Source organism: Rhamphochromis longiceps, linkage group LG10 (genome assembly GCF_057381845.1).
Source record: "Rhamphochromis longiceps isolate RC_006_pf linkage group LG10, R_longiceps_female_GT1.1, whole genome shotgun sequence".
In the NCBI taxonomy this organism is placed as follows: domain Eukaryota; kingdom Metazoa; phylum Chordata; class Actinopteri; order Cichliformes; family Cichlidae; genus Rhamphochromis; species Rhamphochromis longiceps.
In genome coordinates this window covers 16,252,601-16,313,548 of record NC_140566.1, presented here as the reverse complement: position 1 = coordinate 16,313,548, position 60,948 = coordinate 16,252,601, and the positions used below count along the sequence as shown (strand labels likewise).

Sequence of the window (60,948 nt, the reverse complement as noted above, 5' to 3'; positions counted from 1 at the left end):
TTTCCAGGTTGGAAAAGCACCTGGCTTTTCGGGAGTTGTACAGACGAAATGAAACTTAAGTGGGCTGGTAGACGCATTTCCTCCAACAACCGTAGGTTTCGCTTTCAATGTTAGTGACAGCTTATGACATTAGTCGTGCGGTGTGGCATAAAGGGCATTAAAACACATGGCAATCGCTCTGCGTTAAGCGCCCTTCTCGTTTTATTTTTTTATACTCTTGTGTAGATCTCGCGAGAGCTCCGGCTCGCTGTGGCTGTGCAGCAGACAGAGGGAGAAGGCAGGCAGGCAGCATCATGGCGGACAGAGACAGTGGAAGTGAGCAGGGAGGAGCAGCTACGGGCCCAGGCTTCGGTTCCATGCACCTAGCGACAGGAGGGGCGGGCTCGGCCTCCGGGCTCCAGCATGAGACCCAAGAGCTGGCATCGAAGAGGGTTGACATCCAAAACAAACGTTTCTATTTGGACGTTAAGCAGAACGCGAAAGGCCGCTTCTTAAAGATAGCAGAAGTCGGGGCCGGTGGAAACAAGAGCCGCCTCACTCTCTCCATGTCCGTGGCGGTTGAGTTCCGTGACTACTTGGGGGACTTCATCGAACATTATGCCCAGCTGGGTCCGAGCAACCCGGGGATGGTACAAGACGAGCCCAGGCGAGCCCTCAAAAGCGAGTTCTTGGTCCGAGAAAATCGGAAATACTATATGGATCTGAAAGAGAACCAGCGGGGACGGTTTCTGAGGATTCGACAGACCGTTAACCGGGGGCCCGGTTTGGGATTCACGCAAGGCCAGACGATTGCTCTGCCTGCCCAGGGACTTATTGAGTTTCGTGACGCTTTGGCTAAACTTATTGACGATTATGGTGTAGAGGACGAACCTGCAGAGTTGCCCGAAGGGTCATCGTTGACTGTGGACAACAAACGGTTTTTCTTCGACGTCGGATCCAATAAGTACGGTGTGTTTATGAGGGTAAGCGAGGTGAAGCCAACGTACCGCAACTCAATTACAGTGCCCTACAAAGTGTGGTCCAAATTTGGGAATACTTTCTGTAAATATGCCGAGGAGATGAAGAAGATCCAGGAGAAACAGCGGGAGAAAAGGGCATGCGAGCTGCAGCAACAAGAGGAGATGCAGCAGGACGATGGAGACGAGGATTGATATAGACAGCAAACAAAAAAAGAAAAAAAAGAGAGAGAGAGAGGAAAAACATGCCAGAGTAATGAAAATAACAAGAGAATTATAATTAAAAAGAAAACACTCTACTGTATAATGAAAGAAATCTAAAGATTTAACTGTATTGGTTTAACCAAGGGAGCATCACCCACAATATAAGAAACCTCCACGACCTGACAGTTATGACATGTTGTCACTCATCGCTGGATGTTACCCCACTTAACCACCATTAATACAGTAACAGGCTGCTAAACAAAGTAATAACATTATATTTGAACATTGTTTCCTACTTGACAAACGATATTGAACTGTTTATTTCCCTTATTAACAGAAAACTTTTGTACCAGTTAAAGCTATTGTAAAGAGGAGAGGAAAAAAAAGTGTTTGCAATGTTCAAATTGAATTATTGCCGAGTTCAAAGGAGAGACAAAAAAGTTTCCTTCTCATGTGAGTTAAATGACTTCAGCACAAATCAGATGTTTTAATTTTTTTGACCAAAATTCCAAAACTTTGTAAAAGGTTGTCACATGTACTTGCCATCCTATTTACCTTTACCTGTGAGTAGAGAGGTGTTTACACATAAATCATATGAGGGCTAGGCCTGCTTCGGAAACTGATAAGATTTCATGCAGTACATATATATATATATATATATATTAAAAACAAAACAAAACAAAGGAACGTGTAGGCATTTTCATGAAATGAAATAAGTGCTCTATTTATTGTGCAATATGCATTGCATATAAGGAACTGGTCATTGGATCTTGACATTTGCCAGAGGCATTCAAAGATATATTAATATTGTAACTTTTGTTTCAGTTGAAATTGTTGCCATGCAGATGGATATATAATAGACTACCTTTGTGTCTCGTTGTTAATGCAATGTGTTCAGTTTAAAGGTACTAAATGTGTATTTGATAGAGGAAATGCAGAGACAACATGTAGCAAATGGCCTGAACTGCAGATTATTTAACAAGGCAAAAGACCCTGAATATACTGTGTTGATTGGCATAGTAAAAACTGGAAGAGCGCAATCGGTTAGTACATATGAAACAAACTTTTTGTGATCTTGTTTAGTCATAAAAGTCTAAATGGTGCCAAGGAGTGCTGTTGCTGCATGTTTATCTGCACTACAATTTCGTTGGTCTCCCAAAATATTGGCTCAAAGACCCTTCCATACGTATCTTTATCTGCCTATGTTGTATGAATCTCAAGTTCGAGGACTGGGGGGGGGGGGATTACCATCCAAAAGGCTCGGTGTAGTTCTAGTGGAAGTTGTTTCAAAGCATGATTGTAAAAGCAGCGACCTTGTGAACAGTAATCGAAATGTCACCATCACACTATGAGGACGGCCACTGAGGCGCTTGCCTGGCTTAGCCGAGGTGAAGACGGCCTGGTTCACCTGTTGGTGAATGTCTGTTATGTCATTGGATGTGCACATTCCTTTCTTGCGTTTTAAGATCTGAGGGTGTGAAGTTCAGTGTGGGGCTACTTTGGATACATTCTCATAGCTCTGCTTTAGATTTGTAAGCCCAAATACCCACCTGGGGTGATGAGATTCTGTTCTGGTCTAATTGTAAATATTTGGGCTGCCACACGGAAAACAACTGGTTCTAATCCAGTTCAGTCGCATCTCATAGATGTGTGATAGCAGTTTTATAAACTCTGTCAGTAAACTCCAGAGAAACTGGCAACAATCAGATACTGTCAGATTTACCTCAGCATTGAATTAAATGATTGCTCCCATGTTTAGATTGACTGGAAACCAGCAAACTAGACTGTCCTTGACCACCTATTTTTGGAGCCTTTGGTATAGCCTAAATGATACCTGATTGGGAGCATCCTCTTCAGCATATAAACAACCTGGTGCCTTACACACTCCGCATGCTTACACGCTGGCCTGGTGCTTTGGATCGCAGTTATGGCTTCTTTTTGTTTTCTTCTTCTTCTTTTTTTCAAAACTCCTTTTTCTTCTATTTCTTGTGTCTCAGCCCCCTTGTGTGCTAGCGCACGACTCGTGGTGCTAAAAGTGTCTGTTACAAACTCTTTAGAAAAATAGGAGCAGAATTCTTAACTTTTTTCTGCTACCTTTCAGCCCCCCCCCCCCCCCCCCCCCCCCCCCCCCGACTTTATTGCCATCCCCATTCCCTAGCCATCCAGGTATCGGCCTACATGTAAACATGGAAGGGGGTGGTCACCTAGATGCAAGACGATGCAGAAGAGATGGCTCTTCACCAGCCATATGCATTAGCAGGGAGAGCAGGGGCTGATTGGGAACATCAGTAGTGGCCTGAAATGGTATCCGTTGTTACGGGAAAGCCCCACCCCACCCCTTAAAATGCTTGTTTCATGGCTTGGGTTAGTTATGTGTAAGTTGTAAGTTGCTCAATTAATGGGGAGTAGCAAGCATGTCTTGTTTTGTTTTGTGGGGGTTTTTGTTTGTTTGTTTTTTGTTTGTTTTTATGTAGTTTTACCTTTTCAGCATTATTCCACATTATTTGTAATTTTGGAATGTTTTTGCCCACAAAAATATCGTTTTGTTTTTTTTTTCTTTCTGTGCAACATTTCATCACTGTGTGCAATATCATATGTGCCAATGGTGGCAATATATGTATATCAATTAAATATATGATTACTATTTGAAAGCATATGGCTGAATTCCATGTTTATTTCTCATGAAGGAATTGTATGCCTTTATTTGCACACAAAGCTCTATCCTGGAGGAAAATATAGTAAACCAAGGTCTTAGCAGCCTGTTGAGTCAAGCAGTTCACGTACTTACTTTAACTTGAAATCGAACATTGTCCCTGCAAGTATGCCCCTCTCAAGGAAAAGGGTAAACTTGGCTAATGGTTTGTTCAAGGTAGACTGTAAACATACAATGGAGGTTTTTTTTTTTGTTTCTTTGTTTTGTTTTTTCTTTTGTTTTTTCTTTTGTTTTTTTGTGAAAAGGAAAATTTAAAAAGAAGAAAAAAAAAATCCCTGGAATCTCCATTTTAGCTTTAAGCTAAGAAAAGGTGCTTCAGTCCAATCCTCATTAAGGTGTATGGTGAACTGTCTTCAGTGGTTGTTGTGTGTAGCACTTTGCTTTCCCAGGTTAATGAAATGCCTGACCAATACTTGTTTAAAAATGATCTCAACAAAGAATGTTGTTCTCTTTTCTGTTACCTCTTTTTATTTAAAAAAAAAATGAGGTTATTTGATTTGCTCATTTGGTTTTTGATGCATTAAATATAATTTATGTACATTTGACAAATTATAAAAAAAAAGAATAAATTTAATTTACCCATGAGGGTGAAAAAAATCTATATTCAAAATGTATGTGTTTTTCATGTTTCATTTCTTGTTGTGGGATGGGGGTGGGGGAAATCACTGAAAAGTCTGTTTAATTTTTATGTAGTGCTGTCTACAATGTCTGATTATACATTTGCAATGATACTAATTGCTAAAGCTTAATTTTACAGCCTATAAAATGCAAATTTTGCAATGGCGAGTACCTGATGACTCATGTCTTCTTAGAGATTTCTACAATAGTACTGTATGTGTAAAACCAGGCTGTAAAATAAAGCGTTACTTTGTTCTCTGACTATCCCGACTATGCAATTTGTGATCATCTGTATGCAACAATTGCTCTTCTGTGAGTTTTTCTGTTAATCTAAAACTAAAGAAATTAGACTTTATTGATCGTGACCCAACAGAACCTGCACATGTTTCAAGTTACATTTTTGTAATGATTGTTTTTCTTTCTTATTTTTTTTTCTTTTTTAATACGTTTGGTGTCAGAGTTAAGCTAAAAATCAAAGTTTAAAAAAGAGCTTAAAAAAGTTGCTTCCAGATGTTTTTAGGATGCGTCTCACTATCTTGAGTTTATAGCTATTTATAAGTAAAACTGATTCCCTGTAACAAGTTGAAGTCTTGGTTTAATTCTGTTAATAAAATGAAATGACATAGAAAATGTTAATTATCATTATGTAAATTCTGAAAATTGGCAAAGTGATAAAGCAGCACCATTTGGGTTGCTTCTAGGTTCTAAATCATGGAGCATAGAGGCAGATTTATTTCTGGGCCATCCACACGCGGTACCTTTGTATTGCTTCAACCATTCTCCTCCTATCAGAAGAACCCACATAAGAGTAAATACAGCATAACGAGCTGGGAGGTCCATTCTCTAGATATGCCCAAAGGTATTTCTCCAGGACATATATATGTTTGTGCTTTGTTGTTAGTTCATAGTCCCAGCCTGCCAGAGGGGGATGGAGAGTGAAAAAACTGAAGTGGATGTGCTATACCGAGATGGACTCCAGCCCAGATGCCAGCTTACACTCCGACTTTGCTCCTCATCCCAGAATCTACACAGAGAACTGGTCTCTGTCGTCACAGCATGATTAAAGCATCCAAAAAAAGGATAAACCCCATTTAATTAAACAAAAATTCTCTTATTAAACATAAAACACATTGTAATGTGTTCTGATGTGTTTAGTCTGATCCAAGGTGCCACACTTTGAATCTAGAGAACTTACATTTTATTAATTTTGAAGCATGACCATTCTCACATGAGCACTTTGCCACCGCTGACTATAACAAATGGCTTGTTACAAAAGCATCCTGCCCCTCGTTACGTTTTAGGTGCAGGTGTCTGCATGCATTGTATATTTACGCTGTTTTGCAGTGGAAATTTATGGAGCCATGCGGTCAGTGTGCATAAGTGCTTATACACAGTTTTTATTCAGCTTTCGTTTAGTGCTGTAGTTTAAGGTAGTTGAGCACTGGCTTGGGTGGTGACGTAATCCATGGCAGGCTCCTTTTCTTTTTTTTAAATCACAGCAATTGCCTTAACCAGTAGAGGCCGCTCTTTACCTAAAAATGAGTGGCTCATAAGCAGAGGAGGACAGTTAGCTGAGAAAATTTCCTCTGGCTTGAATGTGCAAACTATCAGCAGACATGGTAAATTAAACAGCAAACAGTTACTTGCATAATGCTAGAAGGCACATCGGTTGTTTCACATAATGCTAGAGGCTGTGCTAAAGTTTTGGGTAATACTAAACGCGAACGTTAGCAAATAGCATTTCTTAATTAAAAGGCGTCATTAAAATGGAAGAAAATACAGGAGGAAGAGAGCTCATTTTTCTTTGCTGTATTTTTTTTAATATTATTTGTGTAGAATTATATGTGTAAGCGAAAATGTGTGAAGATGTGGAAAATACGTGTGTTATGAACATGAACGCATGCCTTTCTTTCTAGCTTTTTAAAGTGTGAGTTCAACTTCCTGAGACCAACTCAGGAAGTTGAAATGTAGCCTTAAATGTAGCTTTAGTGTGTGTGTGTGTGTGTGTGTGTGTGTGAGAGAGAGAGAGAGAGAGAGGGAGGTAAAGAGATTATGGAATGCTGTGATGTCATCAGCTCAGTCATACACACAAAGACGAGGTGGACCCACAGGCGCTGTGACTCCCTCAGCTCAGTTAGCATACTCTGCTGTGGAGCGGCTGTCTACATCCCACTGTGAGTACTTCAGCAAATTCTAACCTTCTCCTACAACTCCCTTTTTGTTTTGTAGCACTCATTTTCTCCACTTCACCCCCTCCCCCCTGTTTTCTTTGGTTTCCTTCTCTGCACCCTGCGGTGTGTTTAGCAGACACCAATCTGTATTCCACCAGTGTGATAGTTTTCAGTCTGAGACGAGCTTTCTTTCCCTCCAAGTGCTGCCTATGTGGTAGCCATTGTTTAACTACCCACTGTGACTGGAGGAGTCCATTTCAATCCTCTTGTTAGACAACCTGGCTCTCGCTGTCCAGTGCTATGACCCAGATTTTTATCCCTCATTACAACCAGACACTGGCCATGTTTTTTTACAAAAGGAAAAAGAGGCGGGGGCCGCTATCTTGTGAGAGTTTTAGAGAGAAACGAACATGGTTTTGGGGAGAGGAAGGAGCAGGGTGGGACACTGATGTCAGATGCAGTCCCATTCCTTTGGAATCTCCTCCCATTCTGGGTAGCAGACTTTCTGTAAAGTGTTGAAATTGGCTTTGGGCTCTTCCGTATTCATGCACGGAAGGACAAGACAACTGCTTTAAACAGATATTTCTAGGAAATAAGAAAAAAAGTTTCTTAAGAAAATATGTAAGACACTGCAGCTTTGAAAATCATGCAAGATGATCTTCACTGTGTGTTTTGTTTTTCTCATAGATTGTGCCAAAGATGACCTCCAAAGAAATCTGACATCTTGATGGGGAAACTGAGCACATTATAGAAAGGAAGCAGGATTTGTGTGTGTGTGTGTGTGTGTGTGTGAGAGAGAGTGTGTGTATGAGAGAGAGAGAAAGACAGTCTGTATGAGTGAGATAGTACAGCTTGTACAAAAGCATGTGTAGAAAGAGCAAGAACCTTAATTCATGACTTCAAGAGTGACTTTAGAGACAAATAAGAAGCTACAAAAGTCCTCTGCTGACATGAGACCATAAATCATCCTTACACACTGTGCACTACGAGAAGCAAGCTTCAACTGCTTGCCAAGTGGTACCAGGTTAACGTACCAACCATTTGGCTGCCAACATGCTGCAGCAGATCTTAAAGGACATGTACATTGACCCTGAGGTGCTGGAAGCCCTCAACGAAGAGCAGAAAAAGACACTGTTCCTGAAAATGCGCCAAGAGCAGGTGCGGCGCTGGAAAGAGCGGGAGGAGAAACTGGAGAGAGAGGGGGGCGACGCAGAGTCCAAGAGAGCAAAGCCAAGAAAAGGTAACCACACTGAGTAAAGACTCTTCATCAACAACCACAGCCGCCACCTCACCTTTTTTAACCTTCTCTCTTCCTGTTTATCTCAAACCTGAAGCTGCAGGGTGCAGCTTCAGGTTTTTCAGGCACTCCGACTGTCACGTTTTCACAAAGGTTCCACAGAAAACCATCTGTTCTCTTCTGAGCAAGCGCTTTCAGAGTCCTTGGAGTTGAGATATTTGCGTAGTGTGCTGAGAATTACCCGATAGAGCGTTACAAAGCTTGATAAGGGAACCACTGAAGCATGTGTACGTTGGCTGTGACAGATATCCTAAGCTTCTGGAGTTTGCATGCTCCCAATTATCTGAACAGCTGTTTGTCAAAACATGAAGTGAGCATCAAAATAAGTTTTTTTGTTTTGTTTTGTTTTTTTGTTTTGTTTTTTTTTTTTGGGGGGGGGGGGGGTTACAGCTTAGGTCCTAAACTATTGCAGATCTTTATTTAAAGATCTGTTATAATTGCACTTTTTATTAAATGCTTCACCCTCCACAAGGTGAAAATAGTTTGACCGTATGGTCTAATTTCCTTGTCTTCTGAGCCTCATTCACACAGACAGAAACTCTAAATTAGATCATTTTATTTCCAATTGAAACATTGCAATGTGAGGTCCCAGATGTTGCTCATATCTGGAATTCTGTGGTTGATGGCAAATAAATGTCAGAAGAAAACATCCACAGGACAGGAGGAGATGGCAAAATAACAGCCCTGTCGGGAAATTTACAAGTTAAACGAAGAGCACATGTGTTTATCAGAAGCTGACATAAGATATGATTACAAATACTGTCTTTTTCCTCATATTTGGTAAATTCTTTTGCTCAACCTAGGTGGTGAGAGTATGCATGGGAAAAACAAAACAAGCAGAAACTCAGGAAGCTGCAAGCCGGTCGTGAAACTGGTTTGGCAAAATCTTGCGTGTCTGCATTTTCTCTTGTACGTCTTTTGTATTAAGGACTTCTGGAAGAAGGGCGTTGCGTAACGACGCGAACATAACAAATTGTTCTATCACCTTAATCCAAACATCAGAGGCAAAGTTAATTTATTTGGATGAGTGCAGCAGTTACTTAAACTACAATGATATCACAGCATGACTTAAAGCCAGTTGATGATTGACACAGTGATGTGTTTTGTCTGGTCTTGGTTAATCAAAGCACTTTCTATCAACTGTGGTACAGAGCGAGAGAACAATGCACTGTGTCTTAATGACCAGTGCAGTCATCTCTAGGAGGCTGTAGGTTGAGAACACATGGTTACAACTCTTCTCCACAAACACGGCTTTTTTTTTCTTTTTCTGTCTTGCGTGTAGAGGAAATGGTGGATAATTGATGTAAAAATGTAAAAATAGGACATGAGTCAAGACTCAGGCCTTTAAACAATTAGCAGAGTCTGAAATGGGAAGTTAGCAGGAAATGTATGTGTTTGAAAAAGAAATGGAGACTTTGATTTTTATCTGGATGGTCTTGTGGGAGAGCTGAAATGCCAAATGGGTTTTTAGCCACAAAATGAAGCTCATATCCCACTCAGCAGTTGCTCCTGCACTTTTGTGTTTTCCATTAGTTTTTGTTTTTCTTTAGTTTTCCGGTTTTGCCTGTCGATTCAGGTTAGTTTTGGTTAGTTTTCCAGTGCAGGATGTGCTTGTTTTGATTTTGTTGTTGTTGCAGGTCTAATTCGGTTTGGTGGCACTTTTGAAATGTCTTATTGTGACAAGGAGCGCACTTGTCAGACTGGAGGATTAAAGAAGCTCACAGAAGTACATTAACACAATACAACAATACAAACACATGACTCACAGTCACATATAAATCCTAGTCCAAAATAATACACACGCAGCAGTGCCTTATTGTGCTGTTTGTTCTGACGTCAGACTGAGAGAGACTAAAACTAAAGACATTGCTATTTTTTTTACTTTTCTAAGTACAATTTTGTTTCTGGAAGTACTTTTTTGGTTACCACAAGGTTGTCCTCGTGGTAATGAGTGTTTATGTGCTGACTTTGACTTTATGCTGCCCTGTTTCTGTGCCTTTGTTTATGTTGTTCTTAGACTGCTGACATTTACACGAGGCGGAAAAAACTGATTAGAATCAATGATCTTGTTCTTCAGCAACAGATTGTTATTTCAAATACAGATATATTCTGTTTATAAGAAAGTGCAACACATTCTTGGTGAGGACAGTGGAAATGCCTCTTGTACATTCTGTCCATAAAATGTAGCATCCTTGTACTCAGATGACAGGGTTCATGTCATGTGCGTCTGACAATTGTTTTGTGGCTTTTGCTGTCAGTTTTTTGTTGGAAATGTGTTTAGAGGTATGTTCTGACGGTTGCGTCATGCTGGTATGCCTCGCAGGAATGTGATCCACAGGGTTGGCTGGCAAAACCAGTTCACTATGAAAGTAACTTCTCAGTGCTCCAAACATAGTTACAAGGATGTGACATATGGACCGATGACAAATTAAAGGAAAAACCCAACTCTTGACGTGTACTTAAATCCAGTGTCTTTGTTTTCTTGGTTGGCTCACTGTGGGTCCATGTTTTCCCCTTACACAGATGGGTGACTGCAAATCAATACAAAGTTGTTTTGAGTGGTCACATTTAGCCTGTGACGAATATCATTTATATTCTGATAGCAGTCTCGACCCCAGGATAACAAGACAGCCCCAGGGCATAAAGGATCAGTGAGTGGGTTGATGAGTGTGAGAATAATGTGCGTTTCAGTTCAGCTTTAGTTATATAACACCAGTTCACAAACAAGTCTTGTATTGTCATTTAGACAATATTAGAGGGAAAGAGAGGGCCTAAAATGAGACTATCCACTATGAACTATGGTGGGGAAGAAGAACCATCTTAACAGGAAGAGACCTCCAGCAGAACCAGGCTCTATGAACTATGAGGTCTTTAAGAAGGCAACCTGAATTTTATAATGTTGCCTAAAGAGCTCATGTACAGGATGAAAAGCATCAGTTCTAAAACAAGTGTAAGTGTTTGCAGCTTAATAACCTTTTATCGTGTGAGAAAGACTTGTCATTTACACACACACACACACACACACACACAGACAAATATGTATCTCCATCTAAGTAAGCGCTACAAGTCTGTTAAATGTTGTGATCACTGCAATAACAGAGAGCTGCAGTAAAATCAGTGAAGACAAAGCGATAAGTCAGAAGCCGCGAGATAATCACAGGTAACTTTTACTAGTGATCTTTTAAGCGAGCCGCGTTACCATACAACACAATCACGTATATTTAGACTTTTTTTTTTTTTTTTCAGGCGTATATTATATTTGGCTGGAAGCCGCGGACCCCATCTAGAAAGCAAAACAGCAGAGTGAATATAATAAATGAATAAATAAATGAATAAATCATCATTTATAAATCTATAAATTATTCTCCTTGTGGCCTTAGACCACAAGGAGAATCACCAAGACTGGACTGTGATTTAGAATGTCTTTAACCAGCACTACAAGTTGTTATGTGAGGGTCAAAGTATGCTTATGTTGATCACTAGTTATCAATGTTAATAAAACATTTCAGAGTAATCGTTTGAAAAATCAGGGGTGGGCCTTCTAAATAGTCTATTCAATATTTCATCATTTATTCTGTTGTGTTGTTTTGATATAGCCTTATAAGATTTGTAGGCATATCCCACATTTTCTTTTTTTTTCTTTTTTTTTGGACAGGTTCACTGAGGGAAATTCAAAAGCACTTTCAGTTTTGTTTCAGTAGCTAGTTGACTTGTAATGTTTAAGTGTGTTCGTGTTTTTAACAGCCAACAATAAGAGTGTCAGCTGGCAGCTCGGCCGGGATGGGGACGTGGCGGTTGTTGTGATTGGGGAGGTGGATGAGCTGAGCTCCAAATTCATCTGCTCAGGATTTGGAGAGAAGAAGACTCCAAGCCTGCAGAACAACACGAGGTAATACACATTTGTAATACAAAACAGACAGTGATGTTTTGTTTTTTTTTTTTTTTTAAATAATTAAGATTAAAGGCAGAGAACAACGTGTAACAGAAGAATCAGTGTTTCAGTTTTTTGTTTTTCTTTTTTTGTGTGCATGTGTTGCTAACAGACTGTCATTTAAGGAGATTTGGTTGGGTTTTATACGTGACACATTCTGTTTATGTTTTCCAGCCATCAAACTATACTGAAGGACAGAAAAAACACGGAACCTGTCAAGACTGAGAGAGAGAACCTCCTTTCTAAAACGCAACCCGACGTCTCCCTGAATCTAAAGGTGTGTGTAGCTCTCTGTGATCCTTAAAAATCAAATCATTTTGGTTGGAGAAAAAAAAAGTCATAATTATTTTTTAATATTAAACACTGCTATCGCCTCTTGATTTAAATAAAAACATACACCTAATAAATATGTTAAAGTTGATCAAAACATCGTGTATAATAAAAATGACTGAGATGGAGTGGGCTTTCAGATCGACATAAAATAAAGTTTCACGGTGCTCTTTATCTTTTATCCATTCAACTCAATATTTCCATCTCAATCTCAACACTGTGGTGGAGTCATTTTCACTTCTCATACCCGCAGAGCAGTTTGTGGAAACTTTCCATTAGGTTCTTGAGCATAGCTGGTGAAAATCAATCGCTGCCCTGTTTCTGTGTCAAAATAATGTGCTGATGATTTCTGACCTGGTGATATTTTAGGTGTGTGTGTGTGTGTGTGTGTGTGTGTGTGTGTGTGTGTGTGTTGGGGGTGCTGGTGGGTGCCTCCTTTTTTTTTTTTTTTTTCCTTTTTCCATGCTATCTCAAAAAGAGATTTGCTGTGTTGTCATGGCAACCATGCACACACTGAGCCACAGCGAGCCAGCGTACACAGTCTCATCTGGCCTGACCATGATGTTTCTCTAAAGCTAAAGCTGCTTGCTGCTCATTCAGTGGAAATAAGAGCCCATCATTGTTTTTCCTGCAGAAACAAAACCACCGCACAGATGTTTTTTTTCTTAAAAGCAACTTTTAATTTGAAATATATTCACACAATTAAGTATTTTATCTCATCTCTATTTCTTAAACTCCTTTAAGTATAGATTTAAGAGCTTATTCCAAGCACTGAGCTCTAAAAGTTGAGGAAGATGACGAGTCGCCATCAGCACTAACTGTGTCTCTTTCTCTCCCAGCAGGGGAAAAGTGAGGAGGCGAGCACTTTTCTCCCTCTGCCGGTGAGTTGGAGTAACTGCCTGCACTAACAGAGCTGTGTGCTCTCACACTGCATCATGGCCTAGATCACTCATGTAATGTCTTTGTTAAACCCACAGGTGTCAGTGAGCGAGCATTCACCGCCTACAGCAACTGCAAAGGTATCTGTGAATTAAAGTCATTGCAGGTGTTTTGATCTCATTCTAGCTTTTTGAAATATTTTTAAGAAAGGAAATGTTTGCATACCTGTGCAGAAAAACACTTTAAAAGACATGTTTCAGCAAGGTGCTGTATACGATGTGCAGTAAAATCTCTAGCTCTTTGAAGCACAACCACCACAGAGTGCCTATATGACTTTTTGTGGCAGTCCTACCCTCTGAGTCACAGGAAATGGTGGTTGGGGCCAGCTGTCCCCTCGCTCCCAGCCTCTCTGCAGATCATCTTTCTCCCAGCATTCTCCTTCTCTGTGCTCCCGCTTGTCTAAGCTGCCGCACCCCTCACAGTTCTCTCTCCGGGGAACAGCTGAACTGTCCTGTACTCCCACTAGCTCCATCGCCGCTCCAGCCTTGTGTCGTCTGGGGAGTAGGCTTGCTATATCCCCTTGCTTTCTTCTGCGTTTATGTGCATACAAGTGTGTGTGTGTGTGTGTGTGCGTGTGCGTGTGTGTGTGTGTGCAGGTGACACGCTTTGCAAGAACAGCTGAATCACAGAGACAAGGCAGGATTTCTGGACTGCCCTAGAACAGATGGTTGATGAACTTGATCAGGGAATTAAAACGCCAGAGATAGAGAATGCGTCAGTCGCAGATGGATGGGATTGTGGGATAGTCTCCTGAGGTTTGGGCGCGTGAGCTCTCCTCTGTTCCATTTTTTTTCTTCTTCTTTTTTCCCCTCCTCTTTGCCACAGACAGAAATTTCTCTCCCTCACATCTTATATCCATACCAGCCTCTCTCCATTACAGGCCCCAGCACATCTTTGGCCCACCCCATGTGCACATGGCAAGAAAGCATTCACACCTTAGGAGGTTTGGCAAGTGTGACAGCCAAGAATTCACAGCATAAGCCTTTCTTTATAGGATTCATAATTTGGTTGAATGCCTTGTTTATAGATTGAATGATTTGTTCCTGGAGGAGAAAGGAAACGGGGGCGCTTTGGTGATGTGGCTGTTGCTAACGCCGCTGCAGCTTTTCTCCAGTTGATTTAGAGAGCGAAGGAGTCATCGTGAGGGAGGAGGAGAGAGTGAGATTGTTGATTAAGAAGGCGTAAGATCAGGAGGCAAGATTAGCAAGGCTGCTTGATTTTCAAGTCACCTTATAATTTTCTCTCCAAACATCCTTAAACTCTTAATCAGTGGTCATAGTTCTGCGTGTTTCATTCCGGCACCATGTCACTGGAGGATTCTAATTTAGTGAATCATTTATCCAATGATTTAATCAAACATGACAGTAATTCCACTGTATGTGAATTAGCTGTCAACACCGATCGCACTCCCCGCTTCTCTTTTGTCACTCCTCACTCTGCAGCTCGAGTTGAAGTCAGCCAATGCAACCGAGGAGAAGTCAGTTCCCCAGCCCTCCATCTGCTCCAGGCCTCCCACGAGAGCTAACGCTGTCAAGACGAGACCGGCTTCTGCAAATGCAGCACCAGACTATGTCAACATGAGACCTGGCCTCACAAATCTGAGGCTGGCTACCGCCGTGCCATACTCTTCTCCCGGCAGCGCTGTCAAAATAGACTCTGGCATGACGTCATCAACCAAAGGGAGCCTGCAGTCAAAAGAACCCCAGAAGCCACAGGAGTCACCGGGTGGTAAAGGTGAGTGAATTTAACTCAGAGTTAAAAGTACATGACACATCTAAGGTTGGAGTGAATTGATGACATGGTATTGTTTTAACCCCTGTGATGTACTGGGAAAACTGTATGGTGTGCCATCCATCTTTCACAGTATCAGGTGGGAGGGGCTTGTACCCCTTCTACCTTTTTATTTTCTCGGTTTTCCTGTAATCCAATAAGCAAAAGCAACCATACTGATTATGATCAGTGTCACCGTGGATAAACTAATCTAGATTCGTGGGAAGTCCATGATTCTTATTTCTGGCTAAGTTTCATTTGTTGCGGAAAGCCTGGACTCCAGTTTTAAACATATGGGTTTAAAATTGAGTTCACAACATGGTTACTGCCTTACGTGACAATCACCACCGCTCTCTGAGCCAGCCGCAGCTTTTTCTCTAAGAGTAATAATAGCTTTGGAGAGCTGAGCAGAACCAGTCTGAACAAAGTTCATACTAGATAAATTTCTCTGTGCTGCAGCAAGGAAGAAGGATTTATTTCCTGAAACCCAATGTGCTCGCCAAATAGTGCCTCAGCCCCCTGGAATCTTTATGGACTGGCAGAGTAAAAGAGGCCTGCCTAGAGGGGAAAAAAAGCAGGGGAAAACGTACGCGACTGGGATTTGTCCCCTTGTAACATGTTGCTCGTGCACACCTGCTCTTTTGATAGCTTCTCTATTGTGATCAGTTTCTGTCAACAATTAATTTGTCAACAGCCGTGGCAATGCAGTCGACATTTGGTGGGACCAAATCTGCTGGATTTGAGGGTCCAATTCCCCCTCCTCCTCTCCCCTCCCCCCCCCCCCCCCCCCCCCAAAAAAAAAAAAAAAAATCTAAATGTGAAAACCAATTTCCTGATGGAAATTGGTGGCCAGCAGGGGTGTTTGCTCTGCTCTTCTCTCCTCTCATTTTTTTGCCTCTCATTCCATCCTCTCCCCAGCCCTTTCTCTCCAGATCCTTTATTCTCCAGTCTTTTCTTCAGAGCGTCGTGCTAAGTTTGTGAGCAAATACAAAAAAGAAGAAAAAAATTTTTTTTTTGACCTTGATGAAAAATATCATGAAGTCAAGGAAAAATGTGAAGGAGAATTATCTGCCAGCAGTAAAACTAAAATATTAGTTCCCTAGAATGACTACTTAAAACTCAACTTGTTCTTCTGTGTTATTTCATGGAGGCAACATAAATGTGGATAAAAGTGTAAACATATGCCTTTGTTAAGTGGTAATTTAGTAATAACAAAGGATACCAGTCAAAAAATTAAAACAAAAGGTTTTGTAAATAATGCCCTATCTATCTTTCTGTGTCAATCTTGGCAAAGGTTGTTCTTCAAAGCTGCATTACTGTGCAAAAGTCTCGAGTCACTCGTCATTTCTTTATATTTTTCTAGGAAAAAGGGAAATGGGTTCAGCAAATTATTAAAATTCATCATTCAAATAAAAGCCTTGAAAGACCTCCAGAAAGCATGGAGAAGTCTGGCTTGTTGCAACCAAAATGGAGCGAAATAAGGTGTGAAACGAGACTTTTGTACAGTATTGTGTATATTATATTAATTTTGTTTCAATTTGGGCTGAGATGAGGTCTTCCTGTTAGGGTAATGTATCAGTGTTTTTGTTTCTCTTTTAGTCTTTTATGGGTCTGCTCCTCCTTTCCTTTTGTGCCAGTGTTAAATAAAATGGGGAGTTTTTTTATGTTGTAGAGATGAACCAACTTCTTGTTTGAATCTTTCTCGAGTTATCGTTGTAATATCCAGAGGTGTGGACTCGAGTCACATGACTTGGACTAGAGTCAGACTCGAGTCATTAATTTTATGACTTTAGACTTGACTTGAAAAAATGTTCTAAGACTTGTGACTTGACTTGGACTTTTACACCAATGACTTGTGACTTGAATTGGACTTGAACCGGTTTACTTGAAAAGACTTGATATTTTACCCCAAATATAAAATTTAACATGCATATTATATAGAGATTGAAAATGTGACGTCATTCACGGGTAGAACCGCAAAGGATTCTGGGAACTCGTGGCAATCGGTACTAGCGCACGCAGGCTTTCAATTAAAATCAGTTATACAGCGATAAAAAGAAACACAAAAATGTCAAGAAGCTGTTGTATTATTAACTGCAATAGCCGGTCGCATGACAGCCACGGGAAGCCGACGGGTAAAGAGATCGGTTGTTATCGGATTATGTCGTTGAAGAGAAATTGTTCGAGCCATGTTTCCGAAGTAACAAAGACGCGACGGATGGCCTGGATTGCAGCCATTCAAAGACCAAATATAACGTCCCAGAACCCTCCAGCTCACAGGTTAGTCTGCTCCAAGCATTTACACGAAGGTCAGTGTTTTTTAGTAGTTAATACGTCATTTTCATAACATAATTAGTGATATAGGTTACAAGCAAGTCTGGCGCTGAACAGAAATGGTCGCGCTATGCTCCTTTATTTATTGTGCATAAATAGTGAATTGTCCTGACACAATATTGCGTTTCGCTTCTGTTATTATGGTACACTGACAAAAACATATACTTTTATTCACAGGATAAAACAGGTTTTTTGTATCACTAATTGCCCAGTACGATTACAGCATACAATATTGTTGTTACTGCTACATTTCTGTGATGCTACCAGAAATTATTTCCACTACTAATTAATTACCGTTGAGCTCAAAGGTCCTATTAATAAACGGTTAAGGAATGTGTATTTATGATGACGATTTGTGAGACTGGTAAACTTATGATACGTACGATGGTCTTTCGTTCTACACGGTGCATTTCAAGGTCCTGCACCCATCCGTCGGTAAACTGTACCTGGGCTTGTTGCAGTGACCGGAAGTTACTAAACTTCATGAGTGTATGCACTCACTCCAAGAACCGTATAATTATAAATATGCATATAAATATGCTACGATGAGATAGCTGACTTCATCTAACTAGCAAATGTTGTCCAGGCTACGTTGGTGATACAGTTTTTTTTAATGTGTATGATATTTTTGTCATGCGATTTTAAAGCCGGTCCTACAACCGCATCCAAGAATAACATGCAGCTTATCTCAGAACTGTCGGTGAAAATTATTCTTGGAGCTAGGTTTAATTGAGCTGCATTTTATAGAGGTGCAATTTCACAATTTGTGTATATTTTCTAAGTTCACTATTTTGTCATGTGTTGAGAAAAACACAGATTTTAAAATTACATGGTCTAATATTTACATTTAGCATAACTGCAACATTATTTTTTCGTTTTGTTTTTTTTAAAGACTCGAAAGGACTTGAAATTCAAAGTTTCAGACTTGTGACTTGACTCGGACTTTTACACCAGTGACTTGAGACTCGACTCTGACTTGCCTGACATTACTTGAGACTTGACTTGAGACTTGAGGATAAAGACTTGAGACTTACTTGAGACTTGCAAAACAATGACTTGGTCCCACCTCTGGTAATAGCTAATATACCTGTTGGAAGCTCATGTACCACACAGTGACCCAGTTAAGTATAAAAATGGTCATTGTAAGGGTGAAGTTAGCACCATCCAGTGGAAATCAGTGATACTGTAGGGAAAGAAAAGTCCAGTTGAGCAGAAAATCTCATCTCCATAAAGGTCCCTCTGCTGGAAATATGCTCTCCCTACACCACACGCTCACTGCAACATGAACTTGAAGGCTGGCTTCCTCCAGAACCATTTTTTTTTAATTTGGAAGAAACAAAGAAACCTAAATAAAATCACATTTTTCCTTTCAACGGTGATTGCAGCAGTTTTATTGGGTCAACTTAAGTTTATACCAGGCAGATGTCGACAGAGTCAGTTTCCTTTAGAAAGCCATACAACAAAACCAAGTTCCTAGCACCTTAACAGGAACTTCCTCATAGCTGTGTGACTGTCTATTGGTTTAGCCACATGTTTTTAGCATTTTATATAAAATGGGTGGGGGGAACAATCCTGAAAATATTTCCTGCCCCCCGCCCCTTTTTTTTCTGATTATTGTAAACATTCAAGATCATTACAGATTTTTGGCGGTCAAACCCACACACTCGTGAGAATGTCGCAAAAAGACAAAGTGTGTTGTTGTTTTGTTTTTTGTTTTTCTTGTTTGTTTTTAGTTAAATGTGGATCTGGCTGCAAAGATGTATTGTAGAAGTTTGGTGGCATGTGTGTCTTCACCCACTTTGGTGGTTAGATTAGTGGCTACATCTATGCTCCCTGGGCGCTAGCACGACAGTGAATAAGAGCAAAATGTAGAGGGAAGAAAGGGAAAGGAAACCCAAAAGAACAGCTGGTGTGGTGGGAGTTGAGGTGGGTTGAACACAGTGCTGAATAAATGTGTTCGACTCCGGAGCAAAAATACTGACACAGTGTCTGTCCTTGACAATGGCAGGAAGCTTGTTCCAACAGGAGGAGGAGGCCAACAAAGATGAGGCTCATGCCTCAGCTGTTTTAATTTGAATGCGGGTAATGACAAGGGTTCATGCATCCTGAGCAGTTACCGTGGCTCACGCCTCGCTTTCCCAAAGAATAACTAACTTTGTATTAGTGACAGTATAAATTTGGATTTACAGCTACAACGAGGAACATAAAACTCTGAAATCTAACACTGGAGCATTCATGCTGTAAATGTTTTACACAGGTAGACTGGATGTCATGACAAGCCAGTATGGTTTAGGCTAACCCAGGAGGATAAGACGAAATCCAATTTAAAAGTCTCAGGTTCTGGATATTGACAGGATGCCGTTATCCCATCTTTGATAAATTTTAAATGGCTTAAAAAGATTAAAGGTTTTACATTCGTCAGGTAAGAGGTTGGGTAAGAACAAGAGTATCCAAGTCCGTGTATCTCGACAAAAGCAAAAGAAAGTCTTGCTATACATGGATCGAGTTCCTGGATCCAAGAGGATATGAACGCAGATCAGTTTGTGATATTTTCTTGAAAACAATAAGACATTAACCCCCCCCCCATATTTCAATTAAATACCTATCTGTGAAGATGTGGCATGAAATTTTGGGCCAAGTCCCACCTCTGCTAAAATGTTTGAGTAATCCTCCTAATAAACAGAGAAACAATGAAACCAAACCAACCACAAAACCTTCTTGGCAGAAATTGTGAGTGAACAAATAAAATGGCAATTAAACCCTGGTATTTTTCACAGTGTTGATGTATTTATAACAAATAATCTGGTAATTAATGTTGGTGAGAAAAATCCATATTTCTCACCAGTTTTCTCTTCAGTTTCTTTTGGCAGGAAACAGACTTTTTTGGAAACAAACAGGTGTAACATCTGCGTGGAGAAAAACAAAATCAGTTCATGCTTGAGAACGTAAACACTGAAAGCCTGTAAATCTGAAAATGAGTCTTACTGTTAACTGGGACTCTGCACAAAAAGTGAAACCTGTGTTGCCTCACAGAAAGAGGTTCCTGGGTTTGGACCTGTCCTTCTGTGTGGAGCTTCACCCTGTGATCGCGTGGGTTTTCTCCTCTTTTGGCAGCAAAAATAAATCCTGAATCTTGAGATTTTTATTTCTTAGTTAAAGTTATAGAAACTGTTAACACTCCAGATAATGAAGGTAGGATGGCAGAGCCGGTGCAAGAAATAAACCTATATATGTTGAGACAGTCCATATGATTTGAGGATGGTTTCAAGAACATCAAAGTCTTCTGCAGCTAATACATGCACGCGTGTTTTTGTGTTTATAACTCTTCCCTGTGTCTCCGTCCGCTCTCCTCTGGCTTCACCTTCAGAGGGAAGGACACACATTCCAGCGCTGCTTTCCGACTCTAGCCCTGGGCGACGCTCAGCCAGAGCTGATAAGTGACAGGGGCCCCAGCCCCCATGCAGGAGCTTGCCCCAACGCTTACACACACGTCACACACACACACACACACACACACACACACACACACACACACACACACAACAAGCGCACCTACACCTCTCCTCCTCCCCACGCTTCAGTCCACAGACGTGCTGCTGGGGAATTCTGCCCTCTGCCCCACTTCTGCCCCCCACCTCCCACCCAAGTCCTCCACCCTCGCACCCCTCCTCTTTCTCTGCGAGACATGTGGACGTCTTTAAAGAGATAGATTAGTCTTTAATTTTTGTGCTAGCCTGATCATTGACACTTCTTCCCGCCCCTCTTCTTTGTCCTCTCTGTACATTTACAAGCTGCCCCGGGACGTGATGGGTGGCATCTTGAATGCTCGATTGGGAGATTAATCAATCTCAACAAGCAATTCGTTGCAGAGGTTCTCTTTAATTTAAATAGGTGTTTTCGCAGGTAGCTTTAATGACTTGTTTCGGCGGACGGACAGAGCTCGGGGTGCAGCTGCTGAGGAGAGTTTCATTTAGTCCCTGCCCATACACCAATCCTCCCTCTCCTGCTCTTTCTATCTCTCTGTCTCTATTAAGCATTCCACTCCAGACCTGCAGGAAGGCTCTGAGCTCAAAAAACTCTCTGGCCATGAGTGTGTGTGCGTGCCCGCGTCTGTGTCTGTGTGCATCTGTGTGTGTTCGGTGCGTGCCTGAATGTGTGTCAGCCTCAATTGCTGGAGCCTATCCAAGGTTTCCGTGGTGACCACACAACACAACGAGACAATCAGAGGCAAGCCCACGAAACGCAGCGAGAGGACATTAACACAGGAACTATGGGTCAGGGGGCAGAGGAAGGCAGGGCAAAAGGAAGGTAGAGGGGAGGTGTTGGAGCCACGGGGAGAGGTGCACGAGAGAATGAGAAAGAGAAGCGAAAGCAGAGTAAACAGCAATAAACAATAACACAACCTTAAAGGCTACTTTAGGTCTCTCCCTTTCATGCCTGCAAGACATCAAGAGCTTTAAAGGTTTCCCGGCCTCAGGAGTGCCCATGTGGTTTTGGCTGTACCTCACCTCTTTGTGTGTGACTGTGCGTGTGTGCACACTATGCCGTGGCGTTAGTCAGCGTTGGCTGCATGCGTGACTGAATCCATGTGCAGTGGGTGGGGGGGTCTGAATCCGTGTTTATGTGTGCGAGAGCATGCACGGACCCGAACGTAACGTGAGAATGTGCATGTCTTTTGAAATTCAGCTGTTAGAAACTCTGTACACGCCTGTGTGTGTTTTCACTCTATTTTCTGCGTGTGCGCACGTTTGTGTGTGTGTGTGTCTGTAGTCACGCACACGGGTGCTCTCACATATCTCTGTCCCCCGGGGATGACGCTAAAAATATGTGGCTCCTCAAGCCTTCTGGTGTCTGAGCAGCGTCTGTCTGCTCTCCATTCCCGTCCCTGCGGCCCTCCCTCCCCTTCGTTCGTTACTCCTGTTCCCTCCATTCCTCCCTCAATTACACCCTCTTCCAAACACAGTACCTCGGCAACACACACGCACGCACACAAAAGCACAAACTACACCCAGCTGTGTCCCTACTACACTTCCACTGAGGATGACCTCTGCTCAGCCGTAGCGGGATAAAAGAAAGCGAATGAAAGGGAGAAAAAAAGGCAGAAAAGGGTGAAGAGCAAGCTAACATGGCATTGCGGGAAGGGTAGTGGTTAATTCCTGCTTGCCCAACAGCTACTGAACATAAAATCCTAAATAAGTGATTTGCAAAGCATTTAAGCTCCTATATCTAATTGAAAACTGAAGACGCACACAAACATCCCTATATATATATATATATATATATATATATATATATATATATATATATATATATATTATATAAATATAAATAATTTTATTTTTTTCCATTCTAAACTTGATACCTGGAACATGTGACATGTTTACCACCATGTTGCATCATCTCTCCTTTAACAAAGCTTTGTAAGCATTAGGGAACTAAAGAGATCGTGTTGCTGTGGTTTTAAAGGCAAAACGTAAACTGTTGTGTGTTGTTTTCTTTTTCTTCCAGATATCCGCGAATCAGAAAAGCTTCAAAAGGCTAGCTCAGAGGAGCCTTGGACGTCAGGGAGTGCACCAGTCTGCGCAGGGCGTGGCCGCGTGGCTCAGCTGATGAAAACCTTCAGTGTCGATCGCGCTACAAACCCTGCACAGACCCCTTCCCGTGGGATTAAGCCACCCCTTCCCACAAAACCTAGCCACTTGCGTCAAACGAGCACACCTACTGTCAGGTAATCCGTACACTGGTGAACAGGCACCCACCCAAGCTTCATGCATCTCTGTGATTCAGATCACCTACTGTGATGCCTCATTCAGAGGCTTAATGGGATGGACTCCAAAGGTGGTTTAGAAGTGGTAACGTTTGCATTGTTGCTGTCACTCTGAATGCACAGTGATGGAAATGCTTGAATGTAATGGTTTTCTTTTATTGTTATTATTATTTTTGATGCTGCAGTACTGTAAACACTCTTTAAGTCAAAAGAATTCCAAAGAAGTGGATTGCATTTGAAAGTTTTTAAACATTTTTGCCAGGAAAATGATGGCGCACATATTTTCAAATGAATTTACTTGTTACTGATGCTTTTCACTTCATACAAGCATGAAAAAATGTGCTATTTTTCTAAAACACAGTTTTTACCCTAATTCACAAAGTCCGCGCACACGATATTTACTGACACGTTGCCTTTTCTTTTGATTGCTTATAAGACAGTTTACATTCGCTGGTGTGCACACATGCCTGGTTCTGTTTTTCCTCCTTATTTCTCTTCTTGAACAAAAGAATGGGCATGGGGGGGCATGAGGGTGTGAAAGAAGGCACAGTAGAGGCCTCCTTTATCTTGCTGTCTCCTCCCTGGGAATAGTGTAGAGTTGTTTATTTGTCATAATGCAATGTATGTCTCCCTCTGCCACCTGGCAGGAGGCTCACTGCGACCTGTTGTGGACCAATGACAGTGCCAAATGCACTCATCTGTCACTCCCAGTGGATCAAATCCTGGCAAGTTAGACAGTTGCTGCCAAATAATCCAGCGTTTCATGTTTTTGAGCTGTGTGACTGTACTTTTTGCTTATTGTTTTTTTGGTTTGTTTTTTAAATTTTTCTATATGAGGAGTGAGATTTTGTGATGGGATATTTAACATTACAGCAATGTTCACTTATAAAATGAGGGACATTTTTTTTTCTCTTTTTTGATGTCAAGGTTTTGTGGTACAGTCAATGAAACAATAAAACTGCATAACTTGTATACCCGAGTCTTTTAAAGTTTGTGTGTGTGTGTGCTTACTCTCTTAAAAAAACCCTCTCACTCTGTCTCTATTTATTCTGTCTGGCAATCCTTCAGCTAATTTGCTGACTTAGCCTCTGAGAGCAACAGCCAATTTTTCGGGGTTCTGATGTAGCCACCAGATATTCAAGCCAAGAATGTTGTCCATTAGTCACTGTTTGCAAAGATAAAAAAAAAAACAAAAAAACAACCACTTTTAATGAAAGTTTGTGTTCAGTCTCTTTTTGATGTAAGCTTTTCTTTTTAAATCTGCTCCAATGTGATTGGTCAGTTGAACTTGAACTAGAAACTAGCTACAACAGGTAACCAGTCAGCTCAAGAAGCAAATAATCTTGTCCCTTTCCTACCAATTCTGAAATACCGGATAATTCTGTTCATAGAATTTATAGTTTAGCTAACTTTCATCACTGTAATCCCAATAAAAAAGAAATTAAAAAATGTTTTATGTGGCGTTCAGAGGGCAAAACATTTGAAATAATTTGATTATTTACTGTAAAAAAAAAAAAAGAAAAAAGGGGGGAAAAAAACCTGTAAAAAAAAAAAATTAAAAAAAATTCTGTAACATGTAGGTTGCAGCTGGTGAACTGAGAATATCTGCCTCTTTTAGATGTCCAGCCTCAGCAAATATACTTGCATGCTTCACCAGGGTCAGTGTAAAATTTTAATTTCAGCAGCACAACAGATACACCCACACGCTTGGTATCGCTGTGCTCAGACATTTCTTGCTTAATTTCCAGTAATGCTCTCCAAGCCTGCAGATGAAATTCAAATCTTTGCAAAAATTGAGGCATATTTTCACATTTGTACCTGCGATTTCCATTGCAGATTGCAGTTGCCTTGGCTAATGTTTGGCACCTGGCTAATCTGTTTAAAGAACATCCCCTGTAACAAATCAGCCAACTGGGGGTGAGTAACAGCAACACTCCAGCACCTTTAAAGTTAATGCACCACTCACTTATTAATGGTGAGTTGCAAATGGCCCTCTGATGCCCTACAGTGCCATAATTAACAACATTTAGACAGGAAGTGGTCTTTGTCTGTGTTTTGTCCAGCAGAAAAAAGTCTGGTACTGGATTTTAAGGCAGGAGTCACAGGAGCACATGAGATGGAAGTAAAATGGCACGCAAGTTTGGGGTGACAGAATTGATGTTTTTGTAATGTCTGGATAGGCAGCAACATGCATGCACAGGTCTACAAAGCAGAGCCCATGACTCAGCGCTAGCTCTATACTCTACAAAAGACACAGTGTAAGAGTGTCATGACGCTGCTGATTGATCGAGACTCCTTTCAAACACAAGCACACACTGGCACCATTTTAACAAGTTTCATTACAAGCTATTGTATTAATTACACTGAATACGTCAGAGTTTTTCACCTGGAACCAGATGTGCCTCAGATCCATGAACACCTTGGAGAGACCAGCTTCTGCCTTAATGATTGTGATGACTTCAGATAGTAGGTGTGTGTGTATGCTGTGGGTTTTATTAACTTGAATTTAAAACCGTTACAAAAATGGATAATGTAGGAAGACTGCATTCACTCTGCCGTAAACACTGCTTGGTCTTTTAATCACTTAATCTAAGAACAGCAATACAGTAATCGACAGAAGATAAGAAAATGTTGGTGTAGAGAATGATTTCATTAGATAAGCATAGGTAATTAAGATAGTATGAAAAAGTGACAATATTAAAGTAAAAAAATATTCTTTATATGTATTTAAAGAATATTTGATTTACCTTGTCTTGGTCACCCATTGGCAAATGCATTTCATGTCATTGTGTTTGTAGAATGATTTTTGCATCCGTCTGGGATATTTTAGGAGATGAGCATGAATTCCTGAATGGAAATCTTTTGGAAAACTCTGCGACAGCAAAGATGGCCCACCCCTCAAAAAGCATGCAACAGCTGAACCAATAAACATGCAAGCCCCCTGTGTTGTTGCGCTGACACATGCACACAGCAGAGGTTAATGACAGTTTCAGCTAAGCAGTGGCAAGCATATCTGCTTGTTTCTGTAGTGAAGAAGTAGCTAAGTTTCCTTCTCATTTTTCTTTGCAGATACGTAGTAAGACAAAATCGCCTTTTAATCCTTATTATGGGGCAAAATAAGGAAACTTCTGAAACTCATTTTTCCTTCGGATGATCATTCTGTACATAGTCTTTATGCCTGATGACTACTGAAATTTAAGTTGTGGCTCTCATCTCATTTATTCAGATAAGGGCTAATATTTATTAGAACGTGACTATTTTGTAAAACCAGATAAAATATAGCCTTAGGCCTTTGCTTATGCATCTGTTCTCACCTGATGTCTTTTGAACCAAACAATTTTTTTCTCCTGATTATGACTGTAAGATAATTTTCATATGATATGATGAGCTACTCTAATATTCCCATCTGGCACTGCAAAGTCATTGCAAACAAAACACTGCTGTCTAGACTGGTGTGGATCTTGTATCTGCGTAGGCCCACACAGAGGGCAACAGTGTTCTCTCCTGCAGGAAAGTGCTTTATAACTTGACAAACGACCTGCGAGTCCACATCCAAATGTACTCCTCAATCAGGTCTCATCACCGAGGTCGTCTTTTAGGATTTACAGCACAACACGTCATGTAGCATGCATAGTAGGTTCTATTGTTCACGCTCTAGGTACTTGTGCAACACAGTGAAAGTGCTGAAGCACGCAACTGTGCAATGCCGCCTATAGATCTCCGTCCCTCAATGAGCCTAACAATGGCTGTGGCTGTTCTCTGATGCGCAGAGACATCGTCAAGCAGTTTCCAGGAGATATCTGTGGCGAGTCCCTTGGTATGCCCCCCACCCCCCTTGGCCCCACAGACACACACACACACGCACACACACTTTTCTCTTCATCCACCGAGCGCGGCCACTGCTGTCGTCAGGGCCCTCCGATGGGAGATAAAAAAGAAGCTGTTGTTGTCTCCTTGCAGGAGAGATGGACGCCTGTTTCTCTCTCTCTTTTCTCTTTTTTTTTTCTCTGCCTCACTCGTTTTGCGCTCACACAAGGGGAAGTGAAGAAAGGAGAGGAAAGAGAGGGGAAAAAAACGAACAATGTGGAGGAAAGAAAGAAAGCTATACTGCGTGCTGTGGCGTTCCACCACACCACCAATAACTCCCCCTCTCCTCCAGCACCAGCCCCATCCACAGCAACCCTAGTAGTGAGAGAGAGAGAGTGAGAGAAGAGAGGGGGGCCAGGGCCATGTGATATGGAGAGCATGCGGGCACAGCTTCACCCCCAGGCAGAATGAACGGGGGCCTGCTGTGTCTCTCCTGCATGATTAATCTGGCTGAGGGGCAGGAGGACTGCCACAGCCCTGCCTGCATTAACTCCCTACTCTCCAGGTCTGCACGAACACACACACACACACAAACTCACACACCAGCTTTAGAACCATGGCAGGGATACAGGTTGCTAACCACACAATGCAGTGTATATGCATGTGTGTGTGTGTGTGTGTGTGTGTGTGTGTGTGTGTGTGTGTGTGTGTGTGTGTGTGTGAAGAATAGTGAGTGGCAGTGAAGTTGATTCCCTTTGAGGTATCTGATTCTGAAAGTTGAACTGTATATTTGTCGGTGGCCAAGGGGCAGCGTCTCACATGTTATTCATGCACTGACACGACACTAAACCTTCTGCATGTTGCCAAACTGTAAAGACCACCATGATGCAAGGGTCATTGGTTTCTAGGTAGTTCTGGGTTTCGGTGAGTCATAGTCTCATGTGACCTCTGTCTCCCAGGCAACATTGTGGATGTTTCCTGGTCTTGTCTTTTTGTGTAATTCACATGAAGCAGATGGTCCAAGAAATGCGGCTTGCTCTTTAAAATTCTCCCTAAGAGTATCTGGCGTGTAAGTGGTCAAATTTTCAAATAGCCGTGACAGCTACTTCAATGCAGTACAGCAGGTCTGTGTTGTCTCTCAGTACCACGCTTTCGGCTAATGTAGACACCGTAACTGTCCTTCCCGAGGTACGCAGCACTTTCTTTCATAGGAATGTTCAAGCCCTGGGCTGCTGTAAAGCAGGAAGTGTTGGGGAGGACCGGGTATTGTGCAACAGTGGAGACCAAGTACCAAAAGGCAGGCAGAGGGTTAACATCCTGCAGTACGCTCCACATTAACTGGAAAGGAATGAAGTGTCAAGCATGTTTTCACCACAGCGAGACGGTCAAAACCCTACCCCCTCCTCCTCCCACCAACCAGTCACCCCTCAAACCTTCTCCTCCACATCACCCGCATCCCTCCCACTCCCAACAGCCTCCCACAGCCATGACCAAATTATTTTCCAGCCTCCCGAGATTCGCCTTGCCAGACAAAAATCTGCAGCGCAGTCCTGAATCGGTGCGGAGCACACTCAGCCTCCCTTGTCTCTTGTTGCCTCTCTGCCACCACGAAGAAAATAGGTCTTCCTTTTGCCAACTTGGTCTGTGCATGTGTTTACTTGCCAGATGTAAACAGCTACCAGCCAAATGAGTAGCCTGCCTGCGCTTTTACTTTGAACAATGACACGTTTAAAGTGCTGAAGTGTTTTGCAAAGGATTCATTGAATACAGGTATGAAAGTGCTGAATGAGCCGCAGAGACACAGAGAGGGAGGAAGCGCAAGACAGAGAGAAAGGACAGGCGCTCGGTGATTGAGAGAGTAAGTGAAAGGGGGGAGTAGAATGAGAGAGAAGAGAGACAGAACGAGGGAGGGAGAGAGAAAATAAGCCCCACCAGTGAGCAGGCCACACAGCCCTGCCAAACTGCTTGAAAAAAAAGCCCCCTCTGTTTTATTTATAGTGCACTGTATCCATGGCAACCAGAGAGGTCAGGCAAGCTGGGCCTGCGCTTCACCCTGCTCTGGGGATTAGGATTTCACAGAGGTTCTCAGATGTGAGGAAGGTGGGCTAGAGCAGCTTGCTGCTCGCCAACGCAGTCCTCCTGCCTTTTGGTGAAGTCTGGGCCCTTCGCGGGAAGAGAGGGGGAGCAGCAGAGAGTCATGGGAATACTGTGGGAACGGTGGTTTGTGGTGATGGAGCTGGGAAGAAGGAGACTAGCACGGAGAGGAAAAGTACACGCATGTTAGCAGTTGCATGCAGAGGCTGTTTTCACTGAGTACCTTCTGTCACACCAAAGCTCAGCGGAGTTTGTTCTGTTTTTTCGGTTTGCTTCTTAGAGCAGAATATAAAAGGTCATGCAAGGTCATGGGAAACTTCACTTTTGGCAGGATACATAACACTGTTTTATACATTAAATCTGAGTAATCTCTGGTAATTGGCTAAGGTATTGCAAGATTATTTATTTTGTCAAGATTTATTGTAAATGTCATCTTTACCCAATTTAATAAATAGTTCGTGATATAATATTCCTATGCAGTGTACACCTTTGCCATGTGTACAGGCCACAGGGGGACGTTTACGGTTGCTGTTCTGAGCTCTACTCTAGTGTTTGTGTTTTTTGGTACAGACTTCAAATAAAGCCCACTGGTTCTGAGGTCGATGCTGTCCCCAGGTTCTTACTTACCTTTGACCTGAAATGGATTTAATTAAGTGCTAGTCAAAAGTAACGTATAGGTACAGGTTAAAAAACAATTAAAAAGTGAGGCAATGTTGACAAGAACAGCCACCTGTGATCAAAAATAAGAGATTTTAGGTCAGAAAAGCCTGGGCTTTGTATTAGTTATGTTCTTAGCTTTGCTTTTTGTTAATATTTCCCTTTTCCAAAGCTATTTACGAGAAACTATCAAAAAAAATTGTTAGAATGAAGAATATTCACAAGAGAAACACAAAGACATAGGCCAGGAGTGAGGGAGTCAGTGAAGAGATGAGGGAAAAGCCGATTGCCCTCCAGGAAATGCATGGTACAACTACAGCAGAGGCCTCCAGATTCCTCCTGGGGCAGAAGACCTACGTTGCTAGGAAATGGCTCTCGGGCTGGTGTTTTGCCATGTGTGGAGGCTGTTGCCTGCCATATTCGAATACACAGGAGAACAAGGATTCAGTGCACTTTCAGTCAGCATCCTGCTCAAAAAGACCTTAAGAGCCATGAAAAAATCCCAAAACAAAACCTGTGGTCCATCGGCATCATCCAAGAGCAGTACTGACTTTCCCTGTCTCTAGGGGGCACCCTCACCACCTGAGTCACAGGACCAATTCAGCCAGATTTTTTCCCCCCTTGGAAATGTGACCAGTCCAATATGTGTAGCTGCAAAAAAAAAAAGGATGTCACAGACACATGATCATTGGTGGTGATCAGTCCATCCTCCTTAGACCAGTGTATGGTTCATTAGATGGATGGAGGATGAGGTGTCAATGTGCAAAGAAAGAATGAATTCAAGTCGCTTGAAAATTGCCTAATGAGGACGGGCTATGCTGCTATTAGTGGCAATGACAGAGGAAAAACTAGCCAGGCTTGTTTATCACCAGTCATTGGCTCTGGCTTTAGACTGTCATAAAACACACAGCAAGGTATAATAGTTCTGGCTCAACAATATAGAAAGTTACAAAATACTAGAATTTAGAAGCCTACGTTATGTTTTTACATGTAACTGTGGATAAACCTCACACAGAGCAGATAAACTCAATAAGAACCATTTGGGTGAACAACTTGAGTGTAGTAGAGATAAACTAGACTTATGCTTATTGTTGTTATTGTCAATTCCGTTACATTTTACTCAAGATTGTATTCCTGTTTTTACCCCATCCATCTCTGGAGGTTTGTGGTTTATCACGCTCACATTCTATATTTAAGGTATATGAAGCTTTTACTTTGTTTCTACAGCAGCAAACAACCTGAGTGTATAATAATCAGTCTAAAACACTGCACCATAGCGTAGCAATGCAGATACAATGGGGTGTCTCTCTGTCCGAAGAGATAATTATTCCATGGGTTGTAATGATATTTACACTCACCCAGGCTCACAGGAACTAAATTATATTGCACATTACTGTAAATAGGTTTTCAGGAGAGTCAGTGTACAGAGTTGGTTGTGAAGCAAATCTTTCAACCAGAGAAGCCAGGTTCAAGCCCTTCTGCTGTCAAACAGACCGCCTACTGCAGCTAACCCTGTAGTCGAACTATATCATCAACAAGGATTTCACTTCTCAGTCCATTTTTTTTTTTATTTAAGTAAAGGGTTTGATATACAGTTTCCATGTAAAAACTATGCACATTTTCTAAATAAAGTAATACTCTGGGAAATCTTGGATGCATCCATTTAGCACCATCTAGGTGACCAGTTTAAGTGAAGACACCCAGACTTCCCTCTCCTCAACAATCTCCACAAACTCTTATGAATGGACATAGAGGTGTCCCCAAGCCAGCTGAGAGACACAATTTGTCCACTGTTTCTTGGTTATTCCATGGTCTTTCCCCATGTGGACATTCCTGAAACACCTCACCAAGCGGAATTTGGTTCAGATGCCCAAACTACCTCAAATGGATCCTTTTGCTGTTGAGGACAAAGGCTCTATTCTGAGACCCTCCTGAATGACCAAGCTCCTCTCCCCATCTGAAGCTCACACTGCTTCAAACTCAGGTGCATAAGAACTGGAGGTCATCATGATCAATCAAACAGGATCACATCATCTGCAAAAAAGCAGAGCTGAGCTCCTGAGACCACTAACCTCGACACCTCTCACCACTAGGTTAAATTCTTTCAGGCATTCATGTGAATGTGATGTTGACATACCAGCCACTTTAAAGACTGCTGCAAATCAAGAACATCCCTAGTGTGTGCCACCATACTGCTCAGGGACAGCTAAAGGAACACAGCAATGAAATCTCCCAACCTCTTAAAGTCCCAGGCACCACCACTGGCTTTCTGTGTCCTGATGGGTTAGAGTTGTGGCTAATTGTTGTAAATTTTTGCGTTTCAGTTTTTAAAGGGCGCTTATTTTAACACAACAATAGCCCATTCGGCTAAGCTTTAACCATTGTGTCTTTTGCTGTTCTGAACAAACAACTAATATCCAGTACACAGTTCATGTTTATTTCTGGGGAATGATCCTCTCTGTTGCACTAGAACTCTTACATTACCAGAAAAGAAAAAGCAGCAGCTGTTTGTTTGAAATCAATACAAGACCTCAGCATGCACACTCATAGACACCTTGAGCAAGCAAATGAACAGACTGGTTACCTGCAGAAAGGTAAGTTTCAATAGCCCCAATACAACAAAAACAATGTCAGTATGGGTCAAATAAGATATTCTTTAAATGCAGTGAGCGGCAAGAACCTTGCAAGCTTTGAGGGAACAATGAGTGAGAGAAAAGTTGTGGCCTGCTTGTCCAAAATGATTCCTGAATGTGTTGCAATAGCAGATTAAATGCTAGGAGGTAAATAAGAGGGGTTGGGAAGCAAACATGGATTTGGTGGGTCAGTGGGGTGACAAGGTCATGCAGATCCATTTATGAAAAACTAACAAGATCTTTTATCTACTCAGTCTTTTTCTAATAAGTAGTATTTTTAAGATCTACTCTTACTGAAGGCACATAACACTGTAGAAGTAGCCTAATGCAAATAACACTAGCTGTGTCTGAAGAACTGAAAACTTGGACTGTAACTGTAGACAGGAAAAATGCATTGTTACTGGAATAATATCTCAAGAAGTAGTTACTGCAAATATGTGTGCAGATGTGCATCCAGAATAAAGAAGCAAACGTGGCACTCGTGAACAATGACAGTACTAACTATAATCACTAACATGTTGTAAGCACTGTCATTAGGCCTGGACTGGGACAAAAATTGGTCCTGGCATCCACAAGGTGTATGAGCACACAGGGAAGGTAGGAGAGGGGAGAGCTTTGAAATTTGATTGGGCAATCCATTGTCAATAATGACAATGAACCAATGGGCTTTCGTCAGTGCTTGTAGGGCCAGTGTATAGTGGCCCTTCAAGCCAGCCTGTAGGCTATATAATATATTGACAAAGAAAATAAATTCCCACAAGTGCTCCGGCCCACCGGGCAAATGTCCGGTATGTCAGTCCAGCCCTGACTTTCATCATAGTGCACTTATATAACTATACTGACATTACTGGGATCTCTGTCAGGCATAAACAAACTGAAAATACAATATGAACAATAGTTTCTATAATGGTAGTAAAAGGCACTGAAGACCAGATTAAAAGTGAGAAAAAATAAATAAGCCAAGACTAAGACAAGCAATGAATGTTTCAATGTGGAAAAAAGGTTAATTCAGAGCCCGATGTACCGAACCTACAAACACTAAAAAATGTTTTAGCAAGTGACCACCTTGGGCCTTAAAATTTAATCCATGAACCAAGTATTAAAGACTGCAGTTGAAGTAGGCTCAAACCTCAATATACACCCATGTTTTAATTAGAGATGGCACGATACCACTGTTTTATGTCCGATACCGATATCATAAATTTGAATATCGGCTGATACCGATATGAATCCGATATAGTTCAAGTTTATTTTAATCAATAAAACTGTTTTTTAAATATCTTGCTGCATTTTGTATAAGTTTATACTCAACTTTAAAAAACAAAACAAAACACTAAAGCTATTATTTTATACCTGTATGCAAAAAATACACTGCACCCAAAATATTTCATAGTTCAGCAATACAGATCAATCTAATAAACTTAAACCTACCTACTCCACCCTCCCAATTCTGGTATTTTAAAGAGTACTTAGCAGAAATATTAAGCAACCTAACTAATAGGGTTGCAAACTCCCAGTAAAAAAAAAAAAAAAGGGGAACCACCCCCCACCTCATGATGCTTAATCGACGTAATCAACTTCAATTTGATGCAGTGTGAAAACAAAATGCACAGAAATCAATTATTTTTCAAGAATAATTAAATTGATTCAACATCTTTCTTCAACAGAACTGCAGAGATGGTACCTTCCCAAAGGAAAAAGTAGTATAGCTTACTAGGGTATATTAGACTTAATAGTTACTATAACTTTGGGTGTAAGATTCAGATAATTATTTATTAAACGCTAGATATTTTAAATGAGAATAAGAAAGAAAAGTATGTCTTTGTGCCCCCTTTTCCCTGTTCATGCCCTATCGGCCCCCCTGGCTAAACTTTGCTAGATCCGCCCCTGCACAGTTACCAGCCAAAAAGGATCCTGGTGTAGAAAGTAATATTAAATAAATTCTAACAACAGCTTATCAAGCTTAAACGTGCTGCTGTTGTTCAGCCGCTGGTTTCCTCTTTCTGACAGGAAGTGGGCAATAAACAAACAAGAGAGATGGACTCACGACAGAAAAGCCGATCAGCTGATCATTGATCAGTTTCGATTGAAGTAGCAGCAGGAGAGGGAGGGAGAGAAGAGGCAGTCGCTCCATATATCGTTGTTAAGCTTAACGCGGGAATGCTTTACAAACATTCAGAGATGAACTTACACACTTGCTTTACTTCTCTATGGGATCACTTCCTCGGAGATGAAATGCCAGTTTGGTAGCAGGGCTACAAATACTCAACCAGACCACCAACAGGTCTCACACGCCACAGCCGCTCTATCACGTGGTGCATACTGCTCGGTTATGAGCCGAGTTATGCAAGTTTCGTGAGGTGCTTGTTTGATATTTAATGGATCGATTACATTTTTTATTTCTCTCTGATATCCGATCCAGTAATTTAGGTCAGTATCTGACTGATACCGATACGTAATATCGGATCGGTCCGTCTCTAGTTTTAATACACTTGCACACACTAATATCTTTACAGATTACTAAGTTTTTTTCATGAAAAAATATACAACGATCCCACTTACCAGTTCCACTTGCACTTGGGCTCCAATCAGCTGATTTCAGTTGTGTGTGGAAGGAGGAGGTCTTCAGTCTACAGCGTGGATATGGGCATAACCTTTATTTTTATTGCACAAAAGGAGAAGAGCGTGATGGAAACTGCATGCAAGACAGAAACAGCTGTATTCTGCTGCTAACACAACTTCAGCTCCTTGTAAGCATCTGCACAGACAGCATGCTAATGCTAAGCAACCTAAGAACCCAGAATGATGTTAAAGATGAGTGAATGCTGACCCCAGCCCAGCCTGCTGAACAGACAGGCTGCTGCCTCTGTTTCTACCTGTTCATGTTTCTACAGTAGAATCACTGTGGGCATCGCTTTAATATGTCTCTGTGCTGATTTTCATTTTTGCTTTGTGTTCATACCTAAATACTAAGAGAAAAATTATTTGTGTGTCCTCATTAGGATAGGGAATTATGTTGGTGTGTGTGGCAGTAGCTTTGGGTTATATTGATGTCTTTCAGCTACTTCACAGAGTAGCATGAAAGTAAAAGTGACATGTGTAATAATTGTTTTTGTTGAGTAACGACTCCAACACTGATCACAACAAAGCAGGGAAAATACCTCAAAGACGGACAAACATTTCACCCACAGCATGAAGTTAATTTGCATGAATATAATGTCACTGATATGCTGCTTAGTGATGGTGACCACTCTCAAAAAAGAGGCAGTTAGAACATAATGAAAATCGATAAGAGAATCGATATTGAATCAAATCGGTAAGTGATATCAATTTGATATCCATCACTAAATTCGTATCAGTTCCCATCCCTAAACAGAACTAAACTCAAGTTGTCATGGCAACACAGGAAACAAAAGTTTCATCATAAACTGCTCAAACAAAACTAACAACAGACCAGACAAACAAGAGTCAAAGAGAAGCTTGAATCAGACTGAAGTAGATAACAAATTACAACTAATCACGTTTATCTGTTAAATACTTACTTTACAACTTTAAAGCTATAAAATACAAGAAAATAAGAAAATATGTAACTTAAAAGTCAAAGAAAATGAGCAACATAATTTAAGGTATACAAGTTACCCCACTACCCTCAGTCGTGTAGCAACATTTGGCATGTCCCAGTTAACACTTCCTGTTTTGAGTAGTGTTGAAAGGCCCAACTTCTTCTCTTAAGAGGGCATCTTCTCAGCCAACAGACCCCTCAGCACAGGCAAAAAAAAGAATATTTAAAAAAAAAAGCTTTAAAAAAGGTATGAATTAATACAAAATAAAGTAATTTAACAGAGCTGAAAAAACAAGACTTAACAAAAAGTTGACTAAATGCATGCATACATACATTCCACTGTTGTGTACTTCTACTGATAACTACAACTAAAAGAAATAAATAAGGCAATAACTGCTGAATGTCACTATTCATTCAGTGACTTAACTACACATAAATGTACAAGTCCTTCATCACAAGCAGTTCTGGATAAATTCTGTACCATGCACTTCACTTTTATTCACTTTTATTATTTTAACAACTACCCCAAGGGTTTGAAACATTTGTTTGTTACATATTTGTTCTTACTTTAACTCTGACATACTTAACTCAACTACAATTTTCTGTTTCACTGTTTGAATATTTGTAATATCTATGTTTTTGTGTTTCCTTTCAATTCTCTTTATTTTTGAATAATTTCCCAATAATTTTTTCCCCATCCTCAAGCACTTTATCTGTTTATTTAAAAAAGAAAAAAAAAGAACTGAGACATCTTGTCACTGCGTGACTTTGTGAAAAATATCCTGTTTTCCTTGTCATTTTGGCCACACTTTTGACCATGCTTTTCTGCTGTCCATCTTTGTTATTGGCATTGTCCAACCATTCTGTTGATGTCTCTCTCTGTATTTTCCTCTCCCAACACCGGGTAACTGGGGACTTGTGTTGGTCTGTGGAGACAGACTGTATCCAGCACTGTGAGGGGCTCAACTTGGTTCTCCTCTGGTTCTGGTGCTGGCTGACCAGCAGGCCCCCACAGCTCAGGCCCAACTCCAGGACAGGCAGTGGTGAAGCGGACAAAGGACTTCATTTTCTACTGGATGTGCGTGTGTGTGTATGAGGGGGGGTTATAGGATGAAGGAGGCGTTAGGAGATGAGGAAAGCAAGAGAGGAAGGGGGAGCTGGCGCAAGGGTCTTATCCTCCCGGCTCAAACACATGCCACCAGCTGCTGCCCCCTTCCTGTGCTTTCATTAAAAAGCCTCCCTGTGTTTCGCTGGGGTAATCCACATGCTTCTCTGAAAAAGTGTGTGGTAAATTTTGTTTGTCCATCCTCTGCGCTATTTTGCCATTTCTTTCCCTTTGGTGCTCCCTTTTTCACTCTTTCTATGATGTGCTTTGTTCGCCAGTGGAGAGTGGTCCATTCTCTGCATGTCTGTGTGTGTGTGTGTGTACCTGTATGTGCGCCCATGGAGTCTGTCAGACTCTCAGCATTTCCAGCACTCAGCCCAGAGCCAAGGCAAGCATTGCCAGAGGGAGTGCCTGCAATGTAGGGCGCCCAGCGAGCTGGACGCAGGCAGAATATCAACGCCACACGGCAGACACTCCTCCCAGCAGCCCACCTGCTGACTTACGTGATCCAAATTTTAGGAGGAGAGGGGGTGTTTTGGGGAGAGAAGGTGGTGGGGGAGGATAGGCTGCAGGAAATTGCCAGGTAGTTTCCAGACCCACTTCCCTGCGTTGCGCCCAATTAATCAGGGCTACATCTGTGTTGGATGGACCTCTACCCCAAGGGGAGGGGGTGGAGCAGAGACGGTGTTTTTCGTCTGTAAATGCACATGCATTGTGTGTGTGTGTGTGTGTGTGTGTGTGTGTGTGTGTGTGTGTGTGTGTGTGTGTACTACCTGTAAGAGTGCACAGTGTGTATGTTGTATGGGAGCGAAGGGAGTTTTGTGTGTTTTGTATTTACCAGCAGAGATGGGAGGAGGTTGTTGATGCCAGACTTCTTCTAGCCTTGCAGTCAGAACTAGAGTCATGGGTAACCTTCTTCGGTCCACTGTCCTCTTTATCCGGTTTCAGTTTCGGCTATACCTCATTCCCCCCAACGCATACCCAGACACACACACACACACACACACACATATGCACACTTCCCTGGGTTGCTGTGCCTCACAAGGAAAAGGGTCATTTTTCAGCACCTGTGTAGCTCAGTGTCTGTATGTTTATTTCCTGAAGCTTCTGGCACACCTGGACCTGAGCTACCCCTCCTTCTTTCATCTCTGCTCTCTGTGTTTTTTTTCTCTTCTCCCTGTGTTTGGCTGTTATGTCGCAAATCCCTTTCCGGGTTTGTTCATATGACTAACAAATAAAATAATATAAAGCCAGACAGTGTTTGCAGGCTTCCACAAAAAAACAAAAAAAGAACTGAACTTGATTTCATATTCATTTTTTAAAAACCGGCCGTTAAACAAATGCTTGTAGAGGGCTTGGAACAGACAGGACAGACTCAGTTTACGAAGATGGATGTATAAGCGTACTCTGCTATCACTGGGGGCTGTTTATATTTTTAAGAAACACCAAATATACATGAGAAAGATTTAATGAGCCCTCGCTTTCACATATGTGTTTCATTTGACTGCAGTCTTTTGCCGTCGGAGCAATTCGGTGGTCTGCATCACCTGATTAAACCATTCGTGAAAACCTTTTTGTTTAAAAACTATGAAGACACGTCCCATCGTGTTTTGATGTGTTTTAATGCTAGCGTGCATGTGTGGCTCACGATCCTGTGTGGAGGCCTGGCATAGTGTGGTGCAGTGCAGAGTGGAGAGGAGAGACAGCTGCCCTGACAGATGCCGGGAGGCAGGACCCCACTGGGAAGCAGAGGGAGGGAGCTGGCACTGTCTCACCCCAGCGGAAACACCATAGGCTGCAGAGGAAGTGGGCAGGGGGACAAACCAGGGGCTCAGTGTGTGTGTGTGTGTGTGTGTGTGTGTGTGTGTGTGTGTGTGTGTGTGTGTGCGTGTGTTTGTATCTGAGCTACTTTAAGAGGACCTTGGCAGTTGTTCATGTATGTATGTATGTATTTACATCTGATGCACCATAAGAGTAGAAATCCAACTAATCAGGCAGGCTACACACTCCATGCTGCAGCCATGTTATTCCAGCTCACTGTGGCTTTTTGCAAGAAAAATGGATAAATCAGCTTGCAGCTGCTTGACATTAAAACTGAAAACAACTTAATGAATCCTTAATGAAAGTACATTAAGTACATTTATATACTGTGCTATTATGCTAAACGTTGTTATTATAAGCACCTTTCCTTCTTAATGTTGTATCCTGGACATGTTGCTGAATCGATAATTCAAGATGACATAAAATCACATCATTCAGGTGTAATCCAACAGGGTGTGGAAATGGCCCAATTAATTTTAATGGAGGGACACGAGTGTTGGTCGACTTCAAAAAGAAAAAAGTTGGGATCAGATGACCGTCTTTTTTTGATGGTCGTGATTCTATTGATGGTATTGCAGGTCTACAAAATCACCCAGGATCAGTTTCTTACGCTCGTTAAAAATAGTTGAAATGGCAGTAAATGTACTATAATGCTTTAGTGTCTCTCATAAGCTCTTTAAAGCACGATCAGTACTTAGTTTCAAACTTTAAGCCTGGATTCATTAGAATATTTAAAAGAATATATTTGAGCTTTATTTAAAGTTCACTTTAAAGTTACACTGTTCTGGTTCTGTTGGATCTCAGCTCTGCTTTTGATACTGTTGATCACAGCATCATGATAAATAGGCTGAAGGACTTGTTTGGGATTACTGGTGTTGTTTTAAAATGGTTTATGTCGTATCTATCTGAGAGATCCTTTACTGTCTGTATAAATCATGTGCTGTCGGAAACATCAGTTCTGTCTTCTGGGGTACCTCAAGGATCTGTTTTAGGTTCTGTTCTCTTTTTGCTGTATATACTCCCTCTAGGCCACATTATCAGACGTTACAATAATATTTCTTATCATCTCTATGCTGATGACATTCAGTTGTACTTTTCTTTCAAAGCTTCTGAGTTGTATAAATTGTCTTGTTTAAATAATTGTCTGTCAGAAATCAAACAATGGTTAAATGACAATTTCCTTCAGTTAAATGCAGATAAAACAGAAACTTTGATTATTGCACCTGATCACATGCTCTCAGAAATTAGGCAGCATATCAGTTTTTTAGACCCTTCATTTCAGTCGAGTCTCAGAAACTTAGGTGTTATATTTGACAGTTCGATGTCTCTTGAGAAACACTCTAAACAACTTGCCCGGAACTGTTTTTATCATCTAAGAAACATTTCTAAACTCAGGCTACTGGTGTCAAAGGCAGAACTTGAGATGATTATTCATGCTTTTATCTCTTCTCGTTTGGATTATTGTAACGGTCTTTTTACGTGTCTCAACAAATCAGCTCTGGATCGCCTTCAGTCTGTACAGAATGCAGCGGCAAGACTTTTAACTGGTACAAACAAGAGGTCACACATTACTCCAGTTTTGGCTTCTCTTCATTGGTTGCCTGTAAATTTTAGGGTTCATTTTAAAATTTTAGTTGTAACTTTTAGAGCTCTGCACGGTGAAGCTTCCCAGTATATCTCTGACCTGTTGAAACCTCATGCTTCATCCCGAGCACTTAGGTCTTCAAGTCAGAGGCTACTGGTGGTCCCACGTACTAGGTTTAAAACACGTGGGGATCGAGCTTTTCAGGCACTGGCACCTAGGCTGTGGAACTCTCTGCCGTTGTCTTTACGCTGTCTAGACTCTACTGACTCCTTTAAAAAGCAGCTGAAGACATTTTTATACAAACGGGCTTTTAATTAATTTAAACTTGTATGTCTGATCTTATTGTAAAGCACTTTGTGATTTTTATCTGTGAAATGTGCTATATAAATAAATTTTACTTACTAAAGTTATACTTTGACCCTTATGTGACCTTTAGGCTCTTTACCTTGCAGTTGTCATTGTGTACAATCAGCTTATTTGGATCAGACAGCGGTGGTGGTTCTTAGTTCTGTAATCTTTGCACTATTTGTATTTGTGGAATTTTGTATTCACTTGATTCAGTAAACACAGAATATCTCTTTTGACTTTTTGTGTATTTCAATAAAGACTGTATACAAATTGACAGACTTTTTTTTTTTTTTTGCAATTGATCGCACACAAGACTGCGTACACCACTCTGGCTGAGGCACACATTCGCATATTTTTCAAGTGACTGTATATGTTACAGAATGAAACAGACAGACCAGTTCAAATCACTGTTGAACCCTGTGCACCTGGCAGAGACTGTAGCTTTGGCTCGTGATCAATATATTTGGAGAAATGACCTTGTCCCCTGCCTGTCTCCTTTGAATAGCTTCTAATATTAGCAATGTGTTTTCAAGAGAAAAAAAATGAATCTGAAGAAGTTCAAAGAGGCTTTATAGAAGCATTCATACAAATAGGTTGGCTGAGTTTAGCTGACACTGTGTCACACATGTAGTTAATCAGAATTATGTGTTTTATACAGTTTTCAGCGGTAGCATGAGCTCTCTGAGTGTTCACTATATACGGTCTTCTTTGTGCTGGTTATTTGTTACTTCCTGCATTATTGTAAGATGCGCTTTACTATTTCTGAGTGTTGTTTTGCTGAGCCATCTCTGAATTGGCAGCATTATTATTTTGGGAGATGAATGAAAGCATCATCTTTTAATCAATAGGCAGAGAAGCTGAACTCTTTGTCCTGCTAAAAGTGTTGCTTCTGTTGAAATCTCAAACACCAGTCCTATAAATGTGTCAAATTTTTTTCCATCTGGAACATGCTGAGCATACAGATTTGTGGAGGAGAGTGGCTAGTTTGAAGGCGTTGTTTGAAAAATTTCTGTTGACATTTTGACTCTTTCAGTGTGAAAATTTTGGATTTCATGCCTGACATTTATGACTACTTGATGACTCCCTTTCTTCTGTAAAGGAGAGTTAAAGAGGCATGAACAGTAAGATAAATTTGCAAATAAAGACATAGCAGATGTGTACGTGCTTTAGGTCAAGGTTTTAAGAACTCTAAGTTTTATTAGGTTTCAATATCAGGTGCCTGTTTACGTATTCACCAGTTAACTCCAATCAGAGTGCAGTAAATCAAGAGAAACTACATGATCATTACTATTAGTTCTCCAAGTGCACATTTCTTCAGTGTACTTAGCGAGTAGATTGTTCCAAGCTTGTTGGAGAACCGTCCTTTTTTTAATATAAGCTGTCTTACTGTTTCTTGCTGTCTTCTGCCTCTTCACATAATTATTCCCTCCCACTGAGTAGACAAGGGGTCTATTTGGATCCATACCATCTGTTCGGAGGACAACTTATTCTTCTTGTTGCTGAAGATAGTTTTCTGTGACTTGCTGCGCATTCATGCAGCAGAATTCATTTGTGATCAATCAGATTTCTCCCTGACTGTACTGGCAGAGTCTAAGCATCTTGATCACCTAAAACCTTTGCACAATACTGCACATTTTTACTCAGAATTTGATCCCAAGATGTATTTTTGGTATTTTTTACCCCTTTTTTTCACTGCTAAAATATCTCCTTTGGAAAAAGAAGTGAAATATCTTTGATCCAAATTATAGACTTTAAGTCAGGAGCACATGTTGTGAGCCATTTGCTGCACAAAATGTTACAAAGCCTTCATGTCGGTGCAATGTGCTCTGCTCTCCAGGTTGTTCTCCGTGTGATTCTGAACAGCTTAGGCGCCATTATAACAATACATTTATATGACAAAACCCAGTAGATAGTGCTCATTTTGTAATTCTACCTATAAAGGCCACAAACATATACTTGCAATGACATTACTGATTAATGCTATGAAAGAAAAGTGAAGTAGCTTGCTGTTAAAAAGCCAGACTGGTGCATGCAGATACTGTAGTGCGTATTTTAGTTCATGTATGGAAGAAGAGTGTAAGAACTGCTGAGCACACACATCTATAGCCACAGAAGATATAGCACATAATTGAGCTGGTATAGGCTTAAAAATGAGATTTTTAAGATATTGCCACCGCATAGTATGCCACAATAATAAGCAGAATCAAGGCCAAATACCTTAAAGGTGACTTTATTCGTAATGTTACATTTTTAGAGAAAAGGTAACGGATTTTTAATGATTTTCTGGCCAGAGAGCAGCAGGTGGCCCCTCTGGTCTGAACTGCAGAGGCAGTAGTATGACTTGTAGGCAGCTGCTTGTTCAGTGTCACTGACCAAAGACCCCAAGCACTTTGAACAAAGTACAAAGCACTGATTCAACTCTTTATCCTTCATCTTTGACAAGATAAATTCATGAGAATCACAAGATTGAAAACTAAAGCTCTTTAAAAGAATTCCTATTGTTTGAAAAAAACCTTCACTCTGAAATTAATTCCACAGAAATAACTCCCGCTCATAATACCTGCCAACAGCAGAGATAAGTATGGAGTTTTGAGAAAACTAAATGTCACCGTGGCCAGCTGTTTTTGTTCTAATTATGTATGTGCATACATACTTGTGAAAAAGATGTGTTTGTGGGTGTATGTATTCTTTAGGGTCTCTTTAGGAATACTGGAGACCTGGTTTGCATGCTGTGTGCAGAAGACTAATGCAGCTGCAGGGCCTGCGCAGTGGGAAGTGTTGCCATGGTGAGCTGGGTTATCGGGCCCTGAGAGAGACCATCCACACAGTCCTCATGGTCAGTGCAACTGACTTTACTGGTAATGCAAATGGTGTGTGCATGCTGTCTGTGCTAGTGTATTATTCTACCCAAATATTCACAAATAGTGAATATGTGTCAGTGAGGTTTAAACCCTTGCAACAGAGAAACAGCCGTAGCAGTAATGTTCAAACCCAATAGCTACTTCAAACTGTGCTTCCTCCTTTTTCCTTTCTTCAGACACAGCAGCTGACAGAGTGAGACGTCCACAGGGATCATGTCCACTGGGAACAGTGCTGTGGAGGCAGAGCCTATGGAGAGCCACAGTGACAGTGTCCAAGAACAATGTGTCTGCTAAAGTCATCCATGTGTAACAGGCTAAGGAAGAGGGATCTTACGAGGTGTTTGTTTCTCTGAGGGCTGTCAAAGAAGGTAGGGTAGTGAGCAAATATGAGCAAATACTTGAAGGATTCGTTGGACATTTGGGGAATATCCTCATTTGCTTTTATCTGAAGAGCTAGATGTGAAGATTGACACCACTCATGTCTGTGTGCTAACTATGGAGTTTGACTTAGCAGTCTGTTAGCTTAGCATAACAAAAGACTCCAAATAGCACCTAGCCTGGTTTGTCCAACGGTAACAAACTTCATCTAGCAGTATCTTACAGCTGACTAATGAATAAATAACATCTAATTTGTTAAATATGAAAATCTGTTGCTGTTAGGTGGGTGTTGTTGTGTTGTCTTTCAGCCAGCTTTCTCCAGCCAGTTTCTTCCCTCAAATCGGATCATTGTACATTAGAAAAAAAAACATTTGGCTGCAGGTTCTAACTTTATTTTTACTACACATAAACATTAGAGAGGTATCACAAATGTTCATTTAAGTATATATGCCAAAATGTTGAACTCTTAACTTAATGGCTGCAAGTTGTATTTCTGGAAGATAAAGATTCATTACACAGGATGCTAATACAACACTGCTTTTAAAAAGGAAAATAGATGCAAACAAGACTAAAAATCGAAAAGAAAGAAAGAAAAGAGGGACAGAGCTTGTAGTTTAACCAAGGCGTAATAAATATCCTTTATTACAGAAAGTAATCTGTGCTCAAATCTAATGGGTTCTTTCATTCACCCAGCTGCATGTCTGCTCGACTTCATGAAATTCAGCTTTTTAAATTTCAGCATGATCCACACAAGGATTCATATTATGGACAGGGCAGAATAATTTGTAACTACAGACGTTAATACTTTTAATCCTACACCTTCTATATGTTATTGCTGGTAAGTGCATGTATAAATTAAGAAAACAACAACCAATCTATCATCGCCATTTTTGCTGTGGATTGTGAAGACCAATACACGCTATCTGTTCACTTAAATGCTGAAATGCAATGTGTAATTAAGTAGATATCTTATCCGCAGGATTACTGTCACATAGATGAGAGAAACAAAGAGCCTGTTGGATGAGCGACACTGTGTCACATCAACAGAGAGAGAGAGAGAGTGATGCACTGTGCTGTAAATTCATTCACTAATCTCAATAGAAACCACCTGTGCTTTCAAGGAGAAAGTAAAACAAGCAGACATTTTCAGCTCCGACTCCTGTCTGTTCTATAGGTTCTTCTACTTTGAACAAAAAAAAGACTATTTGCTGCAATCAGTGAGTTCATCCCCACTGATTTACGCATTACCCGCCTTCTGTGCAGCCAGAAACTGAAGGAATATTTCTACTATAAAACAAAATTATAATAATAATTACAGGGGAACTATTTGGTAAGAATTCTCATGACAAATGGTGTAAACTGGGGAAATCACATCTGTATACAGTGCAAATTAAGCTAAGGAACTTTTCATCCTCAGCCACCTCTGAACCATGGCGTGTTTGCTCAGATGTAGCAGGTGTTGGTCACTGTGAAACGGCTTGTTGCGATTGGTCAGAATTTGCCTGTGATAACCTAATAGGTTTGCTGTTTACTTATTTAGAAAGACAAACACATTTAGTATTTTGCTTACTGATACTACTAATGCTTCTCATGGGCAGTCAGGATGGGCCTGTCGGGTGGTCCCTGGCCCCTTAGGCCCACAAACAATACTCCAGTATCCATTATCTTGCTGATAGACAAATTCTTGCTTAGCTGGAATAAAAAAATATTGAGAATAAAATATTCTCAAATATTGGCACAAAATATTATTTTTGCACCAGTAAGTGATTCCCAGAGATCTATTAGCTGAAAACTTAGTCTACTGTATCTCAGCATGATGGGCAGCGTGCCGTTTAAAAAAAGAGGAAACTGGACAATTAGAGGACAAAAGATGAAGTGGCTATCTACAGAGGATAAACAGTAACTGAAAGTCATGGCTTTAAACAGAAAGAAAATCAATTTGAGTGATGAATCCAAATTTCCAGATTGTCTTCAATATGGACAGAGCAGGTGAGTAGAGAGGTACAACAGTGAGTGTCTACAGCCTCTGTCATGGCTTGGGACTCCATTTCAGCCACTGGTTCGGGAATCTTATTTGAACACAGAAAAATACCGTCCAATTTTCACCCACCATGCAATACCATCCAGAAAGCATCTGATTAGTTATAGCTGCAAAACACACAGTGGAGCACTATCAGTTATGGATCAGCCTCCCCAGAGCCCGGACTTCATAATTATTGAAGAAGTGTGTTAATATCCAACAAAGAGCTTCTTGAAGGACTCAAGAAGCCTGAAGAGCTCTTCCTGAATAGATTCTTTTTTCTTAATTAGAAGAAGCTTGACTAAGAGCGTTTAGGCTGTGTTGAAGAATAAAGGTGGTCATACCAAGAATTGACTTTCAAGCTTGTAAGAATTGTACAAATTGTGGTTTGTTGTTGCCCCTTTCCTAGCTTATATAAGAAAATGAAATGGGGCTCAAGACTTTTGCACAGTATTGTAGGTTTCAAGTACTTTACTGTAGAAGAGCAAACTTGAGGTTAGTTACAAGGTGAAAAATATTTCAAACACTTCCTTGCACACTGCTTTTTAAATGCTGTCCTAATCCTTAGATGCAGAAGATAAAATAAAATATATAAAAGATATCAAGTCTGGCTCTCGGTAGCCAGGTCAGTGGAACAGGCTGTGCTCTGCTGAAGTTTGATGATTGAGATTTCTCTAGACATATCTGCTTTCCTCTGAAAAAACAGCTAAGCGCATACCACCCAACTATTGTGGCTCTGATTGAAAAATAAAATGAACAGCAAGTGAGACTGAAACTTTCACTGGCTTTCAATCAGAAGTCAGAAACTTTTGGCAGTCTTGTCATGATATTATGGAACTGCATTGTTTCTTGTCAATCAGACAAAGCCTGTCACTTAGTGTGGAAATTATTTAAGACTTCACAGCCTGAGTGCAAAGCGTCTGAAGCTGTAGCTGCTGCTGCTGATGCACCCTCTCACAGTATTTCCGTGTAACAGCATGAAGATTTGTCAGATCAGACTCTTTGTACTGGTGAGAAGCCACAGTGTCCTGTGTGTCAGATTTAGACATGCTATGACAAAGATGCCGAGAACTGAGTACATGACATTATCGCAATTTCAGGTGAAATTTGTCCGTCCTGGCAAGACTTTAAAACATGACTCATGCTGACTCATCCTCTTGCCTCTTGATTCAGCCATGATCTGCAGAGGGTGTAGCCCCAGTGTCTGCAGAACTCCTCTCAGACATCAGAACATCTCAGTGTAAGTTTGCGTTGTCCTTTTATTCACTTTGCCACGTTTGTCACAAATGTGGAGTCGCACAATATCTTCTAAAGGCCTCTGTTAGAGAAAAAAGCCAGTGCCGTAATATAGTTTATTGTTTTTTATTAATTATATAAAGACTGAATTTGTCATGGTCCCGGGTTTTTAATTTTTGGTTATATTTGTTGTGTTTCTCCTGTTTTCTGTGCTACATGTTCTTCATGTTTGTCTCCATGTTTCACTGTTTGTTGTTTGGTCTTTAGATACTTCCTGTTTTACTTTTTGGAGCACGTTTGTAAGGATAACTGCTTACACATAACCTTGCACGTGTGGTCTTCCTTTTATTCAAGGACTGTCACTAATAACTTTCACATAGACCTTTAAGTGCATATAAAACCTTGATATACTGTACACCCCACCCCACACACACACTTTTTGTTTTTCTATTTAGCTGAGCTGTGATATGAAGCTCTCAGGTGATGTGACGTGCCTGAACAACTGGCTACCACCCAAGCTTTCTGATGCGTAAAAATTAACATGGCAACTGCTACCATGTGCAAAATCTTGCAGTGCAGTGCAGCTGGACTGGGAACAAGTAATGACTGAAGGTTCTTCACTAATCATCTCTATTTGCCACATAAGAAAAAAAAAGAAGAAGCTATAACGATCGGGCATGTCTTCCAATTTTATAAAATCAAGTTTAATAAACTCCAAGAGATCTTTTGATAGCCTCGCTTTTTTGAAGACGACTCATAATATAACAGAATGTGATGATAAAGTTACAGTGTTAACAGTGACTCACTGAGGCATCGGCCCTTTTGTAAGCATACAGTGCATCCAGAAGGTATTCAAAGTGCTTCCCTTGCTCCCCATTTTATGTTACAGCCTTATTCCAACATTTTTCACCTTGAAATTCCTTACTTGAAATCACTGAAAATCTATTAGAAACATGAAACAAATATATAACATATATAATATAATCATTTACAGCTTTTGCCTTGACACTCAAAAATGAGATCAGGGGCATTTGATTTCCACTGATCGTCTGTCCAATGTTTCTACAACTTAATTGGAGTCCACCTGTCGAAATTGTAAAGTTGTGATTTGGGAAGGCACACACCTGTCTATATAAGGTCCAATAGGTGACAGTGCAGGTCAGAGCTCAAACCAAGTCATGAAGTCCAAGAGATTGTCTAAAGACCGCCAAGGCAGGATTATATCGGCACAGATCTGGAGAAGGATACAGGAAATGTTTTCAGTATTGAAGGCCCCAGTGAGCACAATTGCCTCCATCATCCATAAGTGAAATACATTTCCAACCACCTGGACTCTTCCTAGAGCCAATCTGAACGAAAGGAATAGAAGGGGTTTAGTCAAAGCTGCAGTGTTGCTCTGTGGAGAGAACCTCCCAAAAGGACAACCATTTCTGTAAAAGTAATCACATGACAGCCCACCTGGTGTTGGTCAAAATGCACCTGAAGGACTTCCAAACTGTAAGAAACAAAGTTCTCTGGCTTGATGACACAAAGATTAAACTCTTTGGCCTGAATGTCTGGATGGAACCAGGCACCGCTCATCACCTGACCAATACCATCCCAAAAGTGAAGCATGGTGGTGACAGCATCATGCTGTGGGGATGTTTTTTGGCAGCAGGAACTGGAAGACTAGTCAGGCTCTTCAGGAACCTGGTAACCTTGATGATCACCTGCTGCAGAGCACTCTAGATGGTGTGCCAAGCTTGTAGCATCATATTCAAAAACACTTGAGTCTGTAATTGCTGCCAAAAGTGCTTGAAAAACATGTTGAGCAATGGCTGTGTCTTTTTTCACATTGTCAGTATGGGGTATTGTGATTAAACTCATTTTTATTTGAGAATAAAAATGAGTTTAATCCATTTTGGATAAAATAAAGTTATAACGTGACAAAATGTGGAACTAATGCACTGTGTGTGGAACAGCCTTTCATGTATTTTTAGTGGTTTCAAAGGTCATAGAAACTTTCCAGAGTAATACTGAATACAATTCCACTTAACCTATTAATATAGTGTCAAAAGGCTACACAATCGAAATTATAAGTGAAACAGAAAGCAGACTCCACAAACTGGGCAATGTTGAGATCCAACATATGCATAGCCCAGCATGAGACCAAGTACTAATTCAACCTGACAAAATCGTTTTTATGCTGATCTCAATTGGAAACAAAGTGCTTGTTTTCTTGAAATCACAGAAATGTCAACCACCCTGCTTCAAGCATCAAAGTAGCCACCTTCTTAATGGTGCCCATTGTGATGTAAAGTTATCCATTGTGATATAGGGGTGCATGCAGTCTTGTATGGCCATTTGCTCGTGCATTAATATGCAAGAACAAGTACATTTCTTTGTTTTTGTCTTCAGACAGAATGAAATGTAGCCGTCATGACAAAAGAAACAAACAAACAAAAACAAGACCAGTGGAACTGGAGTTAAACAGCTGGGTAAAATATATAGTCTCCAATTAATTTGCCAGATGGATGCAAGTGTAACACATGCCAAAATCAAGGTTATTAATACAATTTTACGACATGTAAATTTTTAAAAATGATTTACAACATTTAAAGTTTAAAAGATTGGTGCTACTCTTACATCTGTGTGTAGATTTAGATTTATTTGCACTGATAATTAATGATTAATTAATTAAAAATCAAGCAGTCAATTGCCTCATCTGTCTCTGATTTTGAGAAATATATTTGTAGCACTAAGTGATTAATGGCGATGTTATCCCTGTATTTATGTTTCTACTGCAGATAGATAGATAGATAGATAGATAGATAGATAGATAGATAGATAGATAGATAGATAGATAGATAGATAGATAGATAGATAGATAGATAGATAGATAGACTGCTTATTCATAAGTAGTCAACTGATTGTTGAGGTTTTCTCTGCGTTATTATGGGATCATTACCTTACAATACAAAGCGCCTTGAGGTGACGGCTGTTGTGATTTGGTGCTATATAAATAAAATGAATTGAATTGAATTGAAATTGATCCACATGGGAAATTGTTGCACCGCTCTGTCTGTTGTTGCTCCAGAAGGAGCTGAACAAATCTGATCAGCTGACTAAGTTCACTCAGCGTTTGTCTAAAATGGAAAAAGGAGAGGAGTCAGAAAGGTGTGAGCTTATCAGAACTCTGTTGCCTGCTCCTCTTATCTGCTTGAGGCCAGAGGCTACATTAGGTGCTTCTATCACAGAACAACTGAGTTGTCAGTGGTCAGGTTGCATTGTGGGTAATGTAGGCGTTAGGTCTTTGACGTGAAAGTAGGACACTCTGCAATATGATTTTGATTTTGGCTCTTTTTTCGTCTATCATGAAATGAATGAAACACTTTTTAGACAATCAAATTCTGAATTGTGTCTCATTGCGTCATTCAAGAAATTCCACGTGATCATTGGCGAGGTACATATCAAGTACAAAAACATAATTACGCGTTGCTGTTCACTTGGCAATTCCTTGAGATTTTCGCTGCCAGCCATTCTTTGTTTGACTGTGGACTCATGGATGCCTGACTGTTGTGAGGAAGGACAGACTGCAGCAAAAGTATTGTAGGGACATTCACACGCATCTCCTCCCTGCAATCCTGGGGGAGGATCCATTCCCTTCCAAACACACACCATCGCCTGAGGGGCAGAGTGACCGCTCAAGCAGTGCCTGCCTCAACACTTGCACACACACACACACACACACACACACACACACACACACACACACACACACACACACACACACACAGAGGCATGTTCATGTTAGACCGTTGCAACATCCTAGCCAATTGATTAGACAACAATGAATGCCTAACGGACTGACTGCCTATTAATGATTAGCAGCAAACTGAGATATGTGTGAAGGATATGCTGCTCTCCAAACAAAGGGTGATTTCAGTTTGACTGCTGTGAGTGCTCACACTTCTCCTTCTTTTTTTGCATTTTAATGCAACACCCTTATTCCTCCACCCTTTATCTTTTTTTAAGTGAGACCACATGTTCCTGTCTGTATTTCTTTGCTTTATACAACTATCAGTCCTATCACCCCCCCCCCTCACACACGCACACACACACCTACTTTAAGGACAATGCTCTACTCTTCTTCCCCGCAGTCTCTCATTACCCTGCTGTTTATATCTTTGTCTTACTTTCACTTTCTAGCTCTATCTTCCTTGTGCCTCGTACTTCTTTTTCATATTATAGCTGTGTCCCCGGTCTTTTCTTTACCTCATCCTCACTGGCATGTTCCCGCCTGTCTCCCACCCTTTGTGGGTCTTATGCTTGACACCTTCCCCAGCCCTTTGACATGCTCCACTTCATATTATGAGTGTCACATGTCACCTTGTTAGGTTTTGTGTGTGTGTGCGACTGTTTTCCGCAGAAGGTGAGAGTGAAGCAAAGAGAAAAGAGAATGAACAAGGAGGAAGAGTTTACGCATTTAGCCCGAGTTTGTTAATAATTAATGTGTCACAGGTTTGCAAAATTGCCTCGCGCTCCCTCTGCGCAATCCTCCCTTCTTCCTCTCTCCCTCTGGCTTTCCTTTCTCTCCTTCACTCTGTCTTCTTCCTCCACCTCCCTCGTGGCGTTGGCTACCTCACCCTCTCCATCTCAATCTTTCTCAAAACACAATGCTCACTCTGGTGTTGCTGTGTGCCTCAAGGGAAGATGAAATGTTAATACACTCGTGGGGAAAGAGGCACCAAGCGTCCAGCTAAGATGCCCACCATGACTCCATCTTTCTGACCAAAGTCGTGGGCAGTCCGGGTGACAGTGTGCTGCCATAACAACGGGGGCACATCCAGCTCGCAGTGGATTTTGGTAGCACTGTCAGTGAGAATTTACTTGCTTTTAGTGCCTTGTATGTTTTGAAGACCCTGCTGATGCGTCGCTTGTTGCCTCCCAGTTAATTTTAGACATGAAACGAACCAGTAATTTGTATTATTTTTAAAAGCCGATCAACGAAACTAAATGAAAGACTTTATTCGCATGTTTCTCCCTTTCTCTCCTCTCACTGCAGTGCCCGTCACTATGCCAGCCGTCTAATGCTTCAGGGTGCTGGACTGCGCAGGCGGCAGGTGACACGGATTTCAATAAAAGGGATTATAGATGTGGGGACTGCAGAGAGGGAAAAACAACACATTCATGTACACATTTGGGGCAAAAACATGGCTGCAAATAGGCAGTGTACACACAAGAAAACATTTTGGCTTAATAATTTTAAGACTTATAGAGAACAGTCTCATTTAAAAAAAATCTGTGTTAAAAGTGCCATCAAAAAAGCAACATAGGATCCTGGAATCAGTCATTCAATCTGCTGTTGTAGCTACAATATGCATGTAAAAATCTGTGGACAGTTTTAGAACCAGCACCGAGTGAATCAATTTCAAGGGACCTTTTGTATAACAAAAAGTTTTGTTAAAAACAGGAATTTTTTTTGAGCATTAAATTTTTAATAATAGGTACACCATCTTAATTATAGTTCTTAATCCACTGAAAGAGGTGTCTTCCATTTATAGTGGAAGCCAAACATTCCATTATATAAACACAGATGCCAAGTGACAGAAATTTAATAAGAGCCTCTCAAGCTTTTCTCATATTCGAAACCTTTTACAGTGTGTCCATTGTCAGGTGCTGGACTTCTGTGTCTCAGTAGGTGGACAGAGGACCACAGAGTGACCTGCTCAGGACAGCTGCTGACATAATGAGGCCAGTAAACAAGCATCTGTCTCACCCACTGAAAGGCAAACTCACTCAGACCAGGCCAATTCTCTTCCCTTCTTTCTCATTGTGAGTTTTAAGCTGGGATTCTGCAAATGGTCAAACTGGAGACAGTAAAAACATAGGATCTCCCATAAGCCTATGGCTATAATGGCTATAATGTAGAGATAAGAGAAGTCATAGTATTTAAACCCCTCTACTGTTACACAAATGCGAATATTTAAGATGATTTATCAACTCACGCATGTTCTTTTTTCAGTAATGATCTAATTTTTTGTGTACTCAATTATATTCAGTTCATTTCTGCCATGTAGCAGTGCTGTCTGATTGGTTGCTCCTGATTTGTCGTTGGTTAGTTAGTGGGTTTTGGTTGTTTATTGGTAAAGTTTTCCAGGATGATTTTTAGAGGCCTGAACAGGACTGATGCTGTCCTCATCTAGAAAACATTCAGTTTTTTATGTAAGGTCTGTGTAAAGGTAAACTAGTTACAATTTAAAACTTAGACCATGTTTTTACACTTGAAAAAGTGAAATTACAAGAGTCCAACTTGTTTTCCAAATTTTTATATGGTGAACATAATTATATCATGTAGGATCTGTATAAAATTAAACAGCTTAATTTGTTCTTGTTGCGATGACGTGATACAATCTGGCAAGAGTGGTTAGTTGCCTGGATTCGCGATATCACAAGATCACACACGATTTCAAACCTCAGGAGACTTACTGGGGTTATAAGAGGCAGAAAAGCATACACACACGACGTGCACGCTGTAAAGTTATTGTTGTTTAACCTGTCGTCACAAGATATAAAGAGAATTCTCTATCGACCCTGGTAATCATAGTTTTCCTACTTTTTTAAAGTATGGATTGACATCTCAGTGTCGCAGTGATTAGCACTGTTTCCGCACAGCGAGAAAGATCAAATCAAGAGTTCAACTCCACCAACTAGCCGGGGCCTTTGTCTGTGGAGTTTGCATGTTCTCCCTGTGTTTGCGTGGGTTCTCTGGCTTCCTCACAGAGTCCAAAGACATGCGGTTAGCGTGGTTAGGTTAATGAATGCGAGTGCCTCTCTGTGTTAGCCCTGCGATAAACTGACAACCTGTCCAGGGTGTACCCTGCCTCTGACCCTGTGACAGCTTTTGTGACAAGCAGATGGATGGAGTGACAACTATGTGAATTTTAGAGGGAAAAAAGATCCACATGAGAAGTTTTATGTCAACACAAAATGCACAGGTTTATGAATATGAATAACTTGTGTTAATTTAACTCAGTTGTTTAAATTGCTTCCAGAGCAAAACATTTGTGTGCAACCAATGTCCACCAATGAATTAAGTAAATCCAACGTTCTTTTTTTTTCAGTGTAGGTTATAACAAATTTGTATTTTAAACCAAACATTGCTAACCTGGTTAGCAATCTTTTACAAATGCTAACCTGGTTAAAAATTGGGTGTGTTGCTGTGCTGCTTCTACACTACTTGTTGCTTGATGCTGACTTCGTCCTTTTAAAGTGGAAACACTCCTATGTGTCCTTTTAGGGGTGCTTACAAAGATGTTTCAGACAGTAGGAACAAACTACCATTGTTATTAATTTATCTGGAGTAATATGCTTTCAGGGAGTATACACTTCTTAGGGGCTTTGGAACAAACAGTTCTGGGGACTACCTGGGAGTAAGTACCCACATGGAAGGTCCCTCATGAACGAAATAATTTCCAAACCCTTTTTCCCCTATTTTCTTTTTACACCACTAATAGGAACTTTGAAGTGCAATCTCACCTCTGCTAGTGTTCCTTTATTTTCTTGTTTCAGCTTGTTTCATTTCAAGTCTACATCTCATCGCTGTGCGCAGGATGCCTTGTAGCAAGTTGGGGGAAAATTAGCAAAGAGTTTTATATATAGGCCCAGCTGAGCTAAGACGCCAACCAGCTTTTGTGGTGTATTCATTTAAAGCTGGAAGTTCGAATTTCCAAATTTCCAGTCAGAATTGGACAACTTAAACGCCACGTTGGAAGATGGACTCAGAATGTTAGCGCAGGTAAAGCTTAGTAAAATTGTAAAATCGGGCACTGTTGTGTATTTGTGACTGGAAAAATGATCCATATGCAAAAATTTGACCATGGTATATTCGTAAATGCGCTTCTGTGTTTTTTTTACCGCATAATAGCAAGCAGTGCACTGTATTGTTAGTAATACATGAATGCCTCTACCTTTCTAAGGGGCAAAATAAACCCTGATTTTTCTCGTCTTCTTCACCGCGCTCAAATCAGGAGTGACGTCACTCCCAGCTCCGACATTTGTCTTCAGAGGTTAATGGCCTGCTGCTTACACAGCTAATGTTTTACCAATGTTTACACTTTTTAACTCATCTGGCTGAAGGACCGATGATCTAACGTCACTGAGAGGCATCCGCCTTCCTTCTATCCATTCACACTTCAAGAGAATCACTATTCCTCCAACTGCGCTTGTCAGATTTTAGTGAAACTTACACAAAGTGATCACCTAATGGTTCTTTACCCAAACAAAGCTCATTGTCAAGGTCACATTTGTGGTTTTACAGGGAATAACCTGTGAATTCTGATTCGTTAGCTGGATGAGCTACTGCAACATTGATGTCTGAGTATTTAATTAATGGAAATTGCCAATGTTCTATTTATGTGCTTGTCCAAACAATGTGCTTTCATATCTTTACCAGTTACAGCACACATGTAACTCAAACTCCCTCTGATGCTTAAGAAAGAACTAAATTAATATTTCCAAGAAGTACAGTGGTACCAAGTTTCGACTATGTAAAAAGTTCCCGTCCTTCAAAAGTGTCAGAGTTCGCTTCCCTTCTTATTTAGTCTGATTATCTTGTTGGAATATGATTTCAAACCTCCTTCCTATATTAACTATGGCCAGTGAGAACCAGTGAGGAATGTAAACTCACAGCGAAAGCAGACTATTGTAAAGTATAAGGGATTGAGTGAATATGTCAACATTCATGACCTAGAGTTCGGTGAGACACACTAGATGTAAAGGAATGAACCATTAGCTGAGAGGTTACAAGCAAGCAAACGCTTAGGTAAAAGTGTTTATTTTGGTAATAGCCATAAAATGCAATCCCATATCTGTATATCTATAAAATGGGGGCTTTCAGATTTTTTTAAACATGTAATTTTCTGTATTAAATCAAGGTTATTAAATCTGCTCTCACTATTTCACTCGTGGTCCGACATCTCAAATAACAGCAACCATAAGCTACTAGGAACATTGTAGTATTAGTACAAAGAACAGTATCATCAATGCACCAGATAGCATCTAAAATAACTTGGAAGACAACTTACTAAAGCTAATTTCCATAATCACATTGTCTCAGCTGGGAAACCTCCACCCACATACCCAACAATGCAGTGGCTACAATACATACAAGATTCGGCATTAAAGCTCATCCTAACAATTCATGAAGAAAATAAAACAAAAGGGAAAAAAATTAAGAACATATTAGGAGACAAACAGTAATACTTTTTCCCATCTATTCCACAGAAAACAATTAACTCAGACTATATTTATATTACTCTTAAATGGGGTCTAATGACCACACCCCTTTTTGACAATTACATGTGTTTATACTCCAGAGGGAGGGGGGGAGAATCGTGAAAATTTATAATCAAAGTCATCAAAATCTTCATCAGCAGGTTTCCTTTATCGAAAAATCCTAAAACTACAGACAGAGAAAACTTTCTTTCTTAACGGCTGTTTTCTTCCTCAGACTCTGTGCACGCTCACATAAATAGGGGGGTGTTTTACAAGTCATTTTACTCTCCTTCCACTGAAAATGAACCGTTTGAGTGCCGCCTACTTCAGTCACAAGGTCACCGTCATCGAGCCCTACGAAGATATATAGCAATATTCCTGAACACTGTCAAACTTGATAGATTTAAACACAAGTCTCGAGAAGTGCACGCAAGTCTCACTCTGTCTAATGAGTGAGACATGGAAATCTCTGAAGGTTCTGGTCAAACCAGAGTAAAATCATTTTTCTTGCATATATCAGTAAACACTAATCCATTTTCTAATGCGCGATTGTGCCGTGATAGCACACAGACAGACTCAAGAGGTGAAAACAATATCAGCCATGCTGTCAGTGCTGGTGAAAACTGTGACGAGACTAGACTAGACTTCCTTTAATGCTGCATTTATTGCTCTTCCACAGTTTGCCTTTACTGTATCTTAATGGCTGGTAAGGTTTCATAAGTACTGAAAATGACTCCCTAAATCACACCATAAATCATTTTGGTTTGTTGCGGAGTGCTACCAAAGCATGTATATAACAGCATGTTATATTACAGCGCAGGTGCTGTCAGTGCAAATGTCAGGCAGCGTCCTGCGGTGGTAAACTGCACTGGAGTTTGCATTTCAGCTACACCTGCATGCCTTTGTATGAAGAAGGCATACGTGTGACACACATGTAAACATGCTGATACAAATTACATTGTCTGCATTTGCATAGAGAAGGACTGGAATGAGGCAGAGGAGAGATTTATTGCTCCGTAAGACAGTAACGGGGGTTGAGGTTGTTGGAGAGTGCGGGTGAGGAGAACTGTTGAGTCTTTTCCTGTAGTATGAGTCATTGTTGGCAACCCGACTCTCCAGTCTGATTGCCTTGTTGAGCTCCCTTTTGGCATGGTGGCGCTCTCACTATATCCTCTCCTGAGCGCCTGATCCATGATATTCATGAGGTTTCTAAGTTCCCCGCTAATAGCTGTTGAAGAAGTGGTGAATGTCACATTTTATCGTCTTTGAAATCGCTTTATGGATTTTTAAAAATAGTTTCCAAGGTAATTGTATCTTTGTATCAAGACGAGTGCAAATTTGTTTTGATTAAAGTGTAAAATCATTAGTTCCTTAATTTTTAGAGATATGTAGGGTGAGACATTCAACAGAAAAAAAATGATGGTGAAGTGTAAAGTAGAAAATATACTAAGCTGTTTAGGGTAAATCTTGCTTCTGTAATATGTCTCCCCCCCCCCTAAGAACCGAAGGCAGGTCGTGGCTGCTGTTCAGACTGTAGAGAGAAGGTTATTTGAGCATTTGAGAAGCAGGATAGAAGAGCCAGGGCTCAGTGGAGTGCTGACCAGAGAAGGAAGGGCCAGGCAAGAGAGGGAAGCAGAGCGTGGAGTACAAGCAGTGTGCAGTGTTGGAGCATTGCCTGGAGGTATGGGGGGTGCGGCTGCCTCGGCAGCACTATGTGCCTGCACCAGGGTTTACAATCCATTACGAACGAACCACAGGCAGCCAGTGGATTGAGTGATGCACAGAAATCGACATCACAGGAAGCAGCGAGGTCTGCCAGTCTACGTTTCACCAAAAAATGTGATTATATCTCTGCTATGTACAACATCGTTAGGTTTTAAGATCTGCAGTGGCCTCTTAACATGTAGTGGTGTTCAAAAACAATTACTCTAATTTTTTTTTTTTATTGACCTTTTTAAAAAAAATGTTTTTATGTAAAAAATCTGATTTGCAGCTTTCAGCTTCATTTGGGTGAGTGTTGTAAACAAGGTTTAAACTGCGTGAGGTCCTATACTCCAGCAAATGAATGACGATCCCCCACAAAATCACACATTTCCTATCTTGTTTCAGCAGTACTCCACTTCCCAATGTGACACCAAGTACTATCTGATTGCTTGAGAAGCTCTTCATTCACTGGCTTCATTGCCAAAGCTTGTGCAGTCCTGCAAAGCCCTGCGCACAAAATTTGATGAATTTGGACTTTTTTTTAAAAATTCGACATGCTCACACAGGAATTGATTGAAACAAAATGTAAAATGTGATATTTATTAAATACAGTATTATTTTTATACCCATAAAGGCTTACTAGATCATATAAGCATTCCTGAAGATTACATTTATCACAGGCTAGTTATAAGTATATTAGTGAGTATATCATTAGGGCATGAATTCTTGCTACTACAGTGTAACAAGAAGTGTTTTGGGTTTGTTTTGTATCTGAGTGCTTTATCATAAGATAATACCTCACACCTCTGGGAACTTCGCTGCACTATTTAATCCTGCTGGGCTCTTCTTGTTAATAAAATTGATTGTGACTATTGCATCATTATTTTAAAAAAATGCTCTGACTCATGCACGTCTCACTTCAAAGCAACAAGTGCAGCATGCATAAGAGAAAGTAGAATGGATACATTGTGTGTTATCTGTCATATTGAAAGTCTTTATATTCACAATTTTGATTTTTGCACACTTTATTACTTTTTTTGTGAAGTCATGTAGTGTTGCGAGTCCTAGAGCAGTATAAGTTTAAATACTCAAAAATAAGACAATCTAGAAAAGTCCATTGTTTGTGTGTTATATGTGTCATGGTTCATTGTGTGGTGGGCAAGGTAGGAAATCCAAAGATACAGACAGATGATAAAATGTCTCATTGTTTGTTTGTTTGTTTGTTTGTTTGTTTGTTTTTTGGGGGGGGGGGGGGAGGGGGTTACAATATATTTGCAACCACAAAAAGCACAAAGGTGTCTGTAGCATGTCTCTTTTTCATCAAAATCCAAACCATTTTAGTGTGAGGTAAAAATTCAATTTAACATGATTTTATACTTTAAAAGTGAGTCGACACTTAATGTGGTGCTATCTAATTTAAACTTCTGACTCATGTGATTCGTTTTGCTGTGACAGAGATGAAAAATAGTTCGATGATGAGTTCTCCTCCTGATGCTGGAATGAACCAGGCCAAGTCTGCCAAAGGGCCAAGGGTTAGAGTCATCAGAAAAATATAATATTTATAATAATAGCAGAAATAAAATGTATTTTATGTTTCTCTTATATGAAAGAAAAGGCTTCAGTAATTTTTCTTCTTGGTCAGTCACAATTTGTGAGTGTATACATCATATCTTCAAAAATTATTTATCTATTCTGCAAAACACACGCTGGAAAAACAGCTAACCTCTTATAATCAGTGCCTACCTCTATAAAGGCCAGTTAGCCAGTAGTAGTAGTAACTATATTTTTTGCTTGTATATTGTTGTATTTTTGCACAAATATGAGCCTAATTCATTTTGTCAGGCATACAAACTGTCCGTACTAAAGTTTATGGGCATGAAAAATGTGTCTGAGATTTTTCAGCAGCATAGTGGAAAGGACACTGCCCTCCCCAAAGCCCCGCCATGATCTTGATCTCATTCTTGTCTTGAAATTGACAGAACCTGTTTGTTAGCAAACAAAACAGCAGAACCTCCCAGCAGCCTCTGGCTGTTATTTTTACACCTCAGGTACAATTAGTGCTCCCTTTACCAAACTAAAAACCTCCATAAGTCTTTCTTCATTCTTCACAGGGCCTTAGTGAGAGTTGCACAGACACGGGGAAAAGGCCAGAGATGCAACACACAGTTTTCCCACTGGAGCGAGACATGGAAAAATAAGTTAGACAGAGCAAGCGAGAAAGGAATTGAAGCGAGTTGAAACGGAGTAGAGAATGATAAAACCCTGTTGGGGACACAAAAAAGAACAGGACGGGGCATTTCATCGGGGCATAATTGGCAGTCTTTGTCAAAGGAGGCCCTTGATTTAATAGGCAGGTCTGGTGACTAAACCACTGGAGTGCAAACAGTGAAGAAAAAGCTGAGGCAGATCTGGAGTTTCCTGACCAGCCGCCCCTCCCCTCCCCCTCCCTGTCTCTGTAGACAACCAAGCAACTAGCTCACAGCCTGTTTTCCTGACTGCTTGCACCCAAGCCACACTGCATATCTCACCCTGCCACCATGTGCGGTGCACACTGCTACACACATTCACAACACAGCGCCATTATCAGCTCCCCACCATATTAAGATTTCATCCCTTCATTGACAAGAGGGAGAGCTACAGACCAGAGGTTTTATGTGATCAGTGCAGCAGCAGCAGCAGGTGCGTACACCTTAGTGTGGTCGTGTGACAGAGCAGCCTTTACTCAGTCTACAAATGGGATGTGATACCCTCTAACCTTACACTAGACTTAGCACAGCACAGATGAAGGAGCGTCTATAGCTTCCTTCCTGAAACCTCATCAGGTACATTACAGCATAATACCAGCTATTGCA

At 40.8% G+C, this 60,948-nt stretch overlaps 2 protein-coding genes and 1 long non-coding RNA gene across 4 annotated transcripts; all 3 read left to right on the top strand.

Moving 5' to 3' along the window:
• Window positions 1–225: 225 nt before the first annotated feature.
• On the top strand, window positions 226–1,815 carry puraa (purine-rich element binding protein Aa). The gene has a single exon (XM_085420515.1). It carries the CDS (start codon window positions 294–296, stop codon window positions 1,149–1,151), a length of 858 nt encoding a protein of 285 aa, XP_085276641.1. The 5' UTR covers window positions 226–293; the 3' UTR covers window positions 1,152–1,815.
• Window positions 1,816–6,515: 4,700 nt separating this feature from the next.
• Window positions 6,516–24,002, top strand: LOC146660575 (uncharacterized). 2 transcript variants are annotated; one of them, XM_085420514.1, is made up of 8 exons: window positions 6,516–6,665; window positions 7,350–7,902; window positions 11,704–11,848; window positions 12,065–12,167; window positions 13,063–13,101; window positions 13,198–13,239; window positions 14,602–14,893; window positions 22,772–24,002. In XM_085420514.1, the coding sequence occupies exons 2-8, from the start codon at window positions 7,716–7,718 to the stop codon at window positions 22,993–22,995; spliced, it is 1,032 nt and encodes a 343-aa protein (XP_085276640.1). In that variant the 5' UTR covers window positions 6,516–6,665; window positions 7,350–7,715; the 3' UTR covers window positions 22,996–24,002. The 2 variants fall into 2 exon arrangements, with proteins under 2 accessions (XP_085276640.1, XP_085276639.1); XM_085420513.1 differs by having other exon boundaries at window positions 13,060–13,101.
• A 3,238-nt stretch (window positions 24,003–27,240) lies between these two features.
• On the top strand, window positions 27,241–44,583 carry LOC146660574 (uncharacterized). The gene is made up of 3 exons (XR_014913452.1): window positions 27,241–27,402; window positions 43,336–43,478; window positions 43,680–44,583. It is a non-coding gene; the product is annotated as an uncharacterized LOC146660574 (long non-coding RNA).
• The last annotated feature ends 16,365 nt before the right edge of the window (window positions 44,584–60,948 follow it).

Bases quoted from the DNA above. Each gene is read 5' to 3' on its own strand.
- puraa (XM_085420515.1), top strand. From the start codon at position 294: ATGGCGGACAGAGACAGTGGAAGTGAGCAGGGAGGAGCAGCTACGGGC.
- LOC146660575 (XM_085420513.1), top strand. From the start codon at position 7,716: ATGCTGCAGCAGATCTTAAAGGACATGTACATTGACCCTGAGGTGCTG. The intron at 7,903-11,703 runs GTAACCACACTG...TGTTTTTAACAG, and splicing joins GAGAGCAAAGCCAAGAAAAG to CCAACAATAAGAGTGTCAGC. The intron at 14,894-22,771 runs GTGAGTGAATTT...TTTTTCTTCCAG, and splicing joins GGAGTCACCGGGTGGTAAAG to ATATCCGCGAATCAGAAAAG.